Below are 68,045 nucleotides of genomic sequence, written 5' to 3'. Positions count from 1 at the left end.
TGACAGCCACATTATTTCAACAGAGACATGCAACATGACACTGAATGCTCGTATTTCCTCATTTGTAAGTCCCTTTGGATAAAAGCATCTGCTAAATGAATAAATGTAAATGTAAATGAATGCAAGTAGCCCACTGAGGCAGGAAATATATGCATTAAAACTCGTAACTTGGATTTTATCAGCATGAACTATACAAATAATATACTATTATTTGTAAGCTTATCCAGAAAATCATATTATTTTCAATCAATTTATTTATTTAAAAAATATATTATTATGCACAATTAAACAAAGCCATGATATACTAAATCAAGGTTATGAACTCTGAGGCCTGTCATGGATTTCCCCTGATGTTGAATGCCAGAGATTTCAGCGTGCATGAGGCGCGACAGCGTGCGCTTAAGGGTTGTCTATGCCTTTGTTTACATTCACACATGTTATGTTTTGGTTTCTGTCCTGTCTATACCCTTTTCATGTTATAAGTTGTTTCCCTCATGTGTCCTAATTATTCTCAGCTGCTCCTTGTTACCCCTTTTGATTAGTTTGTATATTTAAACCCCTTGTGTATCTTTGTACTTCGCGAAGAGTTCTGTTTCATTGTTTTGCCGCCTGAGTCGTACCAAGACTTTGTTTGTTTCTTTTGACTTCTTGCCTGGTTATTGATTCACATGTTTTTGCCTAGCCTAGTTTATACTCTTTTCTGATCACCTGACGCACACCTGTTCATGGATGTTTCCTTTTGTTTTGAATTTGTCTGCCTGCCTCTCTAAATAAAAGCTTTTTCTGCATTTGCATCCATCTGCACTCTGCATACACGACAAGTAAGCAGAGTGCACATGGATGCAAATGCAGTAAAAAGGCCCTGTTCACACCTAGTATTAACATCTATCATCTGATCAGCTGAACTGCAATGCCATTTACATTTGGCATTTTGAATGTGTCTCCAATGACCACTTGTGATCGGATTTCATGTACCATTTTTGCTGGAGGAAGGGTGTCACAGACATATATTATGTCAGTACTCCACTGCATTTGTTTTCATGCAGAAATGTCCCAAAAATCCTATCTTATGTAACTGTTTCAAAGGTTTCTATTGTGTAGACTGTTAATGAAAATGATAAATAAATGGTACAAAAGAAGGTCAGAAAAGCAGCTGCTTTCATTTCCACTCTTATAGCATTGCCTTTATCCATTAGCCTAGTGGCGGAGAACTCTGTTGTTCAGGGCAATTTCAAGAATGATTATGTATTTTCCGGCTAGAGCAGTGGTGCAGTCAATTAGGACCTTCATGCTGTATTTCCACTTACAAACGGATCGCCCAGAGCACATCATCCCATATGTTAATGCCAGGTATGAACATACCATAATGCATTTAGATTTATATGTAGAGTATCTTATGCATTGTATTTGCTATTTTGAGTTGTAGAATCTATTTTTAAAAAATTCGACGTGCTCTCCTGTAGAAAACATTCCCCCAGTTTGAAGGATGAGCTGACTGAGCACTCATCAGCAATGCTTATGAATCACTTTAAGTAATCATAGGTCATAATTTTATCTGTTTAAAGTCCGGTCTTTGAGATAAGCAATGCCGGGAATTAAAATGTTGTCTCCCTTAATGTCCTAAATTATTCAGACATTGTATTGTAATTACTAGTAATTAGTAAACTTTTTTTTTAAGTAACCACAATAAAGCTAACAGGAAAGATGTGTACATTTCGAGTGAGGAATTTGAGTCTGGACATGCCAAAAGGTCCTAGGAGTTTAAAAGGATCATAAACGTTCATTCCAAATAAACACACTGTAGTGCACAGTCAGTAAGTGACATGTTTTTTTCTGATTTTATTTTTGCACCTTTTGGCATTTCCTAAGTATACAGGCTGCTATAACACCACTGTACAACTACGTATTATATAGATTAAAACATAACAGGATGCTATAAGTTACATTTCATAGCTTCCACTTGTGAGATGTGTTGAAGTTCCTTTTGATTATTTCAACTGTTAAGGAGGTCATGGAGTGAACAATATTACACTGAACAAATAGCCCAGGTATTTCTGAAAATTAAGATAAGAAAGCAACAACAACAACAACACACTAGTACCTCTCCATTTTGGGGGGGTATTGGGAGTAAGCGGTAGAACATGGATGGATAGATGGATGTTTAACTCTTAATATTTTCCAACAGGACTGGTTGACATTAATTAGATAATCAAACATTTAAACCAACATGATCAACAAGTCTCACATTTAAGTGGATCTCACTGTTCCAAACACCAATCATGGTGTTACTTTAATTTCCTTTTGATGCTTTAGACATTGCTGATGACTTTCCTTGTACAGTTTCAGCAATGGTGTAATAATGACACCAAAAACATTTACAGAATTTATAAGAGGAGCAATAATACAATTAAGCAATATTTGATCTACTACAGTACCATTAAAAATGATAAGTAATGTCTGAGGAAGGTAGGCGAATAGGATTAGAAGCAATGCTGAAAATATTGTTTTAAAGGCATTTCTTTTCTGTTGGTTTCCTACATCTCTACCAGTCCTCTTTGAGATATGTGTATCTCCTGGCCCTGGGTGTTTCAGAGCACACAACACAGACACACAGCAGAATGAAACCACAGCCAATGCTATGATGAATACAAAAGTATAAATATAGTCAGGGAAAATCTTTGTGTTGGCCAGATTTACACCGTATGCCAAGGCCATCAGCCAAGCTGCAACAGTTGCTGCAATTCTGTACTTTATACCCTTATATCTCAAGAATGTGACTGGATGAAGCACAGCCAAGTATTGTTCAAAACAAATGCAGGTTTGTAACAGTGGCCTTCCAATCCAGGACAGGCCAAACATGAAACACAACACATTCATCAACATGTCATTTTTGAAAATAAAAGTGTACAGGATTTGTATACTGCATTCCATAGAGTAGATGAGCTCCATAATAATGTGATTCAGAAAAAAAACCTGAGTTACTTTGATTTCCTGTTTAATACAAAAATGGACCCAAAGACACCACAAATGGGCTGGAGTAACAAGTAAGAAGCAAAGTGCTATGAGGAAGAAGTTGAAAATCAATTCAAAATGATTTCCCTTTAAACAGTCCACATGAGTTGGTGAAGATAAAACATCTAGACTGGTGTTTATGGACTGTTCAGATCTTTTAGCCATTTTGTATTAACTCTGTGCTGCAAAAGGAAAATAACAAAATGTGTCAAAACTTACAAAATGAGTACACGAAAAGGCTTTGTGATACTGCTCACTTACAGAAATTAAAATGAAGCATTCATATGTAAAATACAAATAAGAACCTAAACAATAATAAAACAACAGGAAGTCAAAAGTTATACAAATATTTTCTGTACCATATATTTGCATCAATGTTTCCTAAAGGTCACCGGATACAGAAATAAAAGGAATGAACAAACGCTGAAAATGAAATCATCTTCCTAGATCTATGAATGTTGTTTCCTGTGCATTACACATCTATCAGTGCAGAAGAAATAAAACACACAAAGTATTTTTTCTATCCCTAGCTATTCACAGCATGTACAGTTTGATGAAAACACATTTCAAAATCATTTTACCTGTGGATTGATGCCAAGCCTCTTGCAAAATAGCAAGATTTAAAAACAATTCAATCAGATCACATGAGCTGTTCAAACAGCGTTCTTTTAAAGCACTATTTAAACACTTTTGTGTCAAAAAGGTGCACTTCATATATCATGTAATGTTGGAAAAACCACAACTAGTGGTCAATGTCTACATGCAGAAAATTATAAGCTCCTTTCTATTCTTAATCATATGCCACTCTATTGGGTTGAGATCTGGTGGATGATCTGGTTTTCATTCTCATCAAACTATTCAGTGAGCCGTCATGCCCTGTGGATGGGGTGGAGTTATCCTGTAATGTTCCACTCTAGGATAAGGATCAGCAGTCAGAAGAAGTGTGTATTGATTTGCATTGATGCTTCTCCAAGACAGGGCTATCAGGAATATATATATATATATATATATATATATATATATATATATATATATATATATATATATATATATATATATATTTAAATGTATTATTACATGCCATGAAACGTACAGTTTTTTTTAACATACAGCTGTATGCAAACTTGTGCCTCTGGCCAAATGATATATTTTATTAATTTTTTAAGTATATATATATATATGTGTGTGTGTGTGTGTGTGTGAATGTTAATGCACAATTACTTTATCTATCCATCCATCCATCCAACTTAATTAAATTGTTAGGCCTTAATTGACTCATTAGGATTGTTACTGAGGTCACAAATTGTCATTAAAAATAAAAATACAGAGTGTACTACAGATGTGGCCTTAAAAAATGTGTGTTTTTTCATGCAGGAACAGGAAGCCTGTCAGAGAATGCCGCAAAACTAGTCAGAGCGGTTTCTTAGAATTAAATACATTTGTTACACTTCTCAGAATATCCAGCAGGTGGCGCATAGACTCAGATGCTCCCGCATTTGGACTTCAGTGCCCAACTGAAACTCACGTAAGGAGTGCTTCCTCTCTTACGTGGTTGTAATTAATTATCATAAATATCATGTTTTTATATGTTTTTGTATCTGTTTTTATTGGAATCCTAAATGTGGTTGTTTATTTCTGCTAATTCCTCAGTTTATTTTAGAAACATGGTCTACGTTATTCAAAAGAAAAAACTTTATTTAATGAAGATAAGGTCAAATCGTTTTTTAAAGAAAACTTGTCTCTCAATCATTTTTCAAGGTGTTGATGAACCGCATTATCCAGTTGAGCTATGTGACCACGTACTCAATGTGGGAATTCTCTGACACTTGTGCTCACTCTAAACTATGGGCTCCTCATAGCAGCTGACTGAGGCCCTGAAAGTTAATTGATTGTAGGCAACTAAATGATGCCTAAAAAGCAGAGTGTCGAAGTCTATAAAAAGATATCAAAGTGCTTCCAAGTATCAATTTCCACTGTTGGAAATGTCCCTTTAAAACGATAGTTCAAGGGGAATTACGGAAATCAAGGCAAGGTTTGGTAGACCAAGAAAACTCTCAGATAAAACTGGCCACATGCTGGACAGTAAGGCAAAGTGAAATGGCAGTGAGAACCTGCAGGAAGATTTAGCTGACTAGGGAGTGGTAGCGCAGTGTTCTACTGTGCCCTGATCTACAAACATTTTACGAAGAATAGTGTGTGTGTTGGGGTGGGTGTATTAAACAAAAAAAGAAAGTCACTTGGATTGCTACACAGAGCATTTGCTATATCTACCAATGGAGATGCTAAATACTGACTTAGTTGGGTGTCCAAACTTTTGCAGATGCCACAATTATAATTTTTTTCTTTTTGCCATCAGAACTGTACATTTACATTTCCTGAATTTTTGTCTTGATTTATGGTGTGAAAACAAGTAAACATGACCTCCTGCAGAGGTCATGTTTACTTGTTTTCACACCATAAATCAACAAAATATGTAAATTGGCCAGGGATGCCCACAGTTTTGCATACATTTGTATTTCAAGGTCTCCAGATGGTGTGATACATTTTAGGATTTGTATTTGATCACTGAATCACACTAAAGGCCAACACCCAACACATTTCTGAATCATTATCTTTACACCCAGGTCAGACTTGCATCAAACACAGCAGATAGGTGTACATTTTTCAGCACAGTGAGATGTAAGCCCATACACGTTGTACTGTAACAACTGCGGAATATACTAAAGGTCTGCTGTGGATAGTGAGAAAATGTTTAGTATAGGATACTATGGGCTTATTCAGCATTATTTTTTCATGTGTAAGCAGGCTGAATGAAATGAAACAGTGGGATGTGTTTGCCCTGCTAATCTGTCACATACCAAGGTTGAGGCAGAAGCAATCACACATAACAAAATAGTCCAAACATACAACAAAACAAAGTCACGAAGACAACTTGGCATAACACCGTGGCATGAAACAAAACACTGACATAGAAGACAGAAGTCTAAGACAACAAAACACAGAAACAGTGCAGAGGAGGGAGGGAGGGTGGGAGATGGTATTAGCCCTGACCACAGACTCCCCCTCCTGTTGGCATGGCATCCTGATGCCCCAGTTGTCCATCCGGGCGATCTGCTACTTCTGATTGTAGGTCTTTCGTTCTGTCACATACCGAGTTTGAAGCAGAAGCAATCGCAGTTAACAAAACAGTTTATTAAACAAACGTATAACAAAACAAAGACAACTTGGCATAACAATAAAAGACAGAAGCCTAAGACAGCAAAAAAGTGCAGACAATGACTATATATACACAAGAGTGCTCATTAACAGAACGTGAATCAGGTGCAGGTGGTCATGTGACATGTAGTGCAGTGCAGTGCCTGATGGGAACTGGAGTCCAGAGTTTCCTGATACATGACAGTCTTGAGTTTGCCATATGTGCTTTAAGGGGACAAGTGGACCTAAGCCATGCTAGTAAAACACATGTTCTACAGCATAACAGAGCCAACTGATTTTCCTTTATTTGGTCATTTGTCTGTATAGAAATTGTTCAAACATTTCTTACTGTTTGGCAGGAAAATTAAATTTGATTATAAGTGTTTTATTCCTCTTATTCCACAGCAATATTCATACTTTATTTAAAATCGTTTTATAGTTAAATTTAGTGTTATAAAGTAGTTCTTGATATCACTTATGTTATAGGAATTATAAACAGTCTTTCCCTCATCAGCCACTTCTTTTTCTTTCTCTTGAAGTAAAAAAAAAAAGTGCAGCAAAAATCATTCTCGACTGACAAGGAACATTTGAAAACCACAGCATAAACCAGATCATTGAATGTTTAAAAGAGTACAAAAGCCATCTATGTGTTCGCAGTATACAGTCCCCTCAAAACTATTAGAATGGCAAGGCCAATTCATTTGTTTGTGTCCTACACCAAAGACATTTGGGTTTGGGATCAAAAGATCAGAATGAGATGAGAGTTTAGGATTCCAGTTTTTATTTCCTGCTATTTACATCTTAATCTGTTAAACAACATAAAACATTTTGTATCAGACCACCCAATTTTTAGGTGAGCAAAATTATAAGTCTTGAAGTAAATGAAAGTAAATAACACTTAATAATTAGTTGCATATCCCTTGCTTGCAATAACTGCATCAAGCCTATGACTCACTGACATCACCAATTGTTGCTTTCTTCTTTAGCGATGCTTTTACCACAGCCTCTTTAAGTTATTCGTGTCGGTGGGTTTCTCCCTTCTGTCTCCTTTTCAGGAGTTGAAATGCTGTTCGATTGGGTTAAGGTCTGGTGATTGACTTGGCCAGTCTACCTTCCACCTTTTTCCTCCTGATAAAGTCCTCTTGTGTTGGTAGTGTGCTTTGGATCATTGTCTTGGTTCATGTTTAAATTCCAGCTGTTTAATTTGGATGCATTCCTGAAAACTTCTAAATTCATTCTGCTGCTACCATCATGTTACATCATAAATAAAGATTAGTGAGCCTGTTCCAGAAGCAGCCAGGCAAGCCCAAGCTATGGCATTACCTCCACCATGTTTCACAGATGAGCTTGTAGGTTTTGGATCACGATCCTTTCTTCCTCCACACTTTGGCCTTTCCATCAATTTGCATCAAGCGGTATAGCCTCTATATTTCTGCTCTCAAAGTCTTCTTCAAATAGTAGATTGTGATACCTTCACCACTGCCCTGTGAAGGTTATTGGTGATGTCAATGACTTTTTTTTTTTTTTTTTTTTTTTCATAGCTCTCACTATGTTTCTGTAATCAGCTGATGTTGGTTTGCATGGCCGACCCATTCAGTGTCTGTTAGAAAGTACACCAGTGGCTTCTTTGTTCTTCAGGACATTCTAAATTATTGTATTGGCTATGGCCAATGTTTGTGCGAAGCCTTTAATTGATTTGCCCTCTTATCTCTGCTTCAAAATGGCTTGCTTTTCTCAAATAGACAGCTCTCTGGTCTTCATGTTGGTTTATCCTGTTTAACAACAAATGATGTTTTCACAGGTGAAACCGAAGGCTAAAATCAAGAATACATGTTCATAGCAAACGCCTGCCTGTTCCAATATTTTTGGTTGACTACACATTTGGTGGTCTGATACAATTGTGTTATGATCTATGTCATTTAACACATCTACATATAAATACCAGGAAATAAAAGCTGAAATTCTAAACTCTCTTCTCATATTCATCTTTATATCTCAAACCCAAATATCTTCAGCAAAAAAACAATTGAACTGGCCTTGCTGTTCCAATAGTTTCAGAGGGGATTGTATTATAATTGAAAAAACATAAAGGAAAAATAACCACTCGTTATATAAATTACACCCATATATATTTATAATATTCTTTATGTTGGTATTACTCATCAGAAATTCTTACTAAGATATAGTATAGAAAATGTATTTAGATTCATAATACAAAATAACCCAACTGCAAATGCAGAAATTTAAAAAATATACATTTTGTGCTCTGAGCATACAAAATTACAGTGATGTGATAAAGTATTTGCCCCATCCTGATTTCTTCTGTTCTTGTATATATCTTACACTAAATGGTTTTAGATCTTCAAACGAAATACAACATTAAGCAAACCTGAGTAAACACACAGTACAGGTTTTTTTTATTATTATTATTGAATCAAAAAAAAGTTATCCACCACCTATCACCCATGTGAAAAAATAATTGCCCCTTTAAACGTAAAATCTGGTTGTGCCACCTTTAGCGGCAACAATTGCAATCAAATGCTTCTACCTGGAGATCAGTCTTTCGCTTACTTCTAGGACTAGGATTTACTCCTATGCTTTGGATCATTGTCTTGCTGCATAATCCAGTTGCATTTGAGTTTCAACTTATGGACTGAAGACTGGACATTCTCCTTTAAGATTTTCTGGTAGAAAGCAGAATTCATGTTTCCCTCAATTACTGCAAGTTGCCCAGGCCCTGAAGCAGCAAAGCATCCCCACACATCTTATTTTTGCAAGGTACGATAAGAAAACAACAACAACAACAACAGTAATAACAACAACACACTGGTACCTCTCCATTTCTCCTGACAGGTTCAGGTATTGGAATGCTCTGTTGTGCTACTTTTTTGTTCCTAACTGACTATGTTTAACTCTTCATATTTTCCAACAGGTTGACATTAATTAGATAATCAAACATTTAAACCAACATGATCAATAAGTCTCACATTTAAGTGGATCTCACAGTTCCAAACACCAATCATGGTGTTACTTTAATTTCCGTTTGATGCTTTAGACATTGCTGATGACTTTCCTTGTACAGTTTCAGCAATGGTGTAATAATGACACCAAAGATATTTAAAGAAGTCATAAAAGGAACAATAGTACAATCAAACAATATGTGATCTACTCCAGTACCATTAAAAAAGATAAGTATTGCCTGAGGAAGGTAGGTGAACAGGATTAGAAGCAATGCTGAAAATATTGTTTTAAAGGCATTTCTTTTCTGTTGGTTTCCTACATCTCTACCAGTCCTCTTTGAGATATGTGTATCTCCTGGCCCTGGGTGTTTCAGAGCACACAACACAGACACACAGCAGAATGAAACCACAGCCAATGCTATGATGAATACAAAAGTATAAATATAGTCAGGGAAAATCTTTGTGTTGATCTCATATACACCGTATGCCACGGCCATCAGCCAAGCTGCTACAGTTGCTGCAGTTCTGTACTTTATACCCTTATATCTCAAGAATGTGACTGGATGAAGCACAGCCAAGTATTGTTCAAAACAAATGCAGGGTTGTAACAGTGGCCTTCCAATCCAGGACAGGCCAAACATGAAATATATCACATTCCACAACATGTCATTTTTGAAAATAAAAGTGTTCAGCATTTCTATGCCAGATTCCATACAGTAGATGAGCTCTATAATAGTGTGATTCAGAGAAAATATCTGAGTTTCTTTGATTTTCCGTTCAGTACAAAAATACAACCGGAGACACCATAAATGGGCTGGAGTACCGATTAAGAAGCAAAGTGTCATGATGGAGTAGCTGAAAATATATCCAAAATTATTTCCCATTAAACAGTCCTCAGGTGGCGGTGAAGATAAAACATCTAGAGTGGAGTTTATGAACTGTTCAGATGTGTTATCCATCCTGTATTAAGTCTATGCTGCAAAATGAAAAAAAAAGGAAATGTGTGAATTTTTTTTTTTTTAATTGTAAGATTTGTAATAAGGTTTACAGAAGACGAGGCTCTTACAGAAACTAAAATAAACTATGCATATGTAAAATACAAATAAGAACTTAAACAATAACAAATCAAGAACCTAAAAGGTATAAAAATGTTTTATGTGCCATATATTTGTATCAAAGTTTCTTAAAGGTCAGCAGATACAGAACGGAAAGAAATGAACAAACTTTGAAAATTATACCATCGTCCTGTGTAAGTTCTTTTGCATACATTACATCTATCAGTCTATCAGTGCAGAAGAAATAAAATGCAGAAAGTATTTTTTACCACCCTAGCTATTCACATTTTACAGCATGTAGGCTTCAAACTAATAAAGAAAATTTAAAAAGTTTTACCTGTGGATTGATGCAAAATAGCTAGATGTAAAAACAATAAAATTATATAACGTGCCATTCAAACAGTGTTCTTTTAAAACACTATTTAAACACTGCTTGTTTGTGCAAAAAGGTGCACTTCATATATGACGTAATGTTGAAAATTTTTTGCAAATCATGGTCCAGTTCTCCATGCACATAATTTTAAGCTCCTTTATATTTTTAAGCATATGCTGCTCTATTGGGTTGAGATCTGATGCCTGTTAAGACTGTCATATGACTCACAACAATTTCAGTTCTCATCAAACCATTCAGTAAGACGTCATGCCCTGTAGATGGGGCGGAGTCATCCTGGAAGAGGCCATTCCCATCAGGATAGAAATGATTCATTATAGAATAAGGATAAGCAGTCAGAAGAAATTTGTATTGTTTTGCAGTGATGCATGTCTAAGACAGGGCTATCAAACTCAAACTCTATGTCAGGTTATTGATAGAATGCACATGAAAGTGCAGATTTGTAGTTTAATGGTAAACATACAATACAGACAGTGCAAACACATGAACTATGGTTCCAAGGCAAAGAACATACATAGAGAAAAAGGACAACATAATAACAAATGACAAAAGCTAGCCAATGAGTGCTGTACCAGATGTGACTTTTATAGTAGTGCTCATTAAGCCCAAAATGTGAAACAGGTGCAAGCAGTCATGTGACATGATCTGTGAGGTGCAGTAGCCTGACCAGTGCAGTGACTTCGGCGTAACCATGACACTCTACTAGGGCCACTTCAGCATTTTGTGAGCCTTTGAAGGACTGTAATGTAACACTACCACACTTTTATACTTTTGTTTATTTTTCTTCATCTTAGGTCATTCTGCAAGCATTGTATAACAATAAATGCCAAGGCAAATAGTACAGTACACAGTAAACAAACAAACAAACAACAAAAAATGAACACTTTTTGGAAAGATATCTAAGATTTTCTTCAAAGCAGTGTGATTTCAAAACAACGATAGTGTATTGCATTTGCTGTTCAAATACTGATGTCACATTAAATCATTGTAACTATCACATTAATCACTGCAAGTTTGGTTTAATTTAATAATAAGACTTCAACCCTCATTGTTCGGATATTACAGTACATTGGCGTAATAACCAGGTATTTAAACAGCTGCTGTAATTCTGTGCTTTGTAGACTTATGTCTCATGGATGTTACTAGATGAATCACGGCCAAGTATTTTTCAATACAAATACAGGTTTGTATCAGGGGTCTTTCAATTCAGGACAGGCCAAAAAAGAAAGAAAACACATGCAAGATTATGCCATCTTTGAAAATAAATGTGTTCAGTGTTTCTATACCACAGTCCATACAGTAGATGAGCTCCATAATAGTGTAATTCAGAAAGAACAACTGAATTTCTTTGATTTTCCATTCAGTACAAAAGTAGTACCAGAGACACCACAAATGTGCTGCAGTACCGATTAAGGAGCCATGGTCAAGTAGCAGAAAATAGATCCAAAATTATTTCCTTCAGATGTCAACGAAGATAAAAAAAAAAAAAAAAAATCAGGAGTAGAGTTTATTAACCTTTCCGTTGTGTTAGCCATTCTGTGTTAAGTCTGTGCTGCAAAGGGAAAACAATAAATGCATCAAAACTTAAATTAAGACTTATTACTACATATAAATGTACTACATATATATGCATGCTTTTAGTTTCTTCAACAGATCCTTACACAAATATTCAAGAGGTCCTTGCACATTTTTAAAAATTCCTTTTGACTCAATAAAAAAAGAAATTGAATCAAAAGGAATGAAAAATGTTTTCTGTGCAGTATAACTGTATCAAGCTATCTTAAAGGTTATCAGATATAGGAAGGTATTAAAGAAAACAAATAAACTTTTATTTGTTTGACAAGGGAATCATCTTCCCATGTACATGTCATGTTGCACTCATGTTGCTACTGTATCAGTGACAGAGTAAATAAAATACACAAAGAATTTATTTAACCCTAACTATTCACATTTTACAGCATGTATGCTTCAATTAGTAAAAAAAAATAAAAATAAAATATATATATATATATATATATATATATATATATATATATATATATAAAATAAAAAAAAGTTTTAAAAAAAAAAGTTTTACCTGAAACTTAGAGATAAAGTTCTTACTGAAGTTGAATGAATGAATGAATGAATGAATGAACGAATGAATGGGTTTAAAATTATAGGCATCCTTACAATTAATATTTATTCGTTCTTCTGCAGTGGCAAGAACAACAGCACTGAAGCTCTTCCTGTATTGTTTAACAAGATTAGAAACACTCACAGAAGACCTTGGCCGAATTCACCATGCAGAAAAATGTAAGCCCCTTTATATTCTTACACAAGTGGACTTCCCACTTTATAGAATATTCAACTGCATCGAGCTCTTGTGAAGGCTACAACATATGATTTGCATAAATTTTCTCCTCATCAAACCATTCAGTGAGCACTCATGTCCTGTGAATGTGGGCGGGGTCATCCTGGAAGAGTCCACACCCATCAGAAATGTTTTATCATAGCATGAAGATGATCAGTCAGACAAGTGGACTTATACCATGCCAGTAAAACAAATGCCCCAGCATAACCAAGAGACCAGTTTTTCCAATTTATCACATGTATGTGTTTTCATTTCATTGCTCATTCCATACTGTATATACATTTATTTTCACTACTTCCTATTTGGCAGAATTAAAACAGAATAGGGTGGCGGGTACCATTCCGAAGCTGATTATTTTCCTATGACAGCATGTCACAGAGTGTTTTATTCTTCTTTTACCACAGGAATTTGCCAGAGATTACATTATTTTTTATTCATAACACTTAAAAAACAAAAACTAATCATAGTCATATTTAGTTATAGCATATTATAGCAGCTCCAATTCTTCACCAACCTCTCTTTTTTGAAATTAATAAGACAAATGTATAAATAAATTTCATGTTACTGAGAAACGAAAAGTCCTTAAGACTTTCCCATAGTGGAAAACCTATTGACTATTATAAAGCATTGACCAAGACAACAACACTGCTTCCATAAATGTTAAATAAGTGTCTCCTTACAGAAAACTTGACCATTTCAATGATTATGCATTAGTATTTGTTAAATTACAACCCATTTTTCACTTGTTTATTATTAGTCTTAGATAATGTGATGCGTGTGCCATTGAAATCTCTGTTTATCAGTTAGTACTACTGAGATGATAATGAAATGATATTGTATCGGAATGAGTGCATTAAAATAAAGCGGTGGTTTGAAATACACCTGGCACTACTGTCAGAGCTGCTGTTACAGAACATTAAACAACACCCATCAATCAAGTGGACTTAAACCATGCCAGTAAAACAAATGTCCCCACAGCAAAACAGAGACACCAGTTTTTTCTTCAATTTATCAGCTGTATTTATATCATTGTTCCGTCCATATATGAATGTCCATTCACTACTTCCTATTAGGCAGAGTTAAAACGCAAGAGGGTGGTGGGTACCGTCCCGAAGCTTATTAATTTCCTTTGACAGCATGTCACAGACTGTTTTATTCCTCTTGTAGTGCAGGAAATTGCCAGAGATTACAGTATTATTATTACAAAAAAACAAAAACAAACAAACAAAAAAAAACACTTTTTCAAAAAACAAATTAAAGGTTACATTTAGTTGTGAAACATCCATGAAACAATTTAATTCCTGTTATGACTTCCATTATAGCAGCTCTAATTCTTCACCAACCTCTCTTTATCTTATAGTTAATAATACAAATGTATAAATAAATGTTATGTTACTGAAAAACCAAAATGGGCAAATTCCTTAAGACTTTCCCATAGTGGAAAACCTGACTATTATAAAGCAGTGGCCAAGACAACAACACTGCTGCCGTAAGTGTTAAATAAATGTCTCCTTGCAGAAAACTTGACCATGTCAGTGATTATTTGTATTTGTTAAATTACAACACATTTTCATAATGTGACTCAAATTTTGAGACAAATGCTTTCCTGACTGTTTTCCACAAAGATGCACATTGTTAGTTCCCTTAAGCACCTTTACCATTTTATGGAAATTGGCTGGGTTGTTTGCCATTAAGTTTCAGCTGTAGCCAATCTAAGTTGTTTGTCTTTTTCTTCTTCTTCTTTTCGGTAACAATCAGACACAAAAGTAATTGAGACAACCAGGCATTCTATGCAAGCAAACTAAGGTAATAACTTTGTTTTTTGAATAGCTGAAAACTATACAGCACACGTTTTCAACAAATCCATTCTAGACCTAGTTCAGGTTCATGAAAAAGAGAAACATCTGCAAAACCACAACATGAATTCATGTTCATTAAATGTTTAAAATAATACAAAAGCCATCTCTTTTTCTCAGTACATACAACTGAAAAATACATTGGAGAAATAACCACTTGTTAATGACACCCATACACCCCTAAAATCTGTTGAAAATCTGGAAATATCGAAATATATGTAGATTCATAATACAAAACAGCTGTAAATGTAAATATGCAGCATTTTGTGCTGTGAGCATAAATATATCATATAGCATTAACAGTGAATCAGTTATTCCCTTAGCTACCAAAATGTTACTGTACCACGAAAGTTACCCTGTATGTATGGGTGAGAGCATAACACAGTCATAAGATCACACAAGATAATACATGGCATCCTGCTCTACCTAGCTAGCACAAAGTAAAAATAAATAAATAAATAAATAAATAAATAAATAAGCAGAACATTAATTATTATTAATTATGTGTAATCTTTTAAATTGACAGTTTTTGAAACATGCTGCGCTGTTCATGAACAAAGCAAACATTGGTCCTAAACATGTTTAACAATGCATGTTTCATTTAAAAAGCATGATCACCCAAACCTGTAGACATTTGAAGATTCTCAGAGATCATGAGTTCACTTTAATTTCCTATTGACAGACTTACTTTAGACATTTCTGGTGAGTTTGCTTGTACAGTTTCAGCAATGGTGTAGTAATCACACCAAAAACATTTAAAGAAGTCATAAAAGGACCAATGGTACATTCAAACAATAACTGATCTACTCCAATACCACTAACATTATAAGTAATGCTTGATGAATGTAGGAGAACAGGATTACAAGCAATACTGAAAATATAGTATTAAAGGCATTTCTCTTCTGTTGATTTCCTACATCTCTTCCTGTCTGATTTCTGGTATGTGTATCTCCTGGCCCTGGTTGTTTCAGAGCATGCAACACAGACACACAGCAGAATGAAATCACAGCCAATGTTATGATGAACACAGAGTTGAGAAAAGGATCAGGGAAAGTCATTGTGTTGATATGGTATAGAATGTATCCAAGTGATGTTAACCAAACTGCTATAGCTGCTGCAATACCTTTATATCTAAAGAATGTTACTGGATGAAGCACAGACAAGTATTGTTCAATGCAAATGCAGGTTTGTATCAGAAGCCTTCCACTCCAGGACAAACACAGAAAAAAAGTAATTTCTATAGAGCATGTGTTATTTCTTAAAATAGATAGACATAGCATTTCAGCAGCACACTCGAAGCAGAAGATGAGGTAGCTCATCTACTGTATGGAATGTGGTATAGAAACACTGAACACATTTATTTCAAAGATGATCTTGTATGTGTTTTTTTTCTTTTTTGGCCTGTCCTGGATTGGAAGGCCACTGTTACAAACCGGCATTCGTACTGAAAAATACTTGGCTGTGATTCATCTAGAAACATTCTTGAGGTATAAGTCTATATGCTGTAGCAGCTTGGCTGATTGCTTTTGGTTTGACTTTCCGCTCAGTGCAAAAATAGAACCAGAGACACCATGAATTGGCTGGTGTACCAAGAAGGAAACATAATGTTAGGACACAGTAGAAGGAAATAAATCCAAAATTAAATCCTTTTAGGCATTCAGTAAAACTAAATGGAGGTGGCAAAATTACAGTGGAATTGATGATCTCTTCAGATATATTAGTCATTCTGTATTAATTCTATACTGCAAAGGGAAAACAAAATAATGTTTTAAGTTTTACAAAATAAAGTTTAGAGATCAGGCTCTCACATAATATACAAAAAGATATGCATAAGTAATGCACATGTGTCTTGTATTTGTTTGCTATACAGTTTACACATAAACTAGTAGAAAGTTCTTGAATCTTGAATCTTGAATATACCAAGATGTAAACATTAAAAAAGTCGTGAGATTAGAGTGGAATTGTTTAACGCTTCAGATATACAGTGGGAGAAATAAGTATTGGATGCGTCAACATTTTTTTCAGTAAATATATTTCCTATGAGGTTATTCACAAGAAATTTTCACCAGACACCAGTATTAACTCAAGAAATCTGGAAATATAAAGAATTCACAACATTAAAGTCCATAAATAAAGTTATGTGTGTTAAGTTAAGTTAAGTTAAGTTCAACAAAGTGGAATGACACAGGAAAAAGTATTCAACACGCTAACTGAAATTTATTTAATACTTAGTGGAGAAGCCTTTGTTTGTAATGACAGCTTCAAGATGCTTCCTGTTTGAAGAAATTAATTGGCCACAGTATTCAGGTGTGATTTTGGCCCATTCTTCTATACATATTGTCTTTATATCTTTAAATCTTCAATTGGATTCAAGTCAGGTGATTGACTGGGCCATTCTAACGCCTTGATTATTTTCCTCGGAAACCAATTAAGAGTTTCCTTTGCTGTAGGCTCTGGATCGTTGTCCTGCTGGAAGGTCCACCCACGTCTCATCTTCATCAACATGGTCGATGGCTGCAGATTCTTCTCAAGAATCTCACGGTAAAGGGCTCCATTCATCGTTCCTTCAATTATATGTCTGTCATAATTGGAATAAGTCTGCCAGTACCACGCGATGAAAAACAGCCCCACACCATGATGCTTCCACCTCCAAACTTCACTGTTGGTATAGTGTTTTTAGGGTGATGTGCAGTGCCATTTCTTCTTCAAACATGGTGTGTAGTATGACAGCCAAAATGTTAAATTTGCTCTCGTCTGACCAGACTACACTCTTCCAGTATTTCCAAGCATGCCCAAATTAGTTATTGCACACTCTAAATAAGTTTCGACATGCCTTTTCTTTAGTAATGGAGTCTTGCAGGGTGAGCGTAAGCAGTGGAGTGCACTGCCTAATGTTTTCTCTGTGACGATGGTACCTGCTGCCTCTCAGTTTTTCTGGAGCTCTTCCCGAGTGGTCCTTGGCTCTTGGGCTACTCTTCTGACTACTCGTCTGAGTCCCTGGACAGAAATCTTGCGTGGAGCTCCTCTACGTGGCTGGTTGATGACGGAGTGATGTTACTTCCACTTGCAGATAATGTCCCCAGTGACGCTTACTGGAGGATTCAGAAGTTTTTAAATACGTCTGTATCCGATTCCATCAATATGTTTCACAGCAAACAGGTTGTGAAGGTCTTGGGAGAGCTGTTTGCTTTTACTCATCATGAGATGTTTCTTGTGTGACACCTTGGTAACAAAAAGCCTTTTTATAGACCATCAATTTACTAACCCAGCTGATATTAATTTGCACAGATAGGGGTATAATTACTTACAGATTTCTGCTGGTTCCTTGCCTTACCTTGCCTTGGAGAAGTGCTTTTTCTTATTGTGTTCAATCCTTATTTCCTGTGTCATTCCACTTATTACACATAACTTCATTTATGGACTTTAATTTTTGGATTTCTTTATATGTGTGTATTTCTTGAGTTAATACCAAAGTCTGGTGAAAATTTCATGTGAATAGCCTCATTGGAAATATATTTACAGAAAAAAATGTTCAACGCGTTCAACACTTATTTCCCCCATTGTATATATACTGTATATATGGAATAAACATTGATTATATTACACGTATGGAGTGTACAGTGGTATAATGAAATGTGCATAATGAAAATTAATCTATGTCCTATTTCCTTTCAAAGTATTACCTGATTCAATAAATCGGTTGATAACACTAAGCACTTTAGTAGCAAATCCTTCATGCACAATGCTTTTCTGTAGCTATCAATAGACTCGCTTGCTGAGATAAATCACTGGCTGAAATGATTAGACTGTCACGAATGATGGTGTTTCAAAATTGTTTTATTATGAATATGCACATTCTTTTTTTTTTATCTTAAGTACTTTTACCATGTTCTAAATATTTGCTGGGTTGTTTGCAGTTTGCATTATGTAAGTAAATATGTTTTCATTTCCATTACAGTATGTTACAGAATCACACCCAGTCTATTTTTGTCTGAAAGTACATTCAAAAGACAAATAAAAAGACAATCACATGCAGTCTCTCTAGCTGTGATTCCTAAAACAAACTTTTACATTTATGCAAACAAACCAAGTATTACACCATTTTTTATTAGAAATTTTATCAGTAAATCTATTCAACATAGGAACATTTTCTTAAGCTACTTCAGGTACAGGAATAAGAGAAAACATCGAAAACCCACAGCATAAACCTGTTCATTATATGTTTAAAACAGTACAAAAGCCATAAATTTTCATCTGTGTTCATAGCACATACTACTAATATAAAGGAAAAATCTAAAGGAAAAATTATAAAAATATAAAGGAAAAATTACCACTCGTTATAGAAATTATGCCTGTACATGTAGATATATTTAAAACATACTTTATGTTGACGTTACTCCATTTCATCATTATTACCATAATAGATCAAATGCAATTAGTTTCAAAATACAAAAAAAAAACCCCAAAACCCAAAACAACTCAACTGCAAATGTGCTGTGAGCATATAAAAATATAATTTTAGTACTGAATCGTCAGTTAAGAAAAGTTTTAGACAGATTCCATACATGAGGCCACATTCCTTTTGGTAGCCTTATTATTTCTTGTGCTGGTTCATCATTTCTGTTACTACTGATTTTTCCAAAAGATTCAGTAAAAGGTTTGTGAAAAATTATTCTGTAAAATGTATCCCATAGATTCCACTCATGAAATCTTAATTTCCTTCTGCTACTTTAGACATTTTAGATGACCTTCCTTGTACATTTTCAGGAATGGTGTAACCACCACACCAAATACATTAAAAGAACTAACAAAAGGAGCAATATTACATAAAAGCATTATCTGATCTACTTTCAAAGAAATACAAATGACAAATAATACATGAGGGAGATAGGAGAACAGGATTACAAGCAATACTGAAAATATAGTATTAAAGGCATTTCTCTTCATTTGATTTCCTACATTTCTACCTGTCTGATTTCTGGTACGTGTATCTCCTGGCCCAGGGTGTTTCAAAGCGTGTAACACAGAAAAACAGCAGAATGAAATCACAGACAATGTTATGATGAACACAGAGTTGAGAACAGGATCAGGGAAAGCCATTGTGTTGATATGGTACAGAGTGTATGCAAGTGACATGAACCAAACTGCTACAGCTGCTGCAATCCTGTATTTTATACCTTTATATCTCAAGAATGTTACTGGATGAAGCACTGCCAAGTATTGTTCAATACAAATGCAGGTTTGTATCAGAGGCCTTCCACTCCAGGACAAACACAGAAAAAAATGAACCACCATATAGTACTTGTTATTTTTAAAAACAAACAAATTTACTACTTCACCAGCACACTCTAAGGAGACAATGAGCTCTATTATAATGTGATTTAGAAGAAAGACCTGAGTTTGTTTGTCTTTCCGCTCAGTGCAAAAATAGAACCAGAGACACCATGAATTGGCTGGTGAGCCGAGAAGGAAACAAAATATCATGACACAGGAATAGACAATTAATCCAAAATGAATTCCTTTTAGACAGTCAGTAAAAAACAAAAATGGAGTCTGAGGAATTAGAGTGGAATTGATGAGCTCTTCAGATATATTAGTCATTCTCTATTAATTCTGAACTGCAAAGAATGTGTGAAGATTTACAAAATAAAGATTAGAGATCAGGCTCTCATACAATATACAAAAAGATATGCAAATGTGTTTCGTATTTGTTTGCTATACAGTTAATGCATATAGAAGATTCCTAAAAGTCAGTGAATATACGAAGTTGTAAACATCAGAAAAATTTAAAAGATGGTGGAACTAGAGTGGAATTGATGAACTCTTCAAATATACTAGTCATTCTGTAAAGAGAAAACAAAAGAATATGTGAAGTCTTACAAAATAATGATTAGGGCTATTGAGATGATTACAAAAATTGTAAGAAAGAGATCAATGACATACCAAATGCTTATACCTGGTTGAAGAAGTTTTACAAAGTTTTACTGGTGGTCTGGTGCAAGACTTCTAAGAGATTTCTGTGCAAGAGCGAGATTGCAAAGCAATGACATTGGACCTTGTTTGCAATTCAAATGACTTTGCCAAATGAAAACATTATTTTTGTGTTGAACAGCCCTGTCCTGTCACGTTAAAACATATATTAGAATTAATAATCTATTTAAATGTTTTTTGACATGTGTTTTGATATACCTTCAATGGAAAATGGCTAAACTAATCACTAAGCAAGTTCAATCATGTTTATTTAAAGTTATTCCGCTTTTCATTTTTTTGATTGATTGGATATGTTGGCTTATTTAATTTAAAGTAGGTCTTATGTTGAGAATTTTTTATTTATTTATTTATTTATTTTTACATGAACATTTATACGATACAAGTGTTCTGGAGTACAAACTGTTCATAAACTTGGTTTATTATATTGAAGTAAACATTTACAATGAAAAGATGTAACAATCTTGTTCAATTACATTATATAACCATTGAAATAAATGAGGAGTTAAAAATGCAAAATAGGATAGCATAGAACTGGTTTACAGTATTTGAGTAATCAAAAGAACAAAACGAAGATTTTCATTCCCAAATCTTTATTTTTTTTTGTGGCCCTGATATTTTTTGCTCCTGTCTGTCATTTTCGTTATTAGTGCATTTTACAACAGGCCTTGTTAAATAAGTCAGAGATTGTCCACTAAATAGGTCTCTTCAATTTCAATGTATTGCAGCTCAATTGCACTGATCTCATACAGGCCACATCCAAGGTCATCAGATAAACATATGCTGATTTGCAGCAAAGGTCTGACAGGAAACTCCTCTGTCCTGAAGACTTTCCCATCACAGAAACCATACTGCCTGTTAGAAAGTGTTGAAACCTGCTACTCATACCATGAATGTTAAATAATGTCTCCTTTGAGAAAGCTTCACTATATGAATGATTAAAGATTTTTCATTATTAAATAACAGCACATTTTATTCAGTTTATTTTTAGTCTTAGACTATGTGGAACATCTGCTTACACATTAATCTGAAGCTGTGAATTGAATTATAGTTGGCACCATTATCATAACTCCTATTATGGAAAAGTAATCAACTGTTATATACCGATCAGCCATAACATTAAAACCACTAAGAAGTGACATGAATAATATTGATTATCTCATTGCAATGGCACCTGTCAAAGGATGGGATATAATTGGCAACAAGTGAAAGTCAGTTTTCGAAGATAACTTGTTGAAAGCAGGAAAAATGAGCAAGCGTAAGGATCTGTGCGACTTTGACAAGGGCTAAATTGTGATGACTAGAGGACTGGCTCAGAGCATCTCCAAAATTGCAGTTCTCATGGGTTGTCCTGGGTATTCAGGGGTTAGTACCTACCAAAAGTAGTCCAAGTAAGGGTAACTGGTGAACTGGTGACAGGGTCATGGGTGCCCAAGGCTCATTGATGCAAGTGTGGAGCAAAGGCTAGTCTGTCTGGTCCAAGCCCACAGAAGAGCTACTGTAGCACAAATTGATGAAAAAGTTCATGCTGGTTATGATAGCAAGGTGTCAGAACACACAGTGCATTGCATCTTGCTGTATATGGGGCTGTGTAGCCACACGTACCACCTACCTAAACATTGTTGCAGAACCCTTCAAGTACAATACACCCCTTCATAGAAACGATATTACCTAATGGCAATGGCCTTTTTCAGCAGCATAATGTGCCTTGTCACACTGCAATAATTGTTCAAGAATGGTTTAAGGAACATGACAAAGAGGAAAAAAGTGTTGACTTGGGTTTCAAATTCCCCACATCTCAAATCGATCAAGCATCTGTGGGATAAGCTGGACAAACAAGTCTGATCCATGGAGGCCCCACCTTGCAAATTACAAGACTTAAAGGATCTGCTGCTAATGACTTGGTGCCAGAAATAAATAAATATATTCAACATTTCAGCAGCACATATTTCGAAGCAGAAGATGAGCTCTATTATAATGTGATTCAGAAGAAACACGAGTTTATTTGACTTTCCGCTCAGTGCAAAAATTGAACCAGAGACACCATGAATTGGCTGTTGTATCAAGGAGGAAACATAATGTTAGAACACAGTAGAAGTTAAATTAAATCAAAATTAAATTAAAGACAGTCAGTAAAACCAAATGGAATTGGAGGAATTCGAGTGGAATTGTTGAAATTTTCATATACTGTATATTAGTCATTCTGTATTAACTCTGTACTGCAAAGAGAAAATAAAAGTATTGGCAAAGTTTTACAAAATAAAAATTACGCATCAGGCTCTCATACAATATACAAAAAGATATGAATAAGTTACCTTTGAACTGATGCAAGTCTTCTAAGTGTTTTCTGTGCAACAGCGAGATTGCAAAGCAATACGATTGGATCTCCTTTGTAATTCAAATGGTCTTGCCAAATGAAAACATGACTTTTGTGTTGAACAGCCCTGTCCTGTCACATAAAAACACATATTAGAATGAATTATCTTTTCAAATGTTTTTGACAAGTTTTGAAATACCTTAAATGGAAAATGACTAAATTAATTGCTAAGGAAAGTTAAATCATGTTTATTTAAAGTTATTCTCCTATTCAATTTATTTGACTGATTGGATTCTAGGTGGCACGGAGGCTTAGTGGTCAACGCATCTGCCATACCCCTCCAGGGTCGGCGTTGGTGTGTGCTCTGGTTTCCTCAACCAGTCCAAAGGCATGTGTTATAGGCATTTCCAAGTTGTCCATAGCCTGTGACTGTCACGAGTGATGGTGTTTCAAAATTGTTTTATTATGAATATGCACATTCTTTTTTTTATCTTAAGTACTTTTACCATTTTCTAAATATTTGCTGGGTTGTTTGCAATTTGCATTATGTAAGTAAATATGTTTTCATTTCCATTACAGTATGTTACAGAATCACACTATTAGTGGCTTAGTGGTTAGCACGTTTGCCTCACACCTCTGGCGTTCGATTCCCGCCGGGGCCGTGTGTGTGGAGTTTGCATGTTCTCCCCATGCTGTGGGGGTTTCCTCTGGGTACCCCGGTTTCCTCCCCCAGTCCAAACACATGCATGGTAGGCTGATTGGCATGTCCAAAGTGTCTGTAGTGTATGAATGGGTGTGTGAATGTGTATGTGATTGTGCCCTGCGATGGACTGGCACCCTGTGCCCGATGCTCCCTGGGATAGGCTCCAGGTTCCCCCGTGAACCTGAAGAAGGAGTAAGTGGTAGAAGATGGATGGATGGATGTAGTCTCTCTAGCTGTGGTTCCTAAAACAAACTTTTACATTTATGCAAACAACCCAAGTATTACACCATGGGTGGCTGTGGCTCAGGTGGTAGAGCGGTTTGTCCACTAATCGTAGGGTCGGCGGCTCAATTCCTGGCCCATGTGACTCCACATGCCAAAGTCATGACACTGAACCCCAAGTTGCTCCTGATGGCAAGTAAGTGCCTTGCATGGCAGCTCTGCTACCATTGGTGTGTGAATGAGATACAGTGTAAAGTGTTATATAAGTGCACGATTTTTTTATTTGAAATTTTATCAGTAAGTCTATTTACATTTTCTTAAGCTACTTCAGGTACAGGAATAAGAGAAACCATTGAAAACCCACAGCATAAACCTGTTCATTATATGTTTAAAACAGTACAAAAGCCATAAATTTTCATCTGTGTTCATAGCACATACTACTAATATAAAGGAAAAATATAAAGGAAAAATTATAAAAATATAAAGGTAAAATTGCCACTTGTTATAGAAATTATGCCTGTACATGTAGATATATTTAAAACATACTTTATGCTGGCGTTACTTCATTTCATCATTCCTACCAAAATAGATCAAATGCAATCAGTTTCAAAATACAAAAACAAAAAACCAAATCACCTCAACTGCAAATGTGCTATAAGCATATAAAAATATAATTTTAGTACTGAATCGTCAGTTAAGAAAAGTTTTAGACAGATTCAATACATGAGGCCACATTCCTTTTGATAACCTTATTATTTCTATTACTACTGATTTTTTTCCCAAAAGATTCAGTAAAATGATTGTGACAAATAATTCTGTAAAATGTATCCCATAGATTCCACTCATGAAATCTTCTTAATTTCCTTCTGCTACTTTAGACATTTTAGATGACCTTCCTTGTACATTTTCAGGAATGGTGTAGCCATCACACCAAAGACATTAAAAGAAGTCATAAAAGGAATAATATTACATTCAAATATTATCTGATCTATTTTTAAACAAGTACAAATGCTAAGCAATGCCTGAGGAATGTAGGAGAAGAGGATTACAAGCAATGCTGAAAATATAGTATTAAAGGCATTTCTCTTCTGTTGGTTCCCTACATCTCTACCTGTCTGATTTCTGGTACGTGTATCTCCTGGCCCAGGGTGTTTCAGAGCACGCAGCACAGACCCACAGCAGAATGAAATCACAGACAATGCTATGATGAACACAGAGTTGATAAAAGAATCAGGGAAAGTCATTGTAGTAAGCTGGTACAGAGTGTATCCAAGTGAAATGAACCAAACTGCTACAGCTGCTGCAATCCTGTATTTTATACCTTTATATCTCAAGAATGTTACTGGATGAAGCACAGCCAAGTATTGTTCAATGCAAATGCAGGTTTGTATCAGAGGCCTTCCAGTCCAGGACAAAGACAGAAAAAAAAAACTTGCTGTAGAGTATGAGTTATTTCTAAAAATAAATACATTTAGCATTTCAGCAACACACACAAAGCAGATGATGAGCTCTATTAGAATGTGATTAAGAAGAAACACATGAGTTTGTTTGACTTTCCGCTCAGTGCAAAAATAGAACCAGAAACACCATGAATTGGCTGGTGTACCAAGGAGGAAACATAATGTTAGGACACAGTAGAAGTAAATAAATCCAAAATTAAATCTGTTTAGACATTCAGTAAAACTAAACAGAGGTGGTGTAATTACAGTGGAATTGATGATCTCTGCAGATATATTAGTCATTCTGTATGAGTACTGTATTGCAAAGAGAAAACAAAAGAATGTGTGAAGTTTTACAAAATAAAGATTAGAGATCAGACTCTCATACAATATACAAAAAGATATGCATAACTAATGCAAATGTCTTTTGTATTTGTTTGGTATACAGTTTATGAATATAGAAGATTCATAAAAGTCAGTGAATTTACCAAGATGTAAAAATGAGAAAAAGTGATGGAGTTAGAGTGGAATTGATGAACTCTTCAGACACATTAGTTGTTCTGTAAAGAGAAAACAAAAGAATGTGTGACGTCTTACAAAATAACAATTAGGGCTAATGAGATACTGATTACTTTTTTTTTTTTTTTACCTGCTATTTAGATCATCTTGCATTCACTACATAAAGATCAATGACATACAGAATGCTTATAGCTGGCTGAAGAAGTTTTAAAAAGTTTTACCTGTGGATCAATGCAAGATTTCTAAGAGTAGTCTGTGCAACAGCGAGATTGCAAAGCAATGAGATCAAACCTCCTTGGTAATTCAAATGGTCTTGACAATTGAAAACATTTGTGTTTAATAGCCCTGCCCTGTCACATTAAAATATATATGAGAATTAATAATCTATTCAAATGTTTTTGACATGTGTTTTGAAATACGTGATGATTCTTGTGCCTGTTTGTCCTGTTCCAAAACATCAGTCATCAGCTCATCAGTCAAGCAGGGTGGAGGTAGTGTCATGGCTTGGGCTTGCACGGCTGCTTCTGGAAGAGGTTCACTAATCTTTCTTGATGATTTAACGCATAATGATAGCAGCAGAATGATTTCAGAAGTCTACAGAAACAATCTCTCTTCCAATCTCTTCTCATCCAATTAATTGAGAGGATCTTAATCATGCAGGAAGACAATGACCCAAAAATCACAGCCAGGACAGGGCTGTTCACCCCAAGAGGCATGTTTTCTTTCGTCAAGACCATTTGAATTGCCAAGGAGGTCTGATCTCCTGAATGTTGATAAGATGGCGCTGGTGTGTGTGGCTCTCTCTTAACTCATTTGGAGCACTGTGTGGGAATCCAGGGAAATGATTTCAAATGGTTTAAATCTTACTTGACTAACAGAAGCTTTTCAGTTAGCATTGCAAATTTCACCTCCTCCTCAGCCCATCTCATGTTGTGGATAAAAAATGTCATAAAATAAACATAAGGGAGGTCCAGATCCTGATCCAGGTCCAGTAACGGAGAGAGAGTCTCCCGTGGGACTTCGCTCTCTAAGCAACAGACAGGCCGTATAGGAAAAGGCATTGCAGACGCCTGTTATGTCAAAGCTCTGTTTTAGTGGTCTGTTGTTACGATTGAGAAGCCCCGGGGTGGGAAGAAAGACTAAGTGGGTCTCCAAAAGAACCTGGAGTGAGTGAGAAGAGGTAAGAGAAGTGTAGATTGTAGAATGTACTTTTTATAATTGTAATAAAGAAATGGTATATGTGTTGTGTGAGTGAAAGTCCTGCAATACCGCTGGAGGAAGGGAAAAAAGGTAGAAAAAAGAGTAGAGAAATAGAGAAGTACTCCAGGCTGGATAGAAAGCAGGTGGAAAATGAGGCCTCAGACCCCAGATACCGGCTACTAGACTAGACTAGCAGTCTAGTGGCGGCTGCATTGGTGGGGACCCCTAATAAAGCTGGAAAAGGATTAGATAAAAGATAGATAGATTAGATTCCAGGGCTGGATAGAGAGGGGAATAAATCCTGGGCCCAGGTCCGGGTCGTGCAATACAGCATGCCCGGTGTATGAATGGAATATGTACTAACAAATGTGTGTGCTTATAATATATGTGCTTATAATATGAGTGCGGTGTGAGAGCATGTAAGTTTTGGAGACAGGGAAAATGTATTTATTAGTGCTCTGAACATGAGCTCCATACCTGAAGTATTGGATAAGTTGGATAAGATTCAGAGAAAAGAATTTTTTTGGAGAAAGTTGGATTTAATTTGTATGACTATAAGCTCCATGCATACGGAGCTGGTATGGAGGTGCTTAATACTTTGAAAACTTCATGTAGTAACATAAATAAGTGTAATAATGTGGAATACAATGTGTGTATGTGAGCTTGCCTGCGTTGTTGATAGAAAGGGGGGGTGTATGTGTGTGTGTTCCTGTCCGTTCTTATCTGTGCGTCTGTGTGGAAGGACAAGGAAAAAAAAAAAAAGGGGAAAAGGGTAAGACAATTCGGTGTGTGTGTGTTCTTCAGAGTGAGCTGGGTAATGCGGAGCATTGTGAGATATCTTGCGGGCTTTGAATGTTTCGAATCCGGTACATACTTTCGGTGAGTCGCTAGACTGTGTGTGTTATAATTAATTTGATATCCATAACTGCTGTATAAGTGTGTTAAAAAAAAAAAAAGGAAAAAAGAATATATATATATATGTAGGTGTATATATATATATATATGCATTTTTTGTATTTGGAGCATGCACGCCAATGGTACATATTTTAGACATCTGTACGACTGCCCATTGGGTAAATAAGAATTACTAGACCTGTAATATATAACAACATATCCCCAGATTGTGTGATCCAGGAACAGGAAAACTGAAGGTGGGAGAAAAGTGTATATTGTCGGCCATTATTGAGAAATCAGTGAGTTAGTCCATTTGGACCCTTTCTTTTTATGCTATAAATTACGAATGTGATGTCTAGGTAAAAGCCCCAAAAATGAGAATAATAATATATTGTTTTTGCGGAAGCTGCCACAGGGCCTAGACGGGGGAGGTTCCCAACTCAGGACGGGGAAAGTAGGCGGCTGCGGCATCCACAGGGACACAATGGAGCCCACGTGAAAGAGATACAAAACGATGCAGGAGTAAGTGAAATTTTGTCCTGGTTAAAACGGGGGGCTCAAAAAGACGGTGCGGGGATATGGCGCAGTGTGGAAGGGTTGTGTATAGCCCCAGTCAGCCTCCTCCCATGCTTGATCAAAGACGCCCATGGCGTGGATCATGTCAATAAGACTGAAATGATCCGGAAAATCCGTCAGGAATGGTGGTCCCCTCAGCTGGCCTCACAAGTGGACCAAATGGTAAATGTATGTGCTGTGTGCATCAACCACAACGTGCGAAAGAACCTCACCACCCCCTTAGGACATATTCCCCCGCCGACGGGGCCGTTTCGGCATCTAATGATGACTCATATAGACATGGGAGCGGAGTTACAGGTGGATGGGAAACGCTTCCTTCTGGTAATAGTGGACCACTTCAGCCGGTGGGTGGAGGTGACTGCTACTTCTGGGGAAGATGTGGAGTCCGCCGCTAAATTTTTATGTTGTGAGGTCATACCTCGATTCGGTATCCCTGATTTTTTGAGTTCAGACAAGGGCATACACTTCGTAAATAACGTCCTTAAGAATGTTGCATCGGCCTTGAAGATTGATCATAAGCTAGGATGTGTATATCTTTCTGAGTCCCAAAGCGCGATGGATCCAGGGTACCGCACCCTAACTAATAATTTGGCAAAAATATGCGATGAATCACACCTAAACTGGGTCCAAGCCTTACCACTGGCTTTGATGAAGATACGATCACAAACCAATCATATGACGCACTTGACTCCTCATGAAATGCTCACTGGGCGCCCAATGCCTATGGCATACACCGAAGGTCCATACACAGAGCCGTCTGAGGCTCAATCGGAGGGCGAAATGCAGGATTATGTGCGAATCCTCACTCAAATTCACAGACAGTTATATTCACAGGTTAGAGAAGCGATCCATGGTGGGGACGGGGTACGGGAGGATGTATGTTTGGTGGCACCCGGGGATAAAATACACATTCGTATGTTTAAGGGGAAAAGCCCCCTCGGGGAACGTCGGGAAGGACCCTTCACTGTGGTCGCTGCAACAGCCTCGGCTGTGAGAGTTGAAGAGAGAGATCATTGGTACCACCTGAACCAGTGCGTCCGTGCCGGAGCAGGTACGGGACAGGGAGAACCAACAACCCCGGGCCCTGCCACTACAGGGCAGCCCATGGAGGTGGAGGTGTTAACCGACAGCGACTCGGATACCTCATTTATGGGTCCGGCCTACGGCACTCGAGCCCAGGCTAAACGACGGGCTGTGAAAAGGCTGGATAGACCGGCCCAGTCGGATGCCGGTAGCTCAACAGGCTCTTCGTTCCTCTCCTCTCCATACGATGATATTGACCCTGTTACCTCCCGCCGAGCTGAAGCGGGAGACGTAGCTGCCGTCCCGCTGGTAACCCCACCAGAGGCAGAATTGTTATCAACACTCGCCACTCTCTGGCAATCTGATAACCTTGATGACCCCATGCCTATGAGCACTATTGATTTGGGTATACTGCAGGCCCTTGAGGTACAGTTAAGCACACCTCCCCTCGTCCCCGTGCCCCCCTGAGCTCCGGTCTCCGCAGGGATCTTTACACACTCCCCTACCATTGGGTCGAGAGAACACTGGTTCAGTAGAGTAGCTGGGGTGGGGGCGCCTTATACCAGAGGGCTAAGAGTTCCTGTTTAGACCAGAGGGTGATGTTCGGAAGAACACACCGTCATTGTATAATTTACTGATCATGATCTAGACTGCGTACAGTCCTATATATAGAGTGTGACAGGTCAATAGCTTGCGTGCCTTTAACGGTAATTGGAAGTCGGTATGATTCCATGTTTGTAAACTGAATGAGAACGTTATCTAAACCACCGAGCGCGAGAGAGAGGGAGAGAGCGCGTGCGAGAGATTTCTGTTTTTTCCCCTTTTTTTTCCAATCCTTTATCTTACGCTCTACATTAAAATCAAAGTGTATATATATACGTGGATATATTCCTGTAAAAATTAAAATCAATCAGCATGTCTTGATGTTATCAGTCCGAAGAGAACTTTAATAATAGTTTATGTGGTGTGCATTGTGCCACTTAGTTTCTTCTGCACAGACATCTTTGCCTGACTAATGATAAAATTGATCAGCTGACATGTGAACCTGTTCGTTTTGAGTGATATTAATAAAAAACCCTGAAAAGTAAAACCGACCCGAGGTAACAGTCTCTGGCTGATCACAATGTGGTCCGTATCAGGCTAGGTCACATCCTCCCTGTTGAGATAATGTTGAGCCTAAACATTTGGTTTTAGAGAGCAGTCTACCTTCATGAACTGACTCGCTAACAAGAGCTGGAGTAACCATAACTAATTTGTATCGGTGAATCCTATATGGGTATGTGTCTATACAATATCTTAAGCAGTGTAAGTGCGAATTCTTCTGGCGAATTCTATTCTCTGAATAATTTCTGCATGTTTTCTCTTTAAATGCTGTGTATATGTATGTCCAATGATAAGTAATTAGTAAGATCAGATGGCAGTAGTAGTCTGCACATTTTTAATTCTTTATAATGTGTTGTACGCCTGTTACAGATGTGATATCTGAGTCCGTAACATTAGAATAAGGTGATGATTTGATTACTTACTTTTGCCGACATGTTGTGCTGATATGAGTTTGGGAGGTAGTTTAATTACGGTCCCTTTACAATAGTGTAGTTTGAAGTGTTTTTTTTTTCCTGAACCGTAGATTGGTAAATAGAATAGAGTAGTTATGCAAATATATATATGTGTGGGTGTGTATATGTATATACATATGTGCTATACGGTGTGCTATGGATATGTCATACAAAGTATACGAGTTACAATATTTAAATAATACAAAGCAGTGGTCACAAACTCGAGAACCTGTGAAGTGAATTGAATTGATAATATGTTATACAGCAGCTGAGAACTGATAAAAACTGAGAGCTGTGAACTGGATGCAGGTGTGTGTGATCTGGGAATTGCAGTCCATGGCAGCCAGCCATGTTTGTGGACCGCAGTGAAGGATGGGAAATGTGGTTTGTGATATGAGTAGATTTAACACTACCTTAAAATGGTCAAATACAGTTTAAATGAAATGGATACAATTATAGGACGAATCTTATGCTTCTTACAATTGGGTGTTCAGCCAAGGTAACAACTTGGTGGTAAATTGAAACAAAGCTCACAGATGATAAATTTTATTTTGGACTAAGTTAAATACATATTCACATTCCTCCAAAGTGAGCAACATTTAATTGTCATGAATGACAGTATTTAATCTCTGCAGCAATATTTCCTGATTCACGGTGTTGAGAGCCTCTTCTAAATCAACAGACAGGGAAGTGCAGAGGGTACCGTGACATTGTTTTAAGACTTTCAAAACAACAGTTGTGCTGATATGTTTGTATGACCTTAGACTTCTTGCAGACTGATACCATGTGAACGGTTTACTGAAAAGGCTTTCTACAAGGGACATAGGCGAGGAGGCCGTGTTATTGGATTGTAATGATCTAATATAGTTGGATGTCCCTGATTTAATATAATAAATAAATAAATAAATAAATAAATAAGGAAACTGATTTCCAAATTTCTGGTATAACCCCATTGTCTAATGAAAGATTAAAATGATAAATTGAAAGAGATGAAATAATAGTTTAGAAATACAGACTCCACACAATCAGGGCCTTGTGATGTGTTTATATCGAACTTGAGTGATCTGTAAACATCACAAGTCTTAACACGTTAAAAACTGAACTCCTCAGAATTGTTTTTAATAGCTTACTGCTTTATTAAAATCAGGGTATGATAAATATTCCCTGTTTTAAGGCCTAGATCTGATGCATAAATTGAACATTTAATGATGGGTTTTGCAGTTGTGTGTTCCCAGTTGCCTGTCTCCAGTTTCCAGTACTATGGTCCTGTAAACAATATCTTCGATCCTCAGAAAAAGGATGAAAGGACATGCCCACTTAGTCTAGCATTATTACAGCAAGCTGTGATAACAAAAGCAATAAGTTTTGCGATACAACCAACCCACCCAGTAACCATTATTTATAGTATGATGGATATAGAATACATATATATAGATATATATGTATATATATATATATATAAGATGTCCCAACTGTAACCTATAACTGTAATTCCATTCCACATGGTATTATTATTGATCAGCGCTTTTTTCCAAATGACTGCATGTGAGAGCTCAAGGCCATTATTCCTCTTAACAATTCCTAGATCGGTAGTACACCTGGAAGTGTCTCCTTTGGGGGCTGTGGGCTCCCCTGTGGTGTACTCCTCTGTGGTCATAGACTCCCTTGCACGCTCCCAAGGCCGTCAGGACATGATTGGGGTCATCCTCCGCCCCATAAAAGCACAACAAATGTTCCTGGACGTTATCAAGTATGGTCTGCAGTGGATCACTGATTGCTCACTAAAGGACAACATCCCGAGATCCGGGTGTTCTTTGGACAAGCCTGACATTGAATGGATTATGTTCTGCACTTGTGCTATGGCTGGCAAACAATAACAAAGACTGTGTCTTACATGTGACTGAAGGGGTTGGGTGCTGCTGGGGGGGTCCCGGCTCAGGAGAATGGGGTGCTTACAGGGCTGAAATTTATGTATTGAAAACATTGGATTTGGTGGCACAAGGATTGCCAGGCTGGAGATGCTCTCTTAGTGTGGATCATTGGGAAAATTGCTCTCTCACATATCGATCTTACATTTATCACACCAGGTCTTTTCTATTTTGAAAGAACATGATATGGGGATATGGGGTTAATCGATGTGCCACCCGAACTAAAATTCTTAAATTCTTAAACCTGTTAGTGTGCCTAACTCACCAACTGTAGTGTTGTAGTGGTGTAATTAATTCTGTGGAGCCAGTCACTGAGAACACTCACGATTGCCCAGCCGAAATTCGTATTTCGTTGAGCTTAAAAGTTTTGGGTCTGAAATTTCACAAACATTATGAACACCCTGTTCTGCCCAATTGGCTGAATTGAAGTCTATCACTAAAGAGTGCAACTTGGTTAAGGATGGAATTGTTAAAAAAATATAAATACTGACGTTTAGGCCCATGGATTGTGTCGTCTGTTTGGAGTTGTTTGAATGCAATAAGGTTCTAGGGGGAAAAAAAAAAAAAAAAACCCGTTGGAATGCCACTTATCAAACAAATAATTCAATTGAATTCTGACTGCACTTCTTGCTGTATGTAATACAGCTGCCCATGATCTTAGCCAGTGTGCGAGGGGGAAGGTAGAGGAATGAACTCTGTACTTGCAGGCAACGGTGGAGGGTCACCTGAAGTGTGCTCAAGATTATTATTTTTTTTTTCCTTGACCAGGGATAGGTCTGGCATACCCTGATTTGTGTTGGATGCAATTTGTGCTGATACTAAACGTATTTCGGTAGATGCTCTACCTCTTGCACTAATGACCTATCACATGCAGACTAACAGCAATATGTATCTAACACCGCATGAAATGCTTACGGGTCGACCCATGTCTGTGTCTGTTCCTTATGATGGACGGCCGCTGGAGTAATTGCAGATGAATCGAAAAACATATATAAGACCACTAACTATTATGTATGGAGCTATATACTCACAGGAACACAGCTAAGTGCAGTGTTATCAGTGTTATGTGTGAGGCGTCACCGCCTCAACGGGGGGAGGTGTTCGGAGGTGTTCGGAGGTGTTCGGAGGTGTTCAGAGGTGTTCACCTGGAGGTGGGAGTCCCGGAGCCGCGAGAGAAGGCTGACTACAGGGCAGCAGCGGACTAGAACATGCAACCCCTGGAGGATGCTCAATCCTCCAATGACGAGATGGTGGGGAACACGTGAAGGTCCGGTACGAAGCGTCAACGGGGGGTCTGCTCTGTGGCAGACAGGATGAGAAGATGTGAAGATCCATACCCTGGGTGTACGTGCTAGCCTAACCTCTCCCCAAAGGGTGGCTCTCTACAGTACGTAAAGTGCTTGAGCTGAAGACAACCAGCATACAGAGAGATACAGATACTGCATACAACAGACTGTCAAGTATTGGTATAAAATGTTATAAAATGTTTGTGATGTGACACAATCAGGCACAGAAAAGTATAATGGTGCTGCCGAGCACATAGTGCTGGCAGGGTGGGAATTTTTCCCTCGTAGGAGGTTTTTTCGCCCACCCCTGACTGCGAAAGACTGGGGTTTGGTTTTTGAGGGGAAGCAAGAATCTGCAGGTCCCGACAAATACAAAACTGTGGGCTGACAGGCCTAGTTGAGAAAGATAGGGACGTGTAGATCAAGTAGTTAGTTACTGTAGTGGCCACTCATACGTACGGCAGTAGTAGTAGTAATAAATGATTAGGGGAACTCAGTTAATCACACTTATAATCGATGTAGGCAAACAAAGTATAATCAAGGTAGTTAGATTCAAAATGAGATATATATATATACATAGTTAAAAGGAGAAGTAAGTTAAGGGTTAAGAGTTATGGCTAGGTACATCTACACATGTCTCCCACCAGGTCTAAAAAACCTCCTCAGCTCTATGCGGATCGGTGTTGCGTAGAAGTGGTTAATGTAGGGGACCCATTGGATTACGGGGACGACGGGCGGGATTATGGCTTCGTTAGAGTAATCCTCCGACAGCTAGTGGGGGACGGCCATGGGGTGCGGCAGAATCAGTTCCTCCATGATGCTTAATTAAGGTATTGTATGAGGCTTCATAGCCTCAGAGGGGGAAATGTTGTGGATAAAAAATGTCATAAAATAAACATAAGGGAGGTCCAGATCCTGATCCAGGTCCAGTAACGGAGAGAGAGGGGACTGACGACGGGCACCGGCACCTAGACACATAGAAGCGGGATTAGGCGGATTGGAATTACGAGCAATTTAAGAGCAGTAATAGTCAAAAAAGTCAAAAAGAAGTGTACGAGCTGAGGAGTGCTAAAAACACACACACACACACACACACTCGTACAGTCAAGGGCGGGCAAGTAGACACAACATACATACACACACACTCTCTTCCTCATACACACACATGAATAACTTTAATAAAATCTTATAGTAATAGAGAAACTCTATAAAAAACAGAATAGTAGGATATGCAGGACAGTAGAACTGTAATGATATTAAGAAGTTGGAAGTACAGTAAACCGCTTTACAAGTAGTATAAATATATATAAACTAAGAAATATAGTGCAAATATGAAAATAAATTATAAACGAGAAATACAGGAAAAAAAGGAAAATATAACTTACTCATGATTCAGGTGGTGAAGATTCTCGTCTCGCAAGGAAAGCCTTAATTTTTAGAGAACCATGAAGAAAGCCAGTTATAAGGGTGGCTGGTTCAAAACTGCCCCCCCCCCCCGAGATAACGATAAGACCAAGGTCCCTCCCGGTTGTTTAGTCGTCTTGTCTACGTCATTTTTTTTACCTAGGGAATTGAGAATCCTGGTTTCTGACTACCTAGGTAAATGAGAGTCCTCGTTTTTGACCCCCTAGGTAAATGAGAATCCTGGTTTTTGACAACCTAGGTAACTAGAAACTCTGGGTTTTTGTTTCCTGGGTTGTTGGAAATGCCTGGGTTCTGATTTTATGTGTAAATTAAAACCCCTGGTTTCAATTCTATGGGTAAGTGAAATAGGCCTTTTCTGGAAACCTATGGGTTATCTAGTGTGTAAATACAGTATAAATACTGGAGCTTAAGCTCAGGGTATTGGGATCACTTTTGAGAATTCTCATCGGTGTGGATCTCGTGTGGTGGAATGGAACAATAAAGCTGGACCCTTGCTTCTTCTCACTCACGGCTGGTGTATTTTTCCTATCTCCAACTGGGCTCAGAGGTAGATGTGAGTATTGGCTTCTAAGTTGAGTTTTAAATGTTTTTGGGTAATAGGCTAAATTCGAGCCAACACTCACCTGTGGAGTGCTGCAGGGCTCCATTCATGCCCCAGTTTAATTTTCCCTTTATATGCTTCCTATAGGTGCTGCAGATCCAAGATGGTTTCCACTAATATGGTGCATGTTACGTGTAGCTTACACCAATTTGGAAACTTTTTATACAGATGTACATTGGAAGCACTGGTGTACATGTCTATCATCGCCAAATTCTGCTGAACAGTGGAGAACAAAGCTCAGGAGGAATACACAATGGACTGCAAAATGAGCTATGCGACGTCACGCTACTACGCAAACCAGAATCTGGGACCTTACCATCCATTCTCCTCTCCAATGTTCACTCTCTTGATAATTAACTGGACTTAGTCTGCAGCTAACTACCCAACTTGAAATCAGGGACTACAGTGTTTTCATATTTACAGAAACATGACCCAAGACAGCATTCCAGATGCAGCCATTCAGCTAACCGGGCTAACCACACATCGCGCAGACAGGATAGCAGCACTGTCCGGTAAGAATCACAGTGGTGGTGGTCTGTGTGTTACATAAACAAAGAATGGTGCAGGAATGACATTGGGGTTTCAAGCTACTGTTTATTGCTGGTGGAGTTTATGACTGTGAAATGCAGACCATATTACCTGCCCAGAGAGTTTACCACCGTGCTCATTGTTGCGGTGTACATTCCAACTGGTGCTAACACTAAGGAAGCACTAAGTGACCTCTATGGGGCTATCAGTAACTTACAGACAGTGCATCCTGACGGATTTTTTATTGTTGCCTGAGATTTTAAATGCGTGAATCTGAAATCACTGCAGCTAAAATTCTACCAGCATACTGATTTTGCAACCCATGGTACAAACATTTAATCTCAGCATTCAGACCACTTCTGAAACGTGCCAAACTGTTTCTGAAACAGGTGAGAACCTGGTCTGAGGGAACCATCTCAGCATCTTCAGGACTGTTTTGAGCACACAGACTGGAATATGATCAGAGAGGATGCTACATACCACAACAATACAGTCTTTGAGGAATACACAGCATCAGTGACAGCAAGTGCATAGATGATGTAACTTCCTTCAAGACCATCAGCACATGTGCAAACCACAAACCATGGATAACTGCTGAATTGTGCTCGCTGTGCAAAACCTGAGACTCTGCCTTCAGGTCTGATCAGAAGGCAGCCCTCCGCACATCAAGGCCTAATCTGTCCTGAGCCATCAGAGAGGCAGGGCACAACTATGCAAGAAGAATCCAGAGTCACTTCATAAACACCAAGGACATAAGATGTATGTGGCAAGACGCTCAGGCCATCACAGACTACAAAGCTATCGCACCTGTCTCTGATGATGATGCCTCGCTCCCAGATGCCCTGAACAATTTATATGCACGATTCAAAGCACAGAACAACATGGCAGCGAGGAAGACCACCCCAACTCCTACCAACCAAGTACTTCGTGTGTCTGCAGTAGATGTCAGGAAGACTCTGTCCAGAGTCAACCCATGGACAGCTGAAGGTCCTGAAAACATACCTGGCCAGGTGCTCAGGGAATGTGCTGATCAGCTTGCAGATGTCCTCACAGACATCTTCACCATCATCCCTGTGCTGAAGAAATCATCTGTGTCCTGCCTGAATGACTAACAGCCTGTTGAACTCACATCTATCATCATGAAGTGCTTCGAACAGCTAGTCATGAAACACATAAAGAGCAGTCTTCTGTTGTGGATAAAAATGACATGAAATAAACATGAGGGAGACTTAGTATGAGTAATATGTAATTTTATTGATAATTCACAGGACTGGTGGGTGCATAATCTTGAGGAGAGCGGTGGGGGGAAGAAAATGGGGTGCGTCCTGGGGACATGGGATAGTCAGCAAAGGTGAAGTGAGAGGACCACTGAGAGTGGGGCGGACTGACAGGTGAGAAGAGGGAAGAATGGTCGGGGCCCAGGTCAGAGAAGGTGACATCTTCATCAGACTGAAAGCTGGAGGGGGGTTTTGGCTGTGTAGAGGCGCCAATACACACGTTCACGGGGCAGATTCTGTATCGGAGAGGGGGGGGGGGGACCCCGTATTTCCATTTCCAGAGGGGGTGCTGCGAAGAAGGTTAAGTAGGATCATGATATCAGCAGTGAGATGCACAAGCTGATAATGAGTGTCCAGATTGAGATCCAAATCCAGATCCAGTAAAGGGGAGAAGAAGGAATGACGATGGGCACCTAGACACACAGAAGCGGTATTAGGCGAATATTGACAAATTGGATTTACATTTTAAAGATCTTTAAGAGTACTACACCATGGTTTATTAGTCGAAGAGTCAAAAAGAAGTATAAGAGCTGAGGAGTGCCAACACACACACACACACACACTCTCGCACAGTCAAGGGCGGGCATGTAGACATAACACACACACACACACACACACACACACACACACATAACATTATAACTTTATAAGAATAATAAAAAGGAGTATTAAGATATTATAAGGGTAATATCGTATAATAATAGAAAACTCTTTATAAAAAAACAGAATAGTAGGATATGTAGGTCAGTAGAAGGGTAATATAATGATATTATGAAGTAGGAAGTACAGTAAACCGTTTTTCAAGCAGTATAACTATATATAAAATAGAGATATAGAGCAAATATGAAAATAAATTATAAACTAGAAATACAGAAAAATATAACTTACTCATAATTCAGATGGTGAAGATTCTTGTCTCGCAAGGAAGGCCTTAATTTTAAGAGAAAACCATGAGGAGCCATTTATAAGTGTAGCTGAATCAAGCTGCCCCCCCACCCCCCCCACCCCACCCCGCGAGATAATAGTGAGACCAAGGTCACTCGTTGTTTTGTCTCTCCACTCTTGAAGCTAATGGTAAATTGAAAAGCCCTGTTTTTTGAGCTAATGGTAAATTGAAAAGACCTGTTTTTTGAGCTAATGGTAAGTTGAATAGCCCTTTTTTAGAACATAATAGTAAGTTGAATAGGCCTTTTTCAAAACATAATGGTAATGTAGATGAGCTCTTTTTTTAACCCTATTGGTATTGATATCATAGTCTTTCTGAAATATATTATTTATCTACTGTATAAATACAGCATAAATACTGGAGCTTGAGCTCCGGGTGTGAGATCACTTCTGAGAATTCTCATCGGTGTGGATCTCGTGTGGTGGAACGGAACCAATAAATCTGGACCCTTGCTTCTTCTCACTCACGGCTGGTGTCTTTTTTCTATCTCCAACTGGGCTCAGAGGTAGATGTGAGTATTTGCTTCTATGTTGAACTTTAAGTGTTTTTGGGTAATAGGCTAAATTTGAGCCAGCACTTCCCACCACACTGGACCCATTTCAGTATGCATACCATCCCAACCACTCAACAGAGGACACCATATCTGCTACCATCCATCTGTCTCTGACACATCTAAACAAAAAAGACAATTATGAAATGCTGCTGTTCATAGACTTCAGGTCAGCATTCAACACAACTGATAACAAACCTGTGCCTGCTGGGTTTAAGTACCTTCCTCTGCAACTGGATCCTGGACTTTCTGACTGGGAGACCCCAGTCCATAACTCCACCTCCAGCACCACCACACTGAACACCAGAACTTCCAAAGGCTGTGTGCTCAGTCCACTGATTTTTACCCTGCTACCTGCTTACCCTGCAGCACATGATTGTCCCATCCTCACCTCCTTCTACAGAGGGACGATAGAGAGTGTCCTCACCAGCTGTCTCAACGTGTGGTACAGGAATTGCACAGCCTCTGACAACAAGACCCTACAGGGAATTGTGAGGACAGCTGAAAAGATCATCAGGATCTCTCTATCCACCATTGACTTATTAACAACCGCTGCATCTGCAAAGCCACCAGTATTGTGGACAACCCCTCTCACCCCACTCATAGACTATTCACCCTCCTGATATCTGGCAGAAGGTACAGGAGCACCCATGTCACCACCAGCAGACTCTGCAACAGTTTCTTCCCTGAGGCAGCACTCAACACCCTGCTGCCTCCCAATGCTCACCTGGGCTAGTCGAACACCTAACCCAGTAAGACTCACACCACTGCACATGCAGTAACCCAGTAAGACAGTACTACTGCACATTGCACTTTACATAGCTGCATCAGTCACTTTATACTACAGGATACTACTGTTTTTGCTGCCAGTATTGCTGCTATACTTGTGCTGCTGCGTTACAATAATAGCTTACTCTTACAGTTCATGTTTACAATTCATGTTCTGTGTATCTATTGTCCTGTGTATTTATTGTTTTGATCTGTGTATTTATTGTTTTGCACACATCTCACACTGTATTTGCACTTCATGTAGTCTTGCGTACTGTTCTGTGTTGCACCATGGTCCTGAAGAAACTTCATTTCATTCCAATGCACCCAAGCTATATAACGGAATGACAATAAAAACCTACTTGACTTGACTTGACTTGACTTGATCTTTAAGAGACGTGTGGTGTCTTTTCACTGTTATGCTGACTATATCAAATCATCATTCACAGCACCAAATTTCATACCAAACTTTGATCAAGTTGCATACTACATTACACCACAAGTTAAAATTATTGGCTTTTTACTGGATAGTGATCGCAAAACTTGACAAGCAGATTTCTACCGTTGTCAGATCAAGTTTTTTTCAACTTGGGCTTTTAGCTAAGGTCAAGTCTTTTCTAACTTTTAAGGATCTTCAAAAAGTGACGCATGCTTTTATCTCTTTTCATCTGGATTACTGCAACTCTCTCTACACTGGAATTAATCAGACATCTATTATCTGATTACAATTACTCTGGTTTCCTCAACCAGTCCAAAGACATGTGTTATAGGCTGATTGGCATTTCCGAATTGTCCATAGTCTGTGAATAGGTGTGTGAGTGTGTGTGCATGATTGTGCCCTGTGATGGGTTGGCACCACATCTAGGGTGTCCTCTACCTTGTGCCCCGAGTTCCCGGGGACAGGCTCCAGGCTCCCCTATGACCCTGTGTGAGATAATGGATGGATGGATGGATGGATGATTCGATTCTATGTTAGCTCATTTAAGTTAAATTAGGACATAAGTTGGGATTTTTTTTAGACGTTAAAAATGTACTGGACTGTACATTCTCCATAAACTTGCTTTATTATATTGAAGTAAGCATTTACAATGAAAAGATGTAGCAGACATTCAATTACATGATATAATTGTTGGAATAAATACAAAACAGGATAGCATAGAACTAGGCTACAGTAGTTGAGTAATCAAAAGAACAAAAACAATACAGTCTTCCCCAAAATCTTCATCTTTTTTTCATGGCCCTGATGTTTCTTCTGCCTGTCTGTCATTTACCTTACAAGTGCATTGTACAACAGGTTTTGTTAAATGAGTCCCAGAAGTTCCACTAAACAGGTCTTTTTAATTTTGATAGAATGCAGCTAAATTGCATTGATGTCATACAGGCCACATCCTAGGCCATTACACAAACATGTGCCGATTTTCTGGCACTGCTATCATAACTGCTGTTATATAAAATGAATCAAAACTTAAATATATGGAATTAATATTGATATACAATCTAAAGACAAGTAAAAAGACAATCAAGTGTCATCCCTCTAGCTGTGGTTCCTAAACGAGACTTTTACGTTTATGCAAGCAAACCAAGCATTAAACCATTTTCATCATTTGAAATGTTATCAGTAAATCTATTAAACATAGGAAACTCTTTCTTAACCTAGTTCAGGTCCAGGAATAAGAGCAACCTAGGCAAAAGAATAGCATAAACCTGTTCATTATATGATTAAAATAGTACAAAAGCCATAATTATTCATCTATGTGTTCACAGTACATACAATTGAAAAAATATAAGGGTAGAAAATGACCATTTGCTATACAAATATACATGTAGATATATTTGTAACATACTTTATGTTGGTGTTATTCCATTTAATCAGGATTTCTTACCAAAATGTATCAAATGCCATTAGTTTCATAATACAAAAACAAAAAACAACAACAACAAAACAAAAACCATCCTCAACTGCAAATGTACTGTGAGAATATAAAAACATCATTTTAGTACTGCATCACTAGTTAAAAAAAGTTTTAGACAGTTTCCATAAATGAGGTCACTTTCCTTGTGGTAGCCTTGTTATTTCCTGTGCTGGTACATTATTTGTATTACAACAGATTTTTCCCAAACGATCTGTAAATTTATTGGGGAGGTCATACCTAGCTATAGCACAAAGTAAGGGGGAAAAAGAAAGAAGAAGAACCTTATCAATCATGTGTAATATTGATAGTTATGGAAACATACTGTGCTGTTCAAGACCAAAGCAAACATTGGTCATAAGCATGTTTAACAATGCATGTTTAATTTTAAAAGCAGGTTCAATTTTAATGTAACTGAATAAAAATGAATAAATAAAAAAAGAATAACCAACATGATCACACAAACCTGTAGATAGTTGAAGATTCTCAGAGATCATGAGGTCACATTAAATTTGTTTTCATAGCCTTGTTTGTTCTTGTGCCGGTGTGTCATTTGTATTACTACTGATTTTTCCAAAAGAGTTTCACTCAATTAATTTCCTTCTGCTACTTTAGACATTTTAGATGACCTTCCTTGTACATTTTCAGGAATGGTGTAGCCATCACACCAAAGACATTAAAAGAAGTCATAATAGGAATAATATTACATTCAAACATTATCTGATCTATTTTTAAACAAGTACAAATGCTAAGCAATGCCTGAGGAATGTAGGAGAAGAGGATTAGAAGCAATGCTGAAAATATAGTATTAAAGGCATTTCTCTTCTGTTGGTTCCCTACATCTCTACCTGTCTGATTTCTGGTACGTGTATCTCCTGGCCCAGGGTGTTTCAGAGCACGCAGCACAGACCCACAGCAGAATGAAATCACAGACAATGTTATGATGAACACAGAGTTGATAAAAGAATCAGGGAAAGACATTGTAGTAAGCTGGTACAGAGTGTATCCAAGTGAAATGAACCAAACTGCTACAGCTGCTGCAATCCTGTATTTTATACCTTTATATCTCAAGAATGTTACTGGATGAAGCACAGCCAAGTATTGTTCAATGCAAATGCAGGTTTGTATCAGAGGCCTTCCAGTCCAGGACAGACACAGAAAAAAAAAACTTGCTGTAGAGTATGAGTTCTTTCTAAAAATAAATACATTTAGCATTTCAGCAGCACACACGAAGCAGATGATGAGCTCTATTAGAATGTGATTAAGAAGAAACACATAAGTTTGTTTGACTTTCCGCTCAGTGCAAAAATAGAACCAGAAACACCATGAATTGGCTGGTGTACCAAGGAGGAAACATAATGTTAGGACACAGTAGAAGTAAATAAATCCAAAATTAAATCCTTTTAGACATTTAGTAAAACTAAACAGAGGTGGTGTAATTACAGTGGAATTGATGATCTCTGCAGATATATTAGTCATTCTGTATGAGTACTGTATTGCAAAGAGAAAACAAAAGAATGTGTGAAGTTTTACAAAATAAAGATTAGAGATCAGACTCTCATACAATATACAAAAAGATATGCATAACTAATGCAAATGTCTTTTGTATTTGTTTGGTATACAGTTCATGAATATAGAAGATTCATAAAAGTCAGTGAATTTACCAAGATGTAAAAATGAGAAAAAGTGATGGAGTTAGAGTGGAATTGATGAACTCTTCAGACACATTAGTTATTCTGTAAAGAGAAAACAAAAGAATGTGTGAAGTCTTACAAAATAACAATTAGGGCTAATGAGATACTGATTACTTTTTTTTTTCTTTTTTACCTGCTATTTAGATCATCTTGCATTCACTACATAAAGATCAATGACATACAGAATGCTTATAGCTGGCTGAAGAAGTTTTAAAAAGTTTTACCTGTGGATCAATGCAAGATTTCTAAGAGTAGTCTGTGCAACAGCGAGATTGCAAAGCAGTGAGATCAAACCTCCTTGGTAGTTCAAATGGTCTTGACAATTGAAAACATTTGTGTTTAATAGCCCTGCCCTGTCACATTAAAATATATATGAGAATTAATAATCTATTCAAATGTTTTTGACATGTGTTTTGAAATACGTGATGATTCTTGTGCCTGTTTGTCCTGTTCCAAAACATCAGTCATCAGCTCATCAGTCAAGCAGGGTGGAGGTAGTGTCATGGCTTGGGCTTGCACGGCTGCTTCTGGAACAGGTTCACTAATCTTTCTTGATGATTTAACGCATAATGATAGCAGCAGAATGATTTCAGAAGTCTACAGAAACAATCTCTCTTTCAATTGCAGAGAAATGCATCCAATTAATTGGGAGGATCTTAATCATGCAGGAAGACAATGACCCAAAAAGCACAGCCAGGACAGGGCTGTTCACCCCAAGAGGCATGTTTTCTTTCGTCAAGACCATTTGAATTGCCAAGGAGGTCTGATCTCCTGAATGTTGATAAGATGGCGCTGGTGTGTGTGGCTCTCTCTTAACACATTTGGAGCACTGTGTGGGAATCCAGGGAAATGATTTCAAATGGTTTAAATCTTACTTGACTAACAGAAGCTTTTCAGTTAGCATTGCAAATTTCACCTCCTCCTCAGCCCATCTCACCTGTGGAGTGCTGCAGGGCTCCATTCATGCCCCAGTTTAATTTTCCCTTTATATGCTTCCTATAGGTGCTACAGATCCAAGATGGTTTCCACTAATATGGTGCATGTTACGTGTAGCTTACACCAATTTGGAAACTTTTTTAACAGATGTACATTGGAAGCACTGGTGTACATGTCTATCATCGCCAAATTCTGCCGAACAATGGAGAACAAAGCTCAGGAGGAATACACAATGGACTGCAAAATGAGCTATGCGATGTCACGCTACTACGCAAACCAGAATCTGGGACCTTACCATCCATTTGCACTTCATGTAGTCTTGCGTACTGTTCGGTGTTGCACCATGGTCCTGAAGAAACTTCATTTCATTCCAATGCGCCCAAGCTATATAACGGAATGACAATAAAAACCTACTTGACTTGACTTGACTTGATCTTTAAGAGACGTGTGGTGTCTTTTCACTGTTATGCTGACTATATCAAATCATCATTCACAGCACCAAATTTCATACCAAACTTTGATCAAGTTGCATACTACATTACACCACAAGTTAAAATTATTGGCTTTTTACTGGATAGTGATCGCAAAACTTGACAAGCAGATTTCTACCGTTGTCAGATCAAGTTTTTTTCAACTTGGGCTTTTAGCTAAGGTCAAGTCTTTTCTAACTTTTAAGGATCTTCAAAAAGTGACTCAAGCTTTTATCTCTTTTCATCTGGATTACTGCAACTCTCCCTACACTGGAATTAATCAGACATCTATTATCTGATTACAATTACTCTGGTTTCCTCAACCAGTCCAAAGACATGTGTTATAGGCTGATTGGCATTTCCGAATTGTCCATAGTCTGTGAATAGGTGTGTGAGTGTGTGTGCATGATTGTGCCCTGTGATGGGTTGGCACCACATCTAGGGTGTCCTCTACCTTGTGCCCCGAGTTCCCGGGGACAGGCTCCAGGCTCCCCTATGACCATGTGTGAGATAATGGATGGATGGATGGATGGATGATTCGATTCTATGTTGGCTCATTTAAGTTAAATTAGGACATAAGTTGGGATTTTTTTTAGACGTTAAAAATGTACTGGACTGTACATTCTCCATAAACTTGCTTTATTATATTGAAGTAAGCATTTACAATGAAAAGATGTAGCAGACATTCAATTACATGATATAATCGTTGGAATAAATACAAAACAGGATAGCATAGAACTAGGCTACAGTAGTTGAGTAATCAAAAGAACAAAAACAATACAGTCTTCCCCAAAATCTTCATCTTTTTTTCATGGCCCTGATGTTTCTTCTGCCTGTCTGTCATTTGCCTTACAAGTGTATTGTACAACAGTTTTTGTTAAATGAGTCCCAGAAGTTCCACTAAACAGGTCTTTTTAATTTTGATAGAATGCAGCTAAATTGCATTGATGTCATACAGGCCACATCCTAGGCCATTACACAAACATGTGCCGATTTTCTGGCACTGCTATCATAACTGCTGTTATATAAAATGAATCAAAACTTAAATATATGGAATTAATATTGATATACAATCTAAAGACAAGTAAAAAGACAATCAAGTGTCATCCCTCTAGCTGTGGTTCCTAAACGAGACTTTTACGTTTATGCAAGCAAACCAAGCATTAAACCATTTTCATCATTTGAAATGTTATCAGTAAATCTATTAAACATAGGAAACTCTTTCTTAACCTAGGTCAGGTACAGGAATAAGAGCAACCTAGGCAAAAGAATAGCATAAACCTGTTCATTATATGATTAAAATAGTACAAAAGCCATAATTATTCATCTATGTGTTCACAGTACATACAATTGAAAAAATATAAGGGTAGAAAATGACCATTTGCTATACAAATGTACATGTAGATATATTTGTAACATACTTTATGTTGGTGTTATTCCATTTAATCAGGATTTCTTACCAAAATGTATCAAATGCCATTAGTTTCATAATACAAAAACAAAAAACAACAACAACAAAACAAAAACCATCCTCAACTGCAAATGTACTGTGAGAATATAAAAACATCATTTTAGTACTGCATCACCAGTTAAAAAAAGTTTTAGACAGTTTCCATAAATGAGGTCACTTTCCTTGTGGTAGCCTTGTTATTTCCTGTGCTGGTACATTATTTGTATTACAACAGATTTTTCCCAAACGATCTGTAAATTTATTGGGGAGGTCATACCTAGCTATAGCACAAAGTAAGGGGGAAAAAGAAATTAGAAGAACATTATCAATCATGTGTAATATTGATAGTTATGGAAACATACTGTGCTGTTCAAGACCAAAGCAAACATTGGTCATAAGCATGTTTAACAATGCATGTTTAATTTTAAAAGCAGGTTCAATTTTAATGTAACTGAATAAAAATGAATAAATAAAAAAAGAAGAACCATCATGATCACACAAACCTGTAGATAGTTGAAGATTCTCAGAGATCATGAGGTCACATTAAATTTGTTTTCGTAGCCTTGTTTGTTCTTGTGCTGGTGTGTCATTTGTATTACTACTGATTTTTCCAAAAGAGTTTCACTCAATTAATTTCCTTCTGCTACTTTAGACATTTTAGATGACCTTCCTTGTACATTTTCAGGAATGGTGTAGCCATCACACCAAAGACATTAAAAGAAGTCATAAAAGGAATAATATTACATTCAAATATTATCTGATCTATTTTTAAACAAGTACAAATGCTAAGCAATGCCTGAGGAATGTAGGAGAAGAGGATTAGAAGCAATGCTGAAAATATAGTATTAAAGGCATTTCTCTTCTGTTGGTTCCCTACATCTCTACCTGTCTGATTTCTGGTACGTGTATCTCCTGGCCCAGGGTGTTTCAGAGCACGCAGCACAGACCCACAGCAGAATGAAATCACAGACAATGTTATGATGAACACAGAGTTGATAAAAGAATCAGGGAAAGTCATTGTAGTAAGCTGGTACAGAGTGTATCCAAGTGACATGAACCAAACTGCTACAGCTGCTGCAGTCCTGTATTTTATACCTTTATATCTCAAGAATGTTACTGGATGAAGCACAGCCAAGTATTGTTCAATGCAAATGCAGGTTTGTATCAGAGGCCTTCCACTCCAGGACAAAGACAGAAAAAAAAAACTTGCTATAGCGTATGAGTTATTTCTAAAAATAAATACATTTAGCATTTCAGCAGCACACACGAAGCAGATGATGAGCTCTATTAGAATGTGATTAAGAAGAAACACATGAGTTTGTTTGACTTTCCGCTCAGTGCAAAAATAGAACCAGAAACACCATGAATTGGCTGGTGTACCAAGGAGGAAACATAATGTTAGGACACAGTAGAAGTAAATAAATCCAAAATTAAATCCGTTTAGACATTCAGTAAAACTAAACAGAGGTGGTGTAATTACAGTGGAATTGATGATCTCTGCAGATATATTAGTCATTCTGTATGAGTACTGTATTGCAAAGAGAAAACAAAAGAATGTGTGAAGTTTTACAAAATAAAGATTAGAGATCAGACTCTCATACAATATACAAAAAGATATGCATAAGTAATGCAAATGTCTTTTGTATTTGTTTGGTATACAGTTCATGAATATAGAAGATTCATAAAAGTCAGTGAATTTACCAAGATGTAAAAATGAGAAAAAGTGATGGAGTTAGAGTGGAATTGATGAACTCGTCAGACACATTAGTTATTCTGTAAAGAGAAAACAAAAGAATGTGTGACGTCTTACAAAATAACAATTAGGGCTAATGAGATACTGATTACTTTTTTTTTTTTTTTTACCTGCTATTTAGATCATCTTGCATTCACTACATAAAGATCAATGACATACAGAATGCTTATAGCTGGCTGAAGAAGTTTTAAAAAGTTTTACCTGTGGATCAATGCAAGATTTCTAAGAGTAGTCTGTGCAACAGCGAGATTGCAAAGCAATGAGATCAAACCTCCTTGGTAATTCAAATGGTCTTGACAATTGAAAACATTTGTGTTTAATAGCCCTGCCCTGTCACATTAAAATATATATGAGAATTAATAATCTATTCAAATGTTTTTGACATGTGTTTTGAAATATGTGATGATTCTTGTGCCTGTTTGTCCTGTTCCAAAACATCAGTCATCAGCTCATCAGTCAAGCAGGGTGGAGGTAGTGTCATGGCTTGGGCTTGCACGGCTGCTTCTGGAACAGGTTCACTAATCTTTCTTGATGATTTAACGCATAATGATAGCAGCAGAATGATTTCAGAAGTCTACAGAAACAATCTCTCTTTCAATTGCAGAGAAATGCATCCAATTAATTGGGAGGATCTTAATCATGCAGGAAGACAATGACCCAAAAAGCACAGCCAGGACAGGGCTGTTCACCCCAAGAGGCATGTTTTCTTTCGTCAAGACCATTTGAATTGCCAAGGAGGTCTGATCTCCTGAATGTTGATAAGATGGCGCTGGTGTGTGTGGCTCTCTCTTAACACATTTGGAGCACTGTGTGGGAATCCAGGGAAATGATTTCAAATGGTTTAAATCTTACTTGACTAACAGAAGACTTTCAGTTAGCATTGCAAATTTCACCTCCTCCTCAGCCCATCTCACCTGTGGAGTGCTGCAGGGCTCCATTCGTGCCCCAGTTTAATTTTCCCTTTATATGCTTCCTATAGGTGCTACAGATCCAAGATGGTTTCCACTAATATGGTGCATGTTACGTGTAGCTTACACCAATTTGGAAACTTTTTTAACAGATGTACATTGGAAGCACTGGTGTACATGTCTATCATCGCCAAATTCTGCTGAACAATGGAGAACAAAGCTCAGGAGGAATACACAATGGACTGCAAAATGAGCTATGCGACGTCTCGCTACTACGCAAACCAGAATCTGGGACCTTACCATCCATTTGCACTTCATGTAGTCTTGCGTACTGTTCGGTGTTGCATCATGGTCCTGAAGAAACTTCATTTCATTCCAATGCGCCCAAGCTATATAACGGAATGACAATAAAAACCTACTTGACTTGACTTGACTTGATCTTTAAGAGATGTGTGGTGTCATTTCACTGTTATGCTGACTATATCAAATCATCATTCACAGCACCAAATTTCATACCAAACTTTGATCAAGTTGCATACTACATTACACCACAAGTTAAAATTATTGGCTTTTTACTGGATAGTGATCGCAAAACTTGACAAGCAGATTTCTACCGTTGTCAGATCAAGTTTTTTTCAACTTGGGCTTTTAGCTAAGGTCAAGTCTTTTCTAACTTTTAAGGATCTTCAAAAAGTGACTCAAGCTTTTATCTCTTTTCATCTGGATTACTGCAACTCTCCCTACACTGGAATTAATCAGACATCTATTATCTGATTACAATTACTCTGGTTTCCTCAACCAGTCCAAAGACATGTGTTATAGGCTGATTGGCATTTCCGAATTGTCCATAGTCTGTGAATAGGTGTGTGAGTGTGTGTGCATGATTGTGCCCTGTGATGGGTTGGCACCACATCTAGGGTGTCCTCTACCTTGTGCCCCGAGTTCCCGGGGACAGGCTCCAGGCTCCCCTATGACCATGTGTGAGATAATGGATGGATGGATGGATGGATGATTCGATTCTATGTTGGCTCATTTAAGTTAAATTAGGACATAAGTTGGGATTTTTTTAGACGTTAAAAATGTACTGGACTGTACATTCTCCATAAACTTGCTTTATTATATTGAAGTAAGCATTTACAATGAAAAGATGTAGCAGACATTCAATTACATGATATAATCGTTGGAATAAATACAAAACAGGATAGCATAGAACTAGGCTACAGTAGTTGAGTAATCAAAAGAACAAAAACAATACAGTCTTCCCCAAAATCTTCATCTTTTTTTCATGGCCCTGATGTTTCTTCTGCCTGTCTGTCATTTGCCTTACAAGTGCATTGTACAACAGGTTTTGTTAAATGAGTCCCAGAAGTTCCACTAAACAGGTCTTTTTAATTTTGATAGAATGCAGCTAAATTGCATTGATGTCATACAGGCCACATCCTAGGCCATTACACAAACATGTGCCGATTTTCTGGCACTGCTATCATAACTGCTGTTATATAAAATGAATCAAAACTTAAATATATGGAATTAATATTGATATACAATCTAAAGACAAGTAAAAAGACAATCAAGTGTCATCCCTCTAGCTGTGGTTCCTAAACGAGACTTTTACGTTTATGCAAGCAAACCAAGCATTAAACCATTTTCATCATTTGAAATGTTATCAGTAAATCTATTAAACATAGGAAACTCTTTCTTAACCTAGTTCAGGTACAGGAATAAGAGCAACCTAGGCAAAAGCATAGCATAAACCTGTTCATTATATGATTAAAATAGTACAAAAGCCATAATTATTCATCTATGTGTTCACAGTACATACAATTGAAAAAATATAAGGGTAGAAAATGACCATTTGCTATACAAATATACATGTAGATATATTTGTAACATACTTTATGTTGGTGTTATTCCATTTAATCAGGATTTCTTACCAAAATGTATCAAATGCCATTAGTTTCATAATACAAAAACAAATAACAACAACAACAAAACAAAAACCATCCTCAACTGCAAATGTACTGTGAGAATATAAAAACATCATTTTAGTACTGCATCACTAGTTAAAAAAAGTTTTAGACAGTTTCCATAAATGAGGTCACTTTCCTTGTGGTAGCCTTGTTATTTCCTGTGCTGGTACATTATTTGTATTACAACAGATTTTTCCCAAACGATCTGTAAATTTATTGGGGAGGTCATACCTAGCTATAGCACAAAGTAAGGGGGAAAAAGAAAGAAGAAGAACCTTATCAATCATGTGTAATATTGATAGTTATGGAAACATACTGTGCTGTTCAAGACCAAAGCAAACATTGGTCATAAGCATGTTTAACAATGCATGTTTAATTTTAAAAGCAGGTTCAATTTTAATGTAACTGAATAAAAATGAATAAATAAAAAAAGAAGAACCATCATGATCACACAAACCTGTAGATAGTTGAAGATTCTCAGAGATCATGAGGTCACATTAAATTTGTTTTACTCATTTGTATTACTACTGATTTTTCCAAAAGAGTTTCACTCAATTAATTTCCTTCTGCTACTTTAGACATTTTAGATGACCTTCCTTGTACATTTTCAGGAATGGTGTAGCCATCACACCAAAGACATTAAAAGAAGTCATAAATGGAATAATATTACATTCAAATATTATCTGATCTATTTTTAAACAAGTACAAATGCTAAGCAATGCCTGAGGAATGTAGGAGAAGAGGATTAGAAGCAATGCTGAAAATATAGTATTAAAGGCATTTCTCTTCTGTTGATTTCCTGCATCTCTACCTGTCTGATTTCTGGTACGTGTATCTCCTGGCCCAGGGTGTTTCAGAGCACGCAGCACAGACCCACAGCAGAATGAAATCACAGACAATGTTATGATGAACACAGAGTTGAGAACAGGATCAGGGAAAGTCATTGTGGTTAGCTGGTACAGAGTGTATCCAAGTGACATTAACCAAACTGCTACAGCTGCTGCAATCCTGTATTTTATACCTTTATATCTCAAGAATGTTACTGGATGAAGCACAGCCAAGTATTGTTCAATGCAAATGCAGGTTTGTATCAGAGGCCTTCCACTCCAGGACAGACACAGAAAAAAATATATCACTATAAAGAATGTGTTATTTCTTATAATAAATACATTTAGCATTTCAGCAGCACACCCGAAGCAGAAGATGAACTCTATTATAATGTGATTAAGAAGAAACACATGAGTTTGTTTGACTTTCAGCTCAGTGCAAAAATAGTACCAGAGACACCATGAATTGGCTGGTGTACCAAGGAGGAAACATAATGTCATGACACAGTACGAGAAAATAAATCCAAAATGAATTCCTTTTAGACAGTTAGTAAAACCAAATGGAAGTGGTGGAACTAGAGTGGAATTGATTAAATCTTCAGCTATATTAGTCATTCTGTAAAGAGAAAACAAAATACTGTGTGAAGTCTTACAAAATAAATATTATGACTAATGAGGTGATGACAAAAAAAAAAAAGTCTCTCAAATTGCTTTTTTTACTTCCTAAAATTCAGATCATCTTGTATTCACTACATAGAGATCATTGAAGTCTTACACCTGGTTGAAGACGTTTTAAAAACTTTTACCTGTGGACTGATGCAAGACTTTTTTGTCTGAAAACTGATGCAAGTGTTTTTCTGTGCAACAGCGAGATGATCGTCTGCAATTCAAATGGTCATGACAAATGAAAACCTGACTTTTGTGTTGAACAGCCCTGTCCTGTCACAAAAAAACACAAATTAGTATTAATAATCTATTCAAATGTTTTTGACATGTGTTTTGAAATACCTTAAATGGAAATGGAATGAACTAATCCCTAAGCAAGTTCAATCATGTTTTTTTTTTTCATTTTATTTGGCTCATTGGGTTCTATGTTAAATGTAGGTCCTAAATTCAGCTTTTTTTTTTACATTAACATTTAGATGTTAAAAATGTACTGGAGTTAATTGTCTGCACAGGCTTTAAATTGAAGCCCCATTAGTTAGACATGTTAGACACGACCCAACCCGACCCTACCTGTACTGTTAAATTTCAAGACTGAACCCGATCCAAACCTGAAATTGGTTTCTCACAACAAATAACTTTTTGCAATATGCTGTATTTCAGGATTGCATGCCACAGTCAGTTACGAAATGTGTAAACAAAAAACATTTTCATCAAGGCAAAGTGCCCCCTCATGGCACAAGTGCAAAAGAGGAAAAACACGTACTTACCATTTATTAAACTTGTGGGTGGACAACAAGTGTAACGTAAATGTAAAGAACATAAATTCTTCTTGGAACTTTAACTTCTTCAAGACAGAGTTTGCAACAAGTGTTGCACAACTATTTATACAAACATATCCTTATCAGCATGAGTTGTGAAGCAAGAAAATGGCATAAAAAGTTGATAGTTTCAGTGCTGTCCTCCTCTGATTAAAATTTAGTCCAGCTACACTGAAGTTCTTCTTGCTGCTTCTGCTATTTGCAGGGATGTTGAGTATACTGTGGGACTGTCATGAAAGCAATGGGAAAATGGCGCTTTTATTTTTCCACCAACTCAACAGATCCCATTCATCTTCTATGACGTGGTTGGGTCTGATGTATTGCTGAACTTCATCACCAGTTTCAGGGGCAAATTTACCCACTCCTCATACTCTGCCACTACAATCTTGTTTCTTTCAGTTGTGGGTTTACCATCTGGCTCACCACCAATGGTAATGCTGGCTGTGGCTTCTTGGTGGATATCCTCTTAGATTAGTCTTAGATACAAGTCCATGTGTCTGAGCTGTTACTATAGAAACAATTATGTGTTAAAACAAACACATTAATATAAAGTTGTGATTTGAATTATAGTCGGCACTACTATCATAACTCTACTATCACTACACTAATATGGAATAAATATTGATACACTGTGTGTATGGAATGAACACTTGTATAAATGAAATGTTCATAATGAAAATTAATCTATGTCCTATTCCTTATTAAGATATTTGCTTTAATAAATCAGTTGATAACACTAAGCTCTTTAGTAGCAAATCCTTCATGTACAATGCTTTTCTGTAACTATCACTTGCCTCCTGAGTTAAAAACACTGTCTAAAATGATTTGACTGTCACTAGTGATGGTGATTCAAATTTGTTTTATTGTGAATAGACACAGTTGTTGTTTTTTTTGTTTGTTTGTTTGTTTTTATCTTAAGCACTTTTCCATTTTCTGAATATTTGCAGGACAGATTCAATATATATATATATATATATATATATATATATATATATATATATATATATATATATATATATATATATATATATATATATATATATATGCGTGCGCTCAGTGGTTAAGTGGCTGGTTTAGCAATCAGAAGGCTGCTTGTTTGTTTTGCTGTACTGTAATGTATACAGTATCTGACAATTTATTATACTGCAGCGAATTACTGTGATTTACATTTTACAGACTAGCTCAATTACAGTATATTAACATTTGAATGAATATAAAAACTAGGATCTAATCAAAATAGCAAATCCAAAATTGTAAACTCCATACTTGCATCTATTTTTTGGCCACAGTATTTATCGTGTCCTTCCATTATTTGTTTTACTAGTGCACTTTACAGCAGGTTTAGCAAGAGTCCCAAAGTTTCCACTCACATGGTCTCTTTAATTTACTATTGATAATTTAGTTATTTTACATAACCTTCCATTTATATGTTCAGCAATAGTGTAATCATCAACTATAGACATTTTTTTGGGGTTGCCAAGATAGTACACCGGTGGTCAGGGAAGCCGTCCGACTGAAGAAGGAGGCCTTCCGGGATGTGTTATCCCGGAGGACTCCGGAGGCAGTTGCAAGGTACCGACAGGACCGAAGGGTCTGCACCCTCTGCCGTGAAAGAGGCAAAGCAGCGGGTATGGGAGAAGTTCGGAGAGGACAACCATCCGCCACCTCGGGAGGGGGAAATGGGGAACCATCCAAGCTGTGTACAGTAAGTATGGGACGCTGTTGACCTCACTTGAGGAAGTATTTGCACGGTGGAAGGAACACTCTGAGGAACTCCTGTATCTGACTAACAAGCCCTCTATGGTAGAGGCAGAGGTGGAGGATGATGGGGTATCATCGTCAATTTCCCTGTTGGAGGTCACTGAGGTACTCAAACAACTACACAGTGGCAAAGCCCCGGGGATTGATGAGATCCATCCAGAAATGCTGAAAGCTCTGGGTGTGGACTGGATGTCTTGGATGACACATCTCTTTAACATTGCGTGGAAGTCGGGGACAGTGCCCAAGGAGTGGTAGCCCGGGATGGTGGTTCCCCTGTTCAAAAAGGGGGACCAGAGAGTGTGCGCCAACTATAGCGGTATCACACTTCTCAGCCTCCCTGGTAAAGTCTAATCTGGGGTGCTGGAACGGAGGGTCCGGCCAATAATCGAACCTCGGATTGAAGTGGAACAATGCGGATTCCATCCTGGTCGTGGAACAATGGACCAGCTCTTTACTTTCGCAAGGATCTTGGAGGGAGCCTGGGAGTATGCCCATCCGGTCTACATGTGTTTTGTGGATTTGGAGATGGCATATGACCGGGTCCCCAGGGGTTTACTGTGGGAGGTGCTGAGGGAGTATGGGGTGAGGGGTTCCCTTCTTAGGGCTGTTCAATCGCTGTACTCCCAAAGCGAGAGCTGTGTCTGGATGCTCGGCAAAAAGTCGGACTCGTTCCAGATGGGGGTTGGTCTCCGCCAGGGCTGCGCTTTGTCACCAATCCTGTTTGTGATATTCATGGACAGGATCTCGAGGCGTAGTCATGGTGAGGAGGGGATGCAGATGATGTGGTCCTGATGGCATTATCGGTCCGTGACCTCCAGCACTCACTGGATCGGTTCGCAGCTGAGTGTGAAGCTGCTGGGATGAGGATTAGCACCTCTAAATCTGAGGCCATGGTTCTCAGCAGGAAACCAATGGAGTGCCTACTCCTTGGTGGGGAATGAGTACTTAACCCAAGTGAAGGAGTTCAAGTACCCTGGGGTCTTGTTCACGAGTGAGGGGACATGCGAGCGGGAGATTGGCCGGAGAATCGGAGCAGTGGGAGCAGTATTGCAATCACTTTACCGCACCGTTGTGACGAAAAGAGAGCTGAGCTGGAAGGCAAAGCTCTCTATCTACTGGGCAATCTTCGTTCCTACCCTCACCTATTGTCATGAAAGCTGGGTAGTGACCGAAAGAACTAGATCGTGGGTACAATCAGCCGAAATGGGTTTTCTCAGGAGGGTGGCTGGCCTCTCCCTTAGAGATAGGGTGAGAAGCTCGGTTATCCGAGAGGAACTCATAGTAGAGCCGCTGCTCCATTGAGTTGAAAGCATCCAGTTGAGGTGGTTCGGGCACCTGGTAAGGATGCCCCCTGGGTGCCTCCCTAGGGAGGTGTTCCAGGCATGTCCAGCTGGGAGGAGACCTCGGGGAAGACCCAGGACCAGCTGGAGAGATTATATGTCCACACTGGCCTGGGAACACCTCAGGATCCCCCAGTCAGAGCTGGTTAATGTAGCTTGGGAAAGAGAAGTTTGGGGTCCCCTACTGGAGCTGCTGCACCTGCAACCTGATAACGAATAAGCAGTTGAGGATGAATGGATGAATGGACCAAGAGAGTAATATTACACACAAGCAACAAGTGATATATCGCAGTAAGATGATAAGTAATACAATATTAGGTCAACAGTATAAGAAGCAATGCTAATAGCACCATATCAAAGGCATTATTTCATTTACATCTGGACCTGTCTTGTGTATTTCCTGGCCCTGCGTGTTTCAGAGTGCACAGCGCATATACACAGAGAATGAAATCTGTCACTGCCACAAAGAACACTAAGAAAGAAACATGGTTGTGGAAATTTATTGCACTGATCTCATACAGGCCACATTCAAATGCCATCAACCATATGCAGATTTACCACAGCAGGTAAATAATAAAACAAAACAAAACCTACAAACAACTTATTATTATAAAAGTTAAATGTTATATAGAACATGGGCTCTATAATGTGATTCAATAGAAACATCCAAGTTTGATGAAATCTCCACTCAGTACAAAGGCAGAACCAGTCAATTGGTGTGAATTTGTGAAAAAGTTCTCATACAGAAACTACAACAAAATATTAATATGCAGTATACACACAATGTCATAAGAATTTTTTTTCTATGAAATATCAGTGTATCCTAAAGATTGGCAAACATAATGAGATCTAAAAGGGTAAAACAAAATTGAAAAGGCACATATTTTAAAGTTATTATGTATGCAAATGTACACATTTCCAAAGACATATATTTACATTTTTCACATAATTCACATTTTTAGCAGCAGTGCCTAAGCCTGATAAAACTCATTTCTTCACAATAGCACTTAAAAGCAGAGATCATTTCACATTTGCTATCCAAATACTGTTGTCAAATGACAAATATATTTTCTGTTAAACAGGTGCAGGTTATTTACATCTTTCATCATGAGCACAATAACAGTTATTAGGAAATACAGTTTATAATGAATTACCAAAATATTCCATAAATGTTTATGTTTGTTTTAATATGTGCTTGCTATTCTAGCTTATAGGTCCATTTACAAAAGAACAGTTTGGTTAGTTTTAAATAGCACTGAAAAAAAACATTATATTGACTGAGATTGATTGTGTCCTGCTGTAAACTCTTTAACTGTTAACCACTGTTTTTTATTAAATTAACACTTCATGAGGTACAGTATGCAATTTTATTTAAATTTATTTGTTTGTTTTTGCTAACTGAAATGTATCAGCCATCCATTTTACAGTATCTCACAAAAGTGAGTACACCCCTCAGATATTTTAAAATATTTTATTAAATCTTTTCATGTGACAACAATGAAGAAATGATACTCTGCTACAATGTAAAGTAGTGAGTGTACAGCTTGTATAACAGAAATCTCAAAATAACTCAACACACAGCCATTACTGTCCAAACCGCTGGCAACAAAAGTGAGTACACCTCTAAGTGAAAATGTTCAAATTGGGCCCAATCTATAATTCATAAAGCTATTCATCAGTAGTCATGAGTAATTTAATGGGTTAGACAGCTAGAAATGTGGTGTCCATGTGCATAGTTGTGAATGTCATGCTGAAAGGGTCTGATTTTGACTAGCTCCAATTACCACTGCTGTGCAGGTTTGGGGTGCCACTAGTGCATAGTTATTTGTATGGAATTGGAAAATGTGTACTGGATTCTACATAAAGGATCTACTATCATAGATCTCATATAAATTCACTGATTTCGCTTTAATCGCTTCAGGCCCAGAATCTGACTCCAGAAGCACTCGGACACAGTGACGTAAGTACAAAATTATTTTCTGTCAAAGTATTAAGATATTTCTGTCTCAATTAGAATATGTCCGAGTTACATTCAGGCCATAAAATACAGTTATTTATTCTATATTTATAAAACAACAAAGTGAGTTAAAAGGGAAAAGTGAATGTTTTTTCTAATTGTCATGTCTTTGTGTTACGGCTTTATCCCATTTGGTTGTGTTCATGGTTGGCTCAGTGGTGATGGTCCTTGTGAACACAGTTGCGTTATTAGTGGAGCTGATCCTAAAAGTGCGTGAGTGAACTCTATAGTCCATGATCACTGTAAAAACATTAGTGTGAAATTACTGACATATTAATCGCAAAAATGTTGTTGAAACCAGTCCATTTTAATGTATATACGTACAGAACTACAGTTTCTTTTCTTTTCCAATTATAATTATAAATAGAAACTGGCCAGCTGGCCGAATGAATGCGTCTTTGCTGTGTAAGTATAATCTACAAACACAACACAGTTTAGTGTGTGATCTGATGTAGCTGGTCTGTGCACTTTTTTCTCATTCTACTGTCATATCAGTAACAGAAATAAAAAGTCTCTGACTCTGAATATATCCCTTAGATCGGACACCACACTCCGTGTATTTACAGCCGGATCGGTTTAGTACTTGTGCATGCTATAAACATGACCAGTTTCTATTCTAAAGCACTGTCACGTTTTCCCGTATCACAGACAGGGAAGAAGAACAGAGAAAGGTATGCGTGTATTGTTGAGGAATATGAATATATAGATGGATGTTTAGATCGACGATATGATAATTTTTGTTCTGGTTATTAGAGAGTTAGAAAAGACATTGACTGGCTGCAACGAATGTGTGCACTCTAAAAATAAATGTTTGGCTCAACAAAAAAAATTAACGCAACAGTTTGTGTCAAATCTTTTTGAGTTGTGACAACTTCTAAAGAAATTAAGTTCAATCAACAAACTACAGTGAGGGAAAGAAGCATTTGATCCCCTGCTGATTTTGTACGTTTGCCCACTGACAAAGAAATGATCAGTCTATAATTTTAATGGTAGGTTTATTTGAACAGTGAGAGACAGAATAACAAAAAGAAAATCCAGAAAAACGCATGTCAAAAATGTTATAAATTGATTTGCATTTTAATGAGGGAAATAAGTACGAGTTGAGATTAGGAGCACACTCTTAAAGGGAGTGCTCCTAATCTCAGCTTGTTACCTGTATAAAAGACACCTGTCCACAGAAACAATCAATCAATCAGATTCCAAACTCTCCACCATGGCCAAGACCAAAGAGCTCTCCAAGGATGTCAGGGACAAGATTGTAGACCTACACAAGTCTGGAATGGGCTACAAGACCATTGTCAAGCATCTTGGTGAGAAGGTGACAACAGTTGGTGCGATTATTCGCAAATGGAAGAAACACAAAAGAACTGTCAATCTCCCTCGGCCTGGGGCTCCACGCAAGATCTCACCTCGTGGAGTTGCAATAACATAAGAACAGTGAGGAATCATCCCAGAACTACACGGGAGGATCTTGTCAATGATCTCAAGGCAGCTGGGACCATAGTCACCAAGAAAACAATTGGTAACACACTATGCCGTGAAGGACTGAAATCCTGCACCGCCCGCAAGATCCCCCTGCTCAAGAAAGCACATATACATGCCTGCTGAAGTTTGCCAGTGAACATCTGAATGATTCAGAGGACAACTGGGTGAAAGTGTTGTGGTCAGATGAGACCAAAATGGAGCTCTTTGGCATCAACTCAACTCACCATGTTTGGAGGAGGAGGAATGCTGCCTATGACCCCAAGAACACCATCCCCGCCGTCAAACATGGAGGTGGAAACACTATGCTTTGGGGGTGTTTTTCTGCTAAGGGGACAGGACAACTTCACCGCATCAAAGGGACGATGGACGGGGCCATGTACCGTCAAATCTTGGGTGAAAACCTCCTTCCCTCAAACAGGGCATTGAAAATGGGTCGTGGATGGGTATTCCAACATGACAGTGACCCAGAACACACGGCCAAGGCAACAAAGGAGTGGCTCAAGAAGAAGCACATTAAGGTCCCGGAGTGACCTAGGCAGTCTCCAGACCTAAATCCCATAGAAAATCTGTGGAGAGAGCTGAAGGGTCGAGATGCCAAACGTCAGCCTCAAAACCTTAATGATTTGGAGAAGATCTGCAAAGAGGAGAGGGACAAAATCCCTCCTGAGATGTGTGCAAACCTGGTGGCCAACTACAAGAAACGTCTGACCTCTGTGATTGCCAACAAGGGTTTTGCCACCAAGTACCAAGTCATGTTTTGCAGAGGGGGCAAATACTTATTTCCCTCATTAAAATGCAAATCAATTTATAACATTTTTGACATGCGTTTTTCTGGATTTTTTTGTTGTTATTCTGTCTCTCACTGTTCAAATAAATCTACCATTAAAATTATAGACGGATCATTTCTTTGTCAGTGGGCAAACGTACAAAATCAGCAGGGGATCAAATACTTTTTTCCCTCACTGTATATTGAGTTAGACGAATTACGTTTTCCTCTACAATCAAATGTATTTGCAAATAACACTAACTTAATATTTTGTAGAATAAACACACATCTTTAAGTTGATTACTCATAAAATTTAAGTTGATCCTACTAGTTTAAGAATGTCGGTACCGACATTCTTAAAACTTGACGGTACTTGTTTTTCTGCAGTTGTGTGGGTATCGTTGGTAATGAAGTTACCAAGCCTGCAATTCTTCCAGAACTGATGGGAGTAGCAAATACACGCAAGTGTTTTAGTCGGTCTACAAGTGGTAAAGAAGAAGAATGCCTACAAGCACATGGGAAAAACTACAGAACATGGACAAGTTAAACTCCGCCCTGACCTGTTGAGAGAAAATGTGGTATGGAATATAGAAATACTTCGCATTCGAGGCGGATGACACAAACATAATTGATGCTCTGAAGCCAATGTGTAACCGATGCTATTGTTCATTTCAAACAAAGTGAGGAAATCTGGAATGTGGCGAAGCACTTGAAAGAAGGGTTGTTATGTCTGTTTGAGGCAGCTGGCATTGTTGCTGTGAAAACAGCTAACGTTATTCTCCATGTAATGTTTGCGATAGCCAGTTATTTGGTAACGACGCTAACGCAATGCAATGTTATAAACTACCTCTAATGAGCCACCATACTTCGTGTCCTGTCAGCTAAATGTAGCTTAATGTCACTAATAATTATTTAAATGTTCAAACTTTTAATAAATCTTTTTGGCCTGCCACCATATCAGTGAATTCAAACTAATGCTTGCATTCACAGTATAAGGGATGTGTGTGATTTTATACATATGTTTACATATATACAAACATTAAGTTGTCTAACAATAGCAACCAAAATCCAGAATCATTTACAATACAAATATCATACCCAACATCTCTTTCTGCAGGTTTTATATACATAAAAACAACATTGGATGAAATGAGCAATACAGACAAAAAAAAAAAAAAAAACGACGAAACACTCTACCTGTTATACTTTAACCCCTCTCACAGAACTATCCAGTCTATAGGCAGCTAATTTTGGTCAAACAGCAAATTGCATAGAGTGAATGCTATCTGTGAATAACGAAAGATTTTAAAAAGGGGTCAGTGCATGAAATTAGCAAAAACGGAATGCTTTTCCTCCCTACGGCATAAATGAAAAGCCCTCTCTAGCTGAGCAGATTTGTCAAATGAAACTCTCATTCTTATCCACTGCTACTCTCTAAACTAAAAGGTAGATGGTCAAATTACACTGCTACATATGAATAGCGTTAGCTTCGTGTAACAGATTTCATCAACGTTATTAGCAGGTGTAGCCAAAACTCTGGACATGAGTCCACTATTGGTCATATAACAATTGAGAATATGTCAAAATTAATTGCTTTAGTAGAATTTATGTGTAAATTAAATTTAAAAAATAAATCAATATGCTATGTGTTGATTTTAAAGCTCGCACGCAAGCTTCCTCACAAGAATATTTAAAATTTTAACGGTAACGCATCTGTGGAGTTATTTTTAAAGAGATAGCTAACCTGCTAATGATGGAAATTTTGTGAGTTAAATTGAGATATGGGTACAAATAATGTAATAATTTATAAAAGGTTTATCTTTTAAATAATTAATAAAAAGTTAGATAGGAATAGTGAATACAGTGAAAAAGGACTGTATTAGCACTGTATTATGTATCTATGTAGCAACTGTATTAGCATGTGTAGCCTAACCTCCGTACACAAGTCCACTATTGGTCATATAACAATTGGGATATGCCCAAATTCAATGCTTTAGTAGAATTTATTTGTAAATGAAATGATACTCACCTTGAAATGTCCTTTGTATGTTTTTTGTTCAGCAAGGTCCTCTAACACGGTGGTTTTCAAAGTGGGGGCCACCAGGGGGCGCCCGGGGGGCCTCAACAATTTGTGAAAAATAAATACATATATGATTTTTTTTTTTTTTACATGATTTTTAATCAGACAACCACACACACACACAATCAATTCCTAATGTAATGTAAAGATGTAAGATGTAATTGTTAATAAAAAAAGGGGGGGGATATATTCAGAAGTCTGTATTTTTAATGTGTTTTAAAGACATCTTGCAAAAGGGGGGCCTCGGTCAAATGCTAATGCCATTTGGGGGGCCTTACCCTGGAAAAGTTTGGGAACCCCTGCTCTAACACACGGTCTTATTTGTCTGGACTTGTCCAGGCATGTTAAGTGGGCAGGGGGAGGGCACTTGAAATCCTGAACTCAAGGTGGAGAAAAATTAAGTTACAAACCAATTTCATTAAGTTACTACAACTTTAATTTTGCTTTAAATCAATTAAAGCAGAAGTTTCAGTGACACACAATATTAAGTTGATGTAATTATCAACATAATTATGTCAACACAACTCATCAAAATAATGTTTTCAAATTAAAAGGTTTAATTAAATCACTAAATTAGAAATTTTGTCTTCCAACCATGCACTTAAATAAGTTGTGGTAATAGGTCCTCTGAATTACTTTTTAGAGTGTGGGTGTGAACAGAAACACAGGGTGAGTACATAACGGTGTAATATTAAACGAAGCCTACAACCCTCATACCAACTCCTGGAGAATGCTTGCCTCCATGTTTAACCCACGAAGCAAATTTGGCGTTGAGGTAATGCACCAAAAGACACATGGCTAACTAATTTTTTGTTTGTTTTACTGAGGCTGGATCCATCAGTCTTCCAAACTCCAAGCACTGGAATGAATTAATGAAATTAGTCGTGTACCTCTTCACCATACTGCCTTTTTCTTCTTCTTCTTACAGGTGATGGACGGCTGCTTGTATGTGGTTGGCGGCTACAGCAGCGGAAAGACCACATCCAACTGTGAGCACTACGATGAAGAGAATGATGACTGGTATGAGATGTATAGTGTCAGGTCCAGAAAGCTTCTGTTCTGGAGTTAAGATGTATATCGAAACCAGGATCAGAACTGTAGTGATGTCCTGTGATGTTTCCTTGAAATCCTAAACTCATGGTATTAAGTGAGGTAGAAAACATGACATGACGTGCTGTTATGTAAAAATAAATAAATAATCGACGACAAGGTGGTGTCCACCCCAAGGTAGATTATTTTACTATAAACAACACGTCCTGAAGCGTTTATTATTCCTAAATTTGAACTTATTATTGAAACTGCAAAGCATAAACTCCTTTGTCCAGACTGTTATATAGCACAAACACCGGAGACTCCTTCCATAAATGTTAACAAACTTTCTTTTTAATGTTTATGTGGTGTTTATAAACGAGCTGTTACTAGAGAAACGATAATGCTACTGTCAGAGCTGCTGCTATAGACAACTTATATAATCAACACCTTCTGACCCAATCACGATCCAGAACTCAGCAGCGTTGTGGTTGAATTGTATTATTCATGTATTTATTCTGTGTAGTAAAGCAGGACCCCAGGCTAAATGTATTACAGTGGTGATTAAAAGCATAATATATGTCATAAACATGACAAAATAAACGTGATTTCCTGCAGGTTCAACATCCAGGACATGAATTATGTCCGCAGTGTGGAAAGCTGCTGGGTGATTTCCAGGCTTCCCAACGTCACCGACTACACCGTCTCGTACGAGGACCTTCTCTGAACGTGGAGCTTTTAAAAAATGCTTTGTTTGTAGTTTGTAGTTTTTTGGGAACTTTACCTTTCTTTAGAATGGAATCAAAGGCTTTAGTTACCCTGAGTCCGGTATTGTTTCGTAACACATGTACCCAGGCATATTTGGATAAAATATCTATGACGTGATCATAAATTTATATGTGATCAATAATATTATCTTTGGCGTGATTCTCTCAACATAATATGATTGCTTCTTCTAGTGCAGACCAGAAGTGCTGAATGTATGTAACATTATCTTTGGTATACAACTCTCAACATAATTAGGATTGATGATGATGACCTTTAACCTGCCAAGAAAATGACAGTTGGTGATGACCTTTGACCTGCCAAGATCATTATAATTGATGATAACCTTTGACCTAGAACTGTCAAAACCATTTAACCAATTAATGATACGAAATATAAGTAAACCTCTCTCTCTTGCACAGTGGCTTAGTGATTAGCAGTTTTTTATTTTCTGCTGACAAATAATTAATTTTGACTTTGAAAATTCATTGTAAGAGAACATGAGTTTGTAATTTAAAAAAATACTGACAGGAATAATATGTGTATTTATCATTGGTTATTCAGACAAAATCTTGGTTGAATACTTTTGCAAGCCACTCTGTTACATTATATTATTTTTCAAGTCAACTCTTCAAATCAAGTGGGGTTTTAATGTCATTCCTCTATATAGCTAGAATACATCAGAATAAAATGTCATTTATGTCAAAAATCCTGTCTCAGGTGTTTCTGCTCAAGAATTTTACAACCTTGAAGACATAAAATACGTGCAAATGTACATAATCTGAATGGGGAGCCCAAAAATTTAAATTAAAGAGGTTCATAGCCACCATCTGAATATGTGCAAATTTTCCTGCATAATTATGTTTTCCCTGTCTGACCTGTTCAATGTCTGGTTGCTAATATACCAGAAGTTTCTCAAAATGTTGTATTGGCTATGCCCAATGCATGTGCAATGGCTCTGATTTTTTTTTTTTTTCCTTTTTACTCAGCTTCAAAATGGCTTGCGTTTCTCCCACAGACAGCTCTCTGGTCTTCATGTTGGTTTATACATTTTAACAGCAAATACAGTCTTTGCAGGTGAAACCCAGTACTCAAACCAAGTAAAACCAAGATCAAATAGGTGGGTTTGATCAAAAGGTGGCATATTCTATGTTGGTTAACACACAGCTGTAAATATCAGGAAAATATGTAAATATCTGTTGTCTCATATTAATATTTTTTATCTCAAACCAAATTGTCTTCATCTTATAGCAAAAATAAAAGAATTGGCCAATTTCGTTCCAATACGTTTTGCAGTTTGTAACTTCAAATGAATTTAACTCATGTCTGGGGTTTTGTGTGATGCCTAGAACACCATTATAAATAACTGTGATGCCTCCTCTTTTGATAGTTACACAAGGGACGTGTATATAGCTATATACAGGAGGCGTAGCTTCATTTAAAGCTACGTACACATTTGGTCTAATCCAAGTTTCTGTAAAGACAATAAATGAAATCCCTGATTACTGATCTAATCCCTAATTAGACCAAATGTCTATAACACCATTGTGAAGCCATCCTCCTCTCCTCCAGACTCCTCTCCTGAAGACTCCTCCTGACACAATCAACAACCAAGAATTATGGCAGCAAACAAGCAAGCCTGCAGAAAATGACATTCTTCAGAGACACTGGAGATGGACCATCCACATGCTTTGCAAGCCTGCTCACAACATTGCAAGGGAAGTGTTCACCTGGAACCCACAGGGAAAAACGTAAAGGGGACAGCCAATAAACACCTGGCACCATGCATTAGATATAGACTTGAAGAGAACAGGCCACACCTGAAGACAGCTGGAGCAACTTGCCCAGGACCGGGATGCATGAAAAGCGCTTGTTGGTGCCCTATGTTCCAGCAGGGGCCACAGGCTTTGAGTTGAGTGAGAGTACTGATTATGGGTGGGCAACGGGGCATAACCTGGCCGGGGCATTCGGGGCTGTAGCCTCGAAAATTTTTTCTTTAGCCCCGAATAATTCTCCAATTGGAGCAGTTTGTCACTACATAACTGAATGTCAGTAAAAGAAGATGGTGGTGTTGCAATTTTATATCTTCAGTGAATGGAGATGAGACCAATCAGACAGGGATTACAGGAAAACACGTGTCAGTCTTATTGGCTGACAGCTCTAAATTCTGCCAAATGCTAGCTCACACAGTCACTGTGAATGGATATACAACAATGGTATTTGTTTTTTTAAACCAGTAAAGGGGTTGAAACTGAAACAGTAACATTCTCTGATGCTGAGCAGGAAAACAAGGTGTGTAAATGTCTATACGAGTTCCAGTTTACGTAAACATGATATGAGAAGAGCATAAGGAAAGATAATGTACTTTGAATGACACTGTAGCAGTTAAACCCATACAATGATAGCTTAGTTGTGCCTCCCATTGGCTAGTGACATCAACCCAGCCTAGTTAGTAAAGTTTTATATTTTATCTGTCTGGTAGCCTTACAAACAGTGACAACACCCGAGCCAAGTTTTATGATAAATCCAACTTTTTACTGATCATGTCATACATTGACAGCTTCCATGAAACAAAACTTAGACAACTAGCTCAGCCGCAGAATTATTAACAGTCCCTGGTGGGCATTATGAAAAAATATCATATCATGATACTTGAGGACATTTCTATGATCACAGTTCATATCACAGTATATAATTTTGCTAATAAACTGTCTGAAAAACAGTAGTAAAATAAACAAAAAAATGTTCAACTGAGTTTGACTATACTTTTTTTAATGCCTACAAAGACGGAAAATGAAGTTAAAAAAAATATGTCAAATCAGTGGCATCCAT

General features: G+C 37.6%; 1 protein-coding gene across 5 annotated transcripts; it reads left to right on the top strand.

The window, feature by feature from the left end:
- The first annotated feature begins 27,023 nt into the window (after positions 1-27,023).
- On the top strand, positions 27,024-64,431 carry LOC108262383 (uncharacterized). 5 transcript variants are annotated; one of them, XR_008396334.1, is made up of 5 exons: positions 27,024-28,089; positions 28,331-28,403; positions 28,511-28,626; positions 58,993-59,031; positions 64,348-64,431. XR_008396334.1 is itself a non-coding variant. In XM_017462876.3 (3 exons), exon 3 carries the CDS (start codon positions 28,780-28,782, stop codon positions 30,169-30,171), a length of 1,392 nt encoding a protein of 463 aa, XP_017318365.1. In that variant the 5' UTR covers positions 27,024-28,089; positions 28,331-28,403; positions 28,511-28,779; the 3' UTR covers positions 30,172-38,260. The 5 variants fall into 5 exon arrangements, 1 of the variants encoding a protein (XP_017318365.1); XR_008396332.1 differs by lacking the exons at positions 58,993-59,031; positions 64,348-64,431 and adding exons at positions 36,105-37,011; positions 37,417-38,260 and having other exon boundaries at positions 28,511-36,072; XR_008396331.1 differs by lacking the exons at positions 58,993-59,031; positions 64,348-64,431 and adding an exon at positions 36,105-38,260 and having other exon boundaries at positions 28,511-36,072.
- The last annotated feature ends 3,614 nt before the right edge of the window (positions 64,432-68,045 follow it).

This window comes from Ictalurus punctatus, chromosome 3 (assembly GCF_001660625.3).
Source record: "Ictalurus punctatus breed USDA103 chromosome 3, Coco_2.0, whole genome shotgun sequence".
In the NCBI taxonomy this organism is placed as follows: Eukaryota; Metazoa; Chordata; class Actinopteri; order Siluriformes; family Ictaluridae; genus Ictalurus; species Ictalurus punctatus.
Note: the sequence above shows the minus strand (reverse complement) of the source record. Positions and strands in the feature narration are given on the sequence as shown.

What these genes read in the sequence shown, in the direction of transcription:
- LOC108262383 (XM_017462876.3), top strand. Translation starts at nt 28,780, where the DNA reads ATGATCCGGAAAATCCGTCAGGAATGGTGGTCCCCTCAGCTGGCCTCA.